Source organism: Nesoenas mayeri (assembly GCF_963082525.1).
Source record: "Nesoenas mayeri genome assembly, chromosome: 9".
NCBI lineage: Eukaryota > Metazoa > Chordata > Aves > Columbiformes > Columbidae > Nesoenas > Nesoenas mayeri.
Genome location: NC_137557.1, coordinates 7026720 through 7098808, shown reverse-complemented (window position 1 = coordinate 7098808; position 72089 = coordinate 7026720). Strand labels below are relative to the sequence as shown.

Here is a 72089-nt window from a genome sequence, read left to right as displayed (position 1 = left end):
GCTGAGAGCTTGACCTCCACAGCAAATGCATTTCATAGCTGCATTGGTTTTGTTTGTTGTTTGTTTTCCTGTGTGTTCCCCCACCCGTTTTTAATTCATGCCATCCACAGTCTCCACAGTCTGGTCCAAGGGACTGATTTCCTGGTAGTGACTGGGATGGATTACAGCAGCACATATTCCAGATGAATTTCCTCCAAGGGGACAATAATTCAAGCATCCTTAAGATGGCACCACAATGCAAACCAATCTACTTCCAAAGCGAGCTCCTGATCTGAACTGAAACACTAATGCATATGCAAACCCTGGTCTTCACGATAGTTTTAATTAATGAATTGATAATCTCCAACCAGATTTAGAAAGAAAACCACAATCAGCGGTTTTAAGAGAAAAAAAAAAAAAAAAGAATCAGTATTCCTCGAGTATTTGTATTCTCTAGGATCACACCAGATGAGCCATTAAGGTTACTAAGGATATGAAATGAACAAGTTTTGCCCTGCCTTCATCTCCAAGGTTGTTGATTTATGGGTTTTACCAACCCTCCAGCTGCATATAAACCCAATGTAAGAAATTTCCCATCTTGTTGAATAAGAAATGGGCCCATTTCTCTTTCTGTAAATCTCATCTGACCTCAGAGGGAGTAGAAGAAAAGGTTGGGGAGGAGAGTGGGAAGGAGAGGGCTAAGAAAAAAATAAACAAGAAATAAAGCATGGGATAAGATCAACACTACTATTCATTTGTCCTAAGAGTGTGAGATAAATTAAAGAACAGAGATCTCTATCTGGGCAAAATGTGCATCCAATACCCTTCTTTGCCTCCACTGAATTAGGAAATATGTAGTTTATGACCAGCTGGGACAATCTCTACTGAATGGCTTTGAGGCAATAAATCACAGAAGCTGGTTTGTCCACATTTCTTTCTTTTCTTCAGACTGTTTGGCTAAATCTCCCACAGAGAAAGTTACGCCATCCAGGGATTCAGCAAAATGCATGAAAAATGTACTCAGGTCACCTACAAATTCTTCAACTCTGGCCAAAGTCCAGTTGTGGCTTTAATACGAGACAATGCCTTAGTGCTCTCCTTCCCCAAATCCTATGAGGGCAGCTGTTTAAACATTTATCATTAAATGTTTCAAAAAAGAGCTCACTGTAGTACAATGATGCTATTTGAGCTCTCATTTTTGTTTCCGGGACCTACAGAACACATGTGGGTTTGGGTGGGGTCATCCCATAGTCCCACAGTTGGCTTAATTTGCTCACGTTCATGCTAAATACCTTACTAATATATGTTTTTCCGTGTGTTCTTGATTCTTCACAAACTGGTTGAGCAAATCCAAAACTGTAGCAGAGACTCAGCGTGTTTGGAAAAGGCCTCCTTACAGCTGCACCAAGGAGAAATTGAGCCAGAAGAGAGGTGGTTTGCTTTCTTATGCTACTTCAAACTGTTCCTCATATCCATTCTCTCTAATTCACTTCTCAGTTTCATTTAGCCTATCCCCATCTAAGGATGCTCCGGATGCTATAAGTCCCAGGAGGACAGAGAAACTACCTGAAGGAGAAATGTATCGAGTTACTAAAGTCAGAGAAACTGCTTCTGGCTCTGGAAGTTCCTGAGCAGCAAATAGTTGCATTTGTGAGAATCATATGCCCTGGCTAAGTTCTTACATGTTTTCCTGTGGCTTCCTTTTGTTACTGCTAGAGACAGCACTTCAGGATAGATGGACCTTTGGACAGATGTGGTACAGCCCTTTTCATGTTCATGGGAGACCACTTATCTGGGGCACCAGGGTTCTTCTTCTGTGGACAGATAGGCTCCAAAGGGGACAACAGTCAGCTCACTTCACAGCAGGTTACCAAGAGCCACCATTTGAATGACCTTCCAGCCTGAACTAGGCATGAGTCAGTGTAAAACTCTGATTACCACTTCCAGAGGTCCTGTGGATCTCCTCTGTGTTCTGAAAACATAGTTTCAGGAAAGGTTTGATTTCCCTTGAGGAGGTGGATTACTAAATGTCAATGTGGACTTCATGGCTTGTGTTTGAAGGCCCCCAGGTTGCCTGTGCTGTCAGGGTGCAGCAGGAAACACCACCAGGGCCAACCAGTCTGCAACCAGTGCTAATCAGTGCCTCTGTTTGCCTTTCAACAGCCAAATTTCTTCAGCCTAGGTGGCTGAAATGAGGCAGCTAATGCTATACTTAATGCCCTATTTAATGACCCGTTTTCCAGAAGTGATGAGAACTTACAATTATCCCTGTGCTCAGTGTGAGCTGTGGCTGTTTAGCAATTAAATAGTCCAGACTAGGCATTCAGATGCCTCGTTTTAAATGGGTGAAAGTAAAAAAACATAGACTTAGATCCTTGTTCTTCCTGCAGTAAGGTCAAATGTAGATACTTCAAAATGAAGACATCCTCCAATTGACTTCTGAGGGACTCTCAGTGCGAGATGGGAGAGTTGCTTTTTCCCAAAAGCAGAGTAGCTCCAGCTAGTGGCTCAGCAACTGCTGCATGTTCTGACTCTGCTGAAAGTACAAATTCAAGCTAGATGCCTGCTGGTATAAATCCATGATCCCATTGAGTGGAAAGTCCTGGCCTTTCCAGCCTCCTCTGGGTTGCTACAGACCTCCCCGACTTACATGCACCCTGCTCATTTCAGAGATTTCAAGGTAATGAAAGATCTCAGCTAAATGGCTCTATGTGGGGCATTTGCACAACTCAAAAAGCAATTATAATTTCTCAGTAGCAAGGCCTGAGCACAGGCTTTGTTGATTTTGGCTCAGGGTTAGGTGTACTGACTCGCCTGAGGTGCTATTTATGAGCTGGCTCAACATCTCAGGGTAAAGCCTTACAGCCTGAAAAGCCTTTCCCAAGCAGGAAAAAAAAACCTGCTGGCACTCTGGAAAGGGAAACCTTGCTGCTTCGATGAAATCCCTTGTCAGCCCAGTGCAGGTCCTTTCCATCTGGAGCTCAATCCACCTTCGTGATACCAGGTACACCTGCCAACAGCCAAACCATTTCTGCTGTGTAAGCTGGCCCACAGCGACCTCCAGTCCCCATGCAAGTAGGACTTAGTAAGTGATAGAGTATGGAGTGATGGAACCCGACTGCAGACATTGATTTGAATCTTAGTACTCAAAAATTCCTAGCAGAGTTGGTTGAAAAGTGAGTTTTCAGGTCTGCAAAGGACAGTAGATTTTTGTTTGTTTGTTTGTTTCACCCAATATCAAACACTTCAATTTAAAATATCTTTCAGTCAGCAGATCTTCCATTTATTTTGGAAACTGAAATATTTCTGCTATTTGTTTTGGGAACCTTAATATTTACCAAGATGCTGAAAACTGGGGAGTTCAGTAGTACAAATCTCAAGTTTAGAGAGTCAGGGCTTCTTGCTGCCTAAGCACTCCCCAAAGCATTTTATTCCACACCAACATGAAAATAGCTTACTTCAGGGACAGTATCAACAAAATATACACCTACATGTGCGATACTTAAGGTTTAATTGACAGCTTTTATTATCCTGGCTGAGGTGGGTTCTCAATATGCTGAGGATGCAGCCATGCCAAGAAAAATATTCTATTGCCCCAGAGTTGTCATCTCCAGATTTCACTCTCCCAGCGTCCTCCTCTGCTTTCTCACTTGAATTTTCCCTGGTTAGCTTCACACTGACTTCAAGTGGTGGTTCCTGACCTGTCAAACAGGATGAAGGACTTTTTGAAAGTCCAAACCACTGCATATATTAGGAATTTTAATCCCAGAAGAGATTTCAACTCACAAATGGCTTGCTGAGGATGAGAAGGTGGCTTCAGCTTGCTTCCTCTAGTATCAACAAGGAGGAACATGGTACGAAGCAACCAAGAACCATGTTCAGGAGAGACAAAAGGAGGTGTTTTTTTCCCAGGTAAACTCTGGGCCTTCTGTGCAAGAGCACTGTAGATGCCAAGGGGCTACTGGATGCAAAGAGCTATCAGAGAAATTCAAGAAAAAAAATACATGTTATCAACAAAGGTCCCAGCTCTGCCTCCTGTATTATCTGAGCTTCAGGCCACAGCTGGCTAGAAGAATATTCTGAGGAAAACAGCTCAGTGTGTTTTTCCCCCTTGGCAACTCCTGTTAGCGAGATGCATGTCTGGGTGGTCATCTGAGCTACAAGGACCCTTGCTCTGACTTTATAAGATGCTCTTACATAAGCAAAACAAGAACAAAGATGACAAAACTCCATTCCAAAACCAGAAATACACAAGAACTGCTACTACATCCCCAAACAGGGAAACCTGCAGCAACTCAGCAGCTTCCTGAGCCAAGCCAAGTTCAGCAGTCAGGATGGGACAGTCTAGGTCTGCCCTTGCAGACAGGACCCCATTCCAGAAACTCATGAGCCAAAAGCAAGAGCCAGGTAACCTCCCTTTGGGCTGCAGGGTTGCTTTACAGAGACCTGCTTTGCCCTCTAGTGACTATTAAGCATAAAACAGGGAATTTTGCACCGACTATTCTGGTTAATAAAAATCAGGTCCTGCTACATCTGCTGGCTGGCAGACAAGCAATGGGGTTGTTCTGACTTTGACCTGAGAAGATCCCTCTCCCAAGGCAACCTGGCCACCATTCTGTCTGAGAGGCAAGCAGCAGGGAGCAAGGAAAGGAGATGCCATTCTAAAAAGTTGAGAACAGACACCCTAAATTGAGGAATGAATGTCCAAGTGAATCGTAAAGGGAAATCCTCCAGGGCTGATGCTATTTCTAGTCCGCAAATGCCTTGGAACTGAAATGAGGCTATTTGGGGGAAAAAAAAGGAATGGTTGAATAATGGAAGCAAAAATAGTTGCTCCACATTCCTTTCCAAATCCGTGTTGCCTACAAACCCTTTGGAAACAATTGACGATTCATCAGAACATGAACTCATATTTTGTGATCTATGGGGCCATAGACTTTGTGATCTATGGTCTGTGTAAGTGACTATTAAAAGAGCTCTTAGTTGGACAAATAATAACACTGATCTTTGTTTAAACAGCAGCAAGGGAAGAGAGGGATTGGAGTATGCATCTAGATAGCTGCAGTAGCTGAGCTCTATGGAAAACAAGCTCTAAAAACACCATATAGAAACAAGTTCTTTTCCTTTAAGCCTGAGAATAAATAGTACTATTTTAGATTTTGAAAGTGTTACTCTGTCTCTTTGCTTTCTTGGATTATCCATAGCAAAAGTCCCCCTAAATTAGCAAGTGTAGTTAGATTGCATCATATCACAGAAATGGAAAGAAATCAAATTTCCACTTGGAAGTTCTCATACAAACTCAAACTATGGTTTAGTGGCCATAAATGGATTTTAATGAAAAAATTAAGTCCAGAAATAGTCTTGAGTTTTGTGCAAAGACTAGCAGGGATATTCCAGGCAGGCCATGCTCTCACACTCAGTAAAAATAAATAAATAAATAAATAAATAAATAAAATCAAAGTCTATCTCAACTAATTAATGAATAAAAGACAGGTTGCATTAGATGACTTGCTCAGTTGTGTATTTCAAAGCATTTTTTGTTTGGGTATTACAGCATCTAAAATTGCATCTCAGAAATTAGTTAGAATTTTCTGCAAATCAGTGCCATCCACTGGATGAACACTCCTGGTAGGAGGAATGTTTGGCTCCAGTTGTTAAATTACTCAGACCTACTGCAGAAGGATTTGGAAAAAAAAACAGACTCACACAATGTCCTTAACCATTTTTGAAACTGCTGCCTGGCTGTTGGTTCCATATCCGTGCTGGATACCCAGATGATACTTCATATCAGGATTTTTTTTTTATTTTTTTTTTTTTTTAAATGCTCCTTTTCTGTGTTTTTCTACACAGAATTCACTTTCACAAATTGTTTTCTGCAAAGCTTTTCTGGGCTACAACTGGCTTAACTCTGCTGATCCATGTCTGTGTGGGGCTCTGCCATGGATTTGGTGGCTTGATTAATACCATCAGATGATTGGGAGAGGGCTCATTTGATTTTTAACTTTATGACTCTAACAATACCATTACTTGCAATTCCCACATCCCAAAAGATGGGGCAGTTGTATAAATTCTGTGCTCTTGTCTAAAAGCTGCTGGCCTCCAGTAGCCACTAGACAGCATCATGCAAGGCAGCTAGGAGGGGGCTCAGTTTGAGCACAGCCATGCTCCTGTTAAGTTAGTTTTAAAAAAGGGTAGATACACCCAGAAGATATCTGTAAGATGTGGGTTGCTCTTATATGAACAAACTCTGTTTACCTGCATTTACTGTCAACTAGAGTGCATGCAGACGCCTATCGATGCTTAGCTTTGGCATCTCCGAGGACTATAAGATAATGCAGACAGTCCTTTCAAAAAAAAATCAAATCAGCCCAAAAATACTGACTGGCTAGAACAATGATTTTGAGGCTTTTAAAACTTCATTTGTTTCATTGTTGGTTTTGTGTTTGGTTTTTTCAGGGTTCCCCTTCCCCCCTCAACTTTTTAGAGACTTAGGAGTGGCTGTTCCATAACTCATAACCAAGTGTTCAAGATCTTGCTTCCAATAATAACCAAGTGCTTCACAGGAAGCAAAACCACAGCAGCAGATATTTGATAGTCTCTTGCATGTGCATCATTTAGTACACATTAGTTTGCTACTGGTCTTAGTAGCTCAGCTGATTTAGACCTGAAAATCTAGAACTGAATCACTTGATTTTTATGGCCATGGTCCTTAGCTTTTCTTGACAGCTGCAAGGGGTAGAAAAGCATCAGGAAAATAAATTTGTAGTTATTTTCTGAACAGTGCCAGCTGATGACCATCCTGCAGAACAACTCAGGAATGCCAGGAAGAAATAGAGAGGATTGATCACGAGCATCTGTCCTTCAAGTTCCCATATATGTATCTAAACAAACGTGTTTCATGCCCATTTCACGTAGAGATGTGTCCTCAGTGGCAAAAACATGGGTATTGGTGGGCAGTTCCAGCTTTGCAGAGCTGCAGGATAGGCTTGGACACAGCTGGGGCAGCATGAGGCTTCTCTGGCTCCTTGGTAGGATCTCCAAAGATGCTGTTTTCCTCAGCCCAGGCATGGACATCCCACCTGATTCTCCATCTCTGAACGTTTCATTGTGTCTCTTTTTCTATGAAGAGTCCTGAGAAGGCAGCATTTTGGCCTGACCATCGACAAGGGAGGTGGAGGTGCAAGAGAGAGGAACAGGCCACAATAAAAGATGCTCCTGGCCCACTACTTAGTGGTAAAAAAGAGCAAATAGGTAAAAAAAAGCATGCCAAAGTTGAAGTACTCAAAATAAATTGTTATATTTTTCACAAACAAGTAAATTTTGACCAAGCAATTAAGATGATGAATTGTATTAAGGGAATACATTACTCTGAAGGAGTACAGTGGAAGAGTGATTTAAAGAAATATCTAGACTTTAAAAAATCCCAAACGTATTCAAGCTGGCAAGAGCTGCTGAAATTCCACCTAGAGATCATAAAGAATTAGCTGAACTAAATCTATGAACCTTTAGTGATTGCATTCGAGGAAGCAAAGATGACAGCAGAGGTGCCAAAGGAGTGGAAAAGGGCAAGTGTAATACTTACCTTAAAAAGAGGGCAGAGAGTGGCTCTGGGGATTAGCCTTTCCAGGAGTCATGACATGCAAGTGATTACTGAGCATCTCATCATTTGTACCAAACAGATAATGAAATGATGGAGACTTGCCACCAGGGATTTGATGAAAACAAGTGTGTCAAACCAATCTGAGTTCTTTGGGAAGGTGAGGTGACCCGGTACAGAAGGGAAATCCAATGTGTGTGATCCTAGCTTGAGAACAGTAAAGCTTTCCAATGCTTTTTCCCCTCTGCCACCTCATAAATAAACTGAGAAATTATGCTATAACCACCACTGACTCACAGGTATCGGTACTGACCAGTTCGGCAGGGAAGTGCTAATATTCCTGTCATTCCTCAAGTACATTTGCATCCCACCGGTGCCATTATATCAAGAGTACCTTCTACTTCCTTACCTGCAGAAGCTCACTTCTCATGGCCTCACCATAATAGATGAGGCTGGAAGTTTTACTACAGACCTTTAAAGATCAGCACCCATGGGGCCACTGTAGACCATAAATGTAATCAGAGAATCTATATGAAGGTGGAGACAGTCCAGAGCAAAAGGCTGGATCTCTCTTTCACTGAATTTTGAGTAATTTTGTTTTTCAAATAAGGGTGTTTTACAAACTCTTCATACCTTAATTGGAGTTTGAGCCAAAAGCCACCTAGCCTAGATGTGCTCTCCAGCAGTGAAGTCCAGTTATGGGCCAGATCCAATTTCTGTGCCCAGCCCTGTGGATACATACCCAATGTCAGCCAAGAGGCAAGTCTCCTTTCCCCCTCCATAGGCTATTGCAATGCTTCCTACAACATGGAGAGCACAAAAATAATTATAATCTTGAGCTAAATTCCAGCTAGGGAGACCTGTTTTGCCTCTAGCTTTTGGGGGGAAGGTACTGTTCCTTGGAGCAGTACAGCGTTTTCTTATCCTGTCTACCAGAAGCCCCCTTTGAATTGAAAGGCATGAGAAAGCAGCTCGGCAGAGCCTGCCTGACAAGATTTGACATCTAAATTGAATATCCAAGCCTCAAATTCCTAGAGTTTGATTGAAAAGTCAGTAGGATTGCCTCTTGGTAACTTGTGGGGTATAAAACTGTCTGTGTGCTCCTCCAGATAAGGGCTTCTTTGTGCAGCGTTGTGTAACAGCTGCCACAGGGTTGATGTGGGCCAGGCCACAAATAACTTCTGCATAAATATTTTTAGCAAATACTTTCTGCTCTCTTGAGATACACTGGACAGCTTGAAGTGTGCGTATCAGCATGTGAAGTAGGTGGGGGAAGCTAGAAGAGCTCCCATCCTGAGCACAGAGCAAATATCACAGCACTCCTGAGACGCACATTAACGCAATAGGAGCTGAAGCCTCTATGCGAGAGTGTCCAGATCAAGTAAGATGTCTCAAAAGAGCCGCCTTATCAGAGTGGCAAGGTGTGTTGTCCTGTGGTAGAAATGTGAATGAAGCCAGTGCCCATGAGAGGTGAATGCCAGCAAATTGCTCTGAGCAGGACGATCCATGGCCAAGACCCACACTGCCATCCTCTCTGAAGGAACCCCTCCAGACATCTACTGACCTTTCTGCTGTGCGTTTAATGCAGGGGGAACTGCAAGCTGCTGGTTGCATTTCCTATGAGGATAACCTGCTTTTTAGGCTCCACTGAAGGCGCACTGTCTGAGTCCATCTATAGAAAACAGCACTAATCTCTGTAGAAGATTGTCTGGCCCTGGAAACATAGCAAGGGTTAACAGCACAGCTGCTAGAAGGCTGCAGCTACAAGGAAAAAAAATGGACCCTTCACCCTTATACATGAAACCGTATGTTTGGAGCCCAAACACCTTCGAAAATGCAGAAAAGGACAAAATAACCTACTCATATTTACCCCCACACACACTCCACGGCACTTCAGAAAGGTGTGATGTACTCCCAGTGTGCTAACCAGCCTGTACAAGCTACAGCTGATGGCACAGTGGGAATGTACAAACTAGTTATGGATTTCACCTATATTTATCATCCATGATTACCTGACTGCTTCTATGCAGAGCATATAATGAACACATTATCATACTTTTGCTAGATTCTGCACATACCTCTTCAAAACCAGATGGGCCAAGAGACAGCAGCAGTAAGTAGTCAGGACAGGAGAGGGAAAGAGAAAAAAAACTGGTTTGAGTTGATTCAGCCTAGCATTGTCCAGATAGTCTGTGCACTGCAACAGCTAATCTAGGGGAGCTTCATAAACAGGGTTAACTTCACAAAAACGTAGAGAGGGAGCAAGAACACTAAAGGATATTAGGCTCACTAGTTAAAACATCCCTTCAGCTTGCAACATGATATGAGGATACACAGAAGAAAGCAATCTTGTCAAGTGGGCTCTGAAAGTGCTGGGAATCTGGACACCCAAAACCTTAAAAGAGCTCATTTTGAAAGCAACACACCAGCACATTTGCCTTCAATTTTTCCATAGAGACAATGTAGAAACTGTATTTCACCTGAACAAACTGAGCTTAATAGATACAGTATTTCTTATCACTTATTTATATTATTATTTTGTTGTTGTCTTATTAAACTGTTCTTATCTCAACCCGTTAATTTCCTTCCATCCCTTTCAGTTCTCTCCCCATCCCACTTTGGGGGTAAGGGGTAAGCCAGCAAGCAGCTATCCTGGTCTTGGTCACTATCAGGGATTAAACCACAGCACAAAAGGAATTATCTGGAGCAAGGGTCTGGAAGTACTCAGATAGTCACCCCTCAGTACTCTCTCTTAAGGGAAATAGTAAGCAATACTTTACCATAGTGATCCATAGGAAAGCAATCTCTGGTGACCTTCACTTCCACCTCCTACTTCCAAAACAAGCATAGAGCAAAACATCTCAACCCAACACTGCTTCTCAGTCATTGCTGTGAGGGCTTGCCTAACTGTATTCCTCAGACACAGATGTTGTAATTAATAATAATTGTCTGATTAGTTAATGGGGTGACCCTTAAGGGAGTTGTTTGAGGCAGTTAAGGAGTTGCTGCAGGTGGGACTTGTTGCAAAGATTCTCCCTGTCACCTGCTAACCATGATACTTAATTATTTGGAGCTTTCTATCTTCCAAAAAAGAAGGAAAACTACTGTGTAGTTTTAATATCACTCCTGTCTGTTCTGCTTCTGCAGCCAGGGATGGATGCAGCAAGAGCTTCTAACTATCCCTAGTTATAAGGGGAGGGAGGTTACAGCATATGGTATTTAAAAAGAAAGGCCAAATGCCAACCTGAGAGGAATGAAATAAAAATCAAATAATGCAGTAGTTATTCCAATTGAGTTATAAAGGTGACAGCAGCTAATGGGGAATACTGCTAAGGTGCCAGCCAGGCAGCTGTGAATTCTCAACGTTAGTCCTAAAGCTTGCTTTTGGACAAGTTTCTCTTATTCCAGTGTTTCCATAAAAGCATTGACTAAACAAGGAGTAAAAAGGGTTAGCTTTGGTCTATAAAGTGAGTGGCTGCAGTTTCTCTTTGTGGTACTGTAATGGAGAGTTCCTATTTTCCTGCCAAGTGTTGAATTCAAACAAACAAACAAACAGAAAGACACAATAAAATAAACCAAGCCAACTCTACCATAAATAAAACTCAAACAGAAAATGCCAGGATTAACAAACTTTTTAAATTGGAATGATGTGATCTATTTTCTCTGCCATGTCTTTCCTTGTTCCATCTCCTTTCATAACGTCACCTACAAGAGACTAAATATAAGGAGCCGGTGACAGGAGGTGACACCCTGCAGGCTGCTCGGATCTGGATGCTCCAGCATTACACTGGTAACTGGCAGACAGGCGTCTGCACACAGATTTGGACCATGCTTGCTATGAAGTCATTGCTCAAAAGCATCTGTTGTGTTGACTTCTTCACTGTATGCACGGCCAAACTGGAGAGACTTATGTACCTTCAGGAAGTTTACTGTCAGGCTGTGTGTGGCAACTGGGGTGGGACAAAATAAAAGTAGAGCAGAAGATGTCTCCTGACATGTTTAGCACCTGCCACATGCTTCCCTACTCATGGAAGAGATAGAGATTGAATTGTCCAGATACTGTTATAGCAGAGGGGTATGAGGGCAAGAGACAAGCTGCTATATTTCAGTGAGGAATAAATAAGAGAAAGAAAGCAAACGGGTAGGCTCGAGGGCAGCCAGATGGTGAGTTCCATCCACCTGCTAAGTTTGCCTCCCTCTAATAGTCAGGCTGGTGGGTAGAGTAGCTGGAAATATGTGGACTCTGCTTATTTTCATGACAATAGTTATCAGGAAGCTTCAGATACAGACAGATAAGAAAGAGAGGTGGCTAAATTAGAAATGAAGATGGGAAGAAAAATCATCTTGATCTAGTTTACAAGGTAGTGGCCTTGGGTCTCCCCTTGGCATAAAATTAATGTAAGAAGAGTTGCAAGCATTTGAGCCAGACTGAGCAAAGTGTTAGGCTTGGAGTCATCTTCCCAATGACATCTGTGCGTAGGAGCTTGGCAGGAGGGAGAGGGGGCACCTGGGAGAGGTCTGGCTCAGGGATAAAAACAAAGCAAAACGAAGGTGCAAAGTGTCCCCAGGGAAAAAGGTAACTTAGCCCAGTTACTTGGGTCTATTTCCATATGTTCCAAAAGAAGCAATAATAAATACTTAAAATTAGAGTGATATTTATGAATTCTGCTGACACTACTGGCATTTATTCAACTGTATCCTTGAAGACCTCAAGAGAAAAGGCAGCATGAAGCCAAGCAAGCAGAAAACTAGCACCCAGCATTAATAGAGCAGCTCTATATGGGATACTTACATGAGGAGTGAGGTAGTAACCAGGTGTTGACATAGCCCAGATACCCTCACTTTTCTTCATTCAGGTCCAGCTTTGTGCCAAATGCTGGGCAAAAGTAGACCAACTGAGCATTTACTGATGGTTGGGTGAACCAAGACTCTGGCAGGATTGTGCTGCCAAACCAGCCAAAACAGATGCAGACATTAGGAGACAATAGCCAGATATCCGTTGCTCTTTTTTTTTTATGTGTGCAAATCTGAAGGGTATGGTGAGTGAGTTTGAAATGCTGTCTGACTCTGTCAGGATGTTAAATGCAGGTGAATGAACATGTGCCAGTGAGGCTGACACTGAATGGGAGAAGCAGTTTGCTTTCTTGAGCATCACCACAAGTGGAGCAGATGCTTTTGAGGCAAAGATGTGAAACAAAATGATGGATGTTACTCTTGCCTGCCTCCAGAAAGGAGCATGCAATTAAAATGTGAGCATGAATGGAGCAAAATTTTCTTTCACTGACAACAGTGTGCATTGAAAGAGTGTGAGCAAAGCAGAGGGCATGAATTACTGTCTTCAGAGACATCTCCATTTGTTTTGGCAATATATGAGAGGAAAGAGGTAGTAAGGCATTGTCCACAGCCAAGTTCTTGGATCTGATACACAAACATGAGTGAGATTTGAGGAGCTAATATGATCTGATATGCAAACATGTTGATTTTTTCCAGTTAGCTGTAAGAATACAGTTGGAGGCTTTTTAGTTGCTAGAGGGTTGGTTAAGGAGCTCATGGCATCACTGACCTAATTCTTTAATAAATCTTAGAAGACTGGGAAACTGCAAATACTGAAAACTGAGAATGGTGGGCCAGTATGCAGAAAAGGGCAAGTGTGATAACTGATACAGGTCTGATGGGGTTTTTATAATGGTAGCTGTTTTTCAAAGGAAAATGCTGTTTTCATTTAAGTTGAAATGATTTAAAAGAGATTAGTCTTAATACAACATGCTGTACGCAAAACAGAAGTGGAATACCAACATGTTTTAGACACTCTTGGTATAGCACATTTTGAGCTTTGTTTAAAAAACTTTTCAAAACATGTTTATGTTAAAGAAAATAGAAGTCCAAATCAGAACCGAATATTTTCCATTTGCTATGGATATAGATTGCTAAGAAAACTTCATGGAAAATGTTGATATAATCGTATGCTATTTGTGCTGTCTTTGATGACAAGAGAGGAGGTAAAAAAACCCAAACAAACCAAAAACCAACAAACCAAACAATGGGATTTCCTATTAATGGTAAATTCAAGGTCTTTGTGAATCTGTATGAGTCACTGGAGGCTCATTCTCAGAGTAATCAATATGGAATTGCCCACATAAGGAATTTCAAGGTGTTGGTGTCATAAATTATTAGCCAGTGAACATTGCTCGATGGGAGCAGATATTCCCAAATGACCTTTTCCCATCAATAGTATTTCCAGCTTGGCTGGTAACTGTAGGTGCATAGATGTGGTAGTGTTTTGTAAACATCACCCTGTGCACATTCACAGCAGGTTTTTGGTTCTTCATCCATTGACCTATAGATCTCAAAAGATGAGAACTTGTCATTGAACATGTTTCTAATGGGAGTTGGTATCTTCATGGCTGATCTGGAGATAAATAAAACATCATTTGCTAATAACCGTGGCAGATGGCACAAAGATTATCTGTCATCACTATTTCCCGCTTCATCGAGCATGCAACGTGATCTGGGTTGCCTGATGAACTGGCCCCAAGCAGATACAGTGCAGCATAACAAAAAAATTCGTCTAAGATCATGCCAATGGAGTGCTGGGGGGCACCTCAGCCATAACACCTCCTTGGAAAAGGTGTTAGAGTGAATGAGCAATGAAATCTGGTTTCCCACTGAGATGTGGTGGCATGAAGGAAAGAGTCAGTGGGAAGCAACGAATAGCTGTGGGTCAGGGACTTCAGCTCCTTGTGCAGCCCAGGCAACAGGAGAGACGTTTCTGCCACTCGCAATCTGAAAATAATTAAACATCATAGAAAAGGAAGAAAACCTTTTGGAAAACTTGCAAATAAATCTTTCATGGACAGTGGATGGCCAGACGACTTGGCAACAGCTTGCAAATGCCCCCACGGACAGAAATATCCCTGAAAAGTCTCTTTGCTGCAGCAGGGGAAGGTAGAAGGAGAAGCCTGTCTAGAAGCAAAAAACAGGCAAAAGAACAATCAGGTATGATATTAAGGGTGAGGCTGATTATTCACTTGAGCAAATACTGATGAGTTGGAAAACCCTTTGGTGTTTTCAAGCCAAATGACTTTGTGGCACATAGTTTTAGCAAAGTACAAATCATTAGCCTGATTACAGACATATCAGTGTAAACGTTGTGCCACCTGTGTCTGACCATTACCTTATCTGGTATTACACAGAATTAAAGTCATGTTCTTCTACAAACTATTCTGCAACACTTATGTGTCTCATTAACATCTTTACAAAAGGGACCTGAGTGGTGCCGTAACAGAGATTTGTGGTAGACCAACAGCAGGAAAAAAAAAAAATAGAGCAAGGATTAAGGATTTAAAGTATCTTTTCCCTATTTCTGGCATCTGTCTGTTTCTTCACAGTCGTCATCATTTGGGAAAACGTCTGCTATAAATACACTTAGATCAGATGCTCTGAGATCAGCATCTAGTGTAATAGATGAGAACAAAACTCTCGTTGTTGTGAAGAAGAGTATTTGTAGAAGTTCTTGCAGGTTGTTGAGTCATCCAGCATTTCATATGTGAAGAGCAGCCCGTTATTGGCATGTCCAGGGGAACCTGCCAGGGAGAGACCTCCTGGCTAGCAGAGATTTGCACTCAGTAAAGTGAAGACAGGTTGGTGTTGCGATAGACTAAATGACTGGCTTGTGTTCCCCAACTGCCTAGCTAGCTCTGCTCGGTGTCTTCATGACACCACCAGCCTTCCATAGGTTAAAAACCTCTGGGTAACATGGCACATTATGACCTGGTAGCCTTGTACCATTGCATGCTATAGGTAGGATATACAAGGTTATATAGGAGTTTTTACTTTAGGATATGGTGGAAATTTTCCATATGTACTAACTGTACTTCCCTCTGAACCATTCTCTTGTGAGGATTGGGTGGGGAAAGGTGATGACAGTATTGTGCGTCAGATAGGACATAAACAGATTTGCACTAATTTTCAGAGAGCAGATTTCAAACCCTGTGCGAACAGTTGCATCTGGTTTTAAAGCAGGATCTTGTGCTGATGCTCGGGGGTTATTTCCAAGCAACATGCTTAGGAAGTTGCTTGGAAATTCCCTCAAATACAACTGGCATTTGTTCTAGGGTTTAGTCCTTTTGTCCTTGCTGAGACACCCTGTCCAGCACAGCAAGGCTTCAGGCTCTGGGAGCCTGGCCTCTGGGAGCAAAGGCTCTGCACATACTCAAACCCGCTGCACCTCAGTATTTCTTATGAGAGCAACCAAAACCCTGGGTCAGTTTGGTGGGTAGTAAAAGGGGTAGTAAAATCATGCTAGCTCTGTTGAAACAACAGGAAAAGCAATGGTTTTTACCAGTTTGCATTTGTTACCCAAAAAGGCTGAGTTTGGCCATTTTATATATCTGTTACAAGCTCCAGCTGTCATTTCTTGCATCTTTGGATTACTGTAGTCAACCGAGACAACGCCATGGTCAAATAAGGGCAAAGTCTGTAAATAAAAGCTGTTTAAATACCAAAAAATAACAAATACACTCACTATGGAGGTTGACTGATTGAAAATTATTTGTGTTTTATAGCTCGTGTTTTCAGCTCTACCAGACTCATTGACAGTACCATTCCACAACTAGTTGTAAGCAACTGGAACCATTAAATATTTAGGGGTGTTTTGATTACTTCTCACCAAGCATTTGGCAATTTATCAGCTAACTTTCCAAATATCTCATTCCTGCTGCTCCTCTTTGATCACTGAGAATGGCCATGTATGGACAGAACTTTTCTAAGCCATTTAAAATGCATCTGCGTGAAATTACGAAGAAAACCATGCCTGGAGAATTTTCTGGAGTCTGAATTTCTAACTCCTATGAGCTGGTAGGGGTTTTTTTGCCCTTATTTTATTTAGATTGACTCAGCACCAGTTTTTTTCCAGTTCTGTGTCCTCGGTCTGTTGCAGCAGGGCTGTTAGGATTCAGCTCACGGAGACTTGTAACAGGAGAGCCATCAGCTGTGCTTGATCTCAGAAAGAAAGGGTGGAAGAAGTGTGAACAATACTGGGGAAGAGGGGCTGCTGAGGGAAGGAAGGCAGAGTGTGAATCATAATTGGGCTTCAGCGCTAATAAAATGGGCAAGACAAGGCCCCTTCCTTCCTCACAGCTCCAGCAATTTCTCTGAGGCTGCACCTGAGGACATCAGATAAGGGTCTGTCCCAGAGGCCACAGACACTGTACCCCAAGGGCTGAGTTCATATTTCCAAGGCAGAAGAAAAATTATTACTTGCCAACCTGAGAGGCAGCAACCAGACTGACCAGAGCAGTGAAGGACACTGTTATTTTTGTCTCAGAGAAAGAAAACAAATGCAATATATCACCTGGTCTTGGCATCAGCTGAAGCTGGACAGCTGACCCCCAGGATTACCACCCTTCCTCAGTGGGGAGAGAAGTCATTATACAAAGCAGAATGAGACAAATGAAGTTTTCATTGCAGATGAAGAGTGGGAAACGTTGCTGACAGCCAGCTCAATGGGCTGATGAAACTTCAGCCCCAGGGAGACTGTTCAAAGGCTCTTTCAATTATTTAATGAAGTGTGGTTGAGTTTTGACCCCTCAGCGCCATTGCCTGAGGTTTTCTGTGAGTGTTTTAGGTCTTGTTCCTATCCCTGAGCTCATTGACTACTCGGAGAATTTTCAAAATCGTATTTCTCTAGATTTGTAATGGTTTTCTTTCTTGTTGCGTGAAAGGCCACACAACTGACAGAACAAATTCATCATACAGAGAAGCCAGGAGAGGGACTAAGCCCAGGAGCCCACTGGCAGCACTGGGAATGGGAGGGGACCTCAGCCAGCTTGGGCGAACCACCCTCCCAGGCACCAGCTGCTGAACAAGGCTCCAGCATTTACCAGTTCCCACAGCACTTTTAACAACAGCAGGTTAAAGAAATCAGTTTTATTTAGAGAGACGGGACTTGTCTTAAAATTTTTGACCAAGTTCTTTTAAACCACAGTGAATAATGCACAATACTGCATGGTGTATTCCTGCACTGGCTGGGGCTCCCATTGCCCTCATTTGCAAAATGCAGCCTTGCACCCCCTTCTCCAGAAGTTACCACCAGGAGCACGGCTTCTTCCCCATCCCTCCATCCTGACCCCCAGCTGTCCTCCTGCATCCAATCCCAGCAGCAGCCCTGCGGCAAACATGACTACAGCTGGGGAAAAGCAACGCCAGGGAAACACATTTTCAGCTCCACTTTGCAATTTAAATTAAGTAGAAGGAGCTGTGCGTGCATCCCCCAGCCGCTGCTCTGTGTGCAGCTGCAGGTCAGTGTCTCACATCACCAGCACCGGTGATATTGCTGCAGTCCTCTGTGCTGGCATGGGACTGACGGTAACGACACCACGTCAGCCTGCAGTATCATTAAAATATCCTAGCTGAGGCTGCAGTGAGTTTCTTTTGCTTGGCCCAGACCTGCGATGCCCTCAGCCTCTTGGCTAGAGTACGTAGAAGTCATTGTTGTTCGACAGGTCACTGTAATGGCAGAGGGCGAGAGCGGGACCCTGTACCGGCGGGGGATCAGGTCGACTTCTGCCCTGAACCCCCTGTGCCGTGGGCCTGGCTGAGCCTGGCTTGCAGAGATGAGTGTCCCACTTGGGCTCAGCCACAGCCCGGTGTTTGCGCTTGAGTCTGCTGCCACCATTGCAATAGGTCCCACAACATCGGCACGTCAAGAAGTGCTTGGCTCGATGTTTGGCCATTGACACGGGGGCTGGGGCTGTTCCTCCAGGAACAAGAGTCCCTGCCATGGTGCCCCGTGGGTCAGGCTGCCCTTTCAACCGGCTCCTTCTCCTCTGGACAGTGTCCAAGCTGATGTCTGACTGGGAGGAGCAGCTCTCGTTCCAGCCGGCGCCAGCACTCAGGCTGCGCAATGGCAGGGCGAGCCGCAGCGCCTTCCAGAACTGGGAGCCGGAGCGCTTGGACTTCTCCCCCTTCCAGGTGACGAAGGAGACAGACTCCTTCAGCTGAAGGATGCTGGGGTGGGTGCACTGCAGTGGCCTGTACTCCACCACGATGAGCTTGGTGGCGATGGCGTTCTGGCACATGATGCCCAGCTTGAACTCCAGGAGGCTGATGCTCTTCTCTGTCAAGTAATCAGGACTCAGGACCACGATCATCCTGCGGCTCCTCTGGATGAAGTCAAACACGGCTTCAGTGGTATCTAAGAGTGCAAGGGCAGAGGAATTGGGGTGTACAAGAAGGAGGGAGCAGGGAGAGAAAAGCTGAAGGAATTTGGTGGCATACCTGCACAGATCCCCCCATCCCACAGAGGAAAACCTGGCATGAGCCCAGTCAGTGACTTTCGACTTCCCCACACTCCTGCCAGCAGGGACTGCAGAAGCAGCAGCAGCATTTTAGCTTTGCAGTGGGTTTTTGAGAAGGCTGAAGTGGTGAACGAGAAGACAGGATGGCAGGATAAGCCAGGACCATACTCTGACTTCTGCCCTGCATGGCATCACTGCTGCCCAGGGAAGTGCAGGTGTCTGATAAAGGGCAGGTCTTGTTTGGGAACCACCTGCCTATAGCTCTGACAGCCCTTTGCACAGAGGGAAACAAAGTGAAGCAAGCATGTAATTGTGGCACAGCTTGCACTGTCAAGGTTGAGACCCACCGCCCTCTCCCTCACGCTCTCTCATCTAGAAAAGGAAGCCTCCAAACTTAGAAAGCAAAAAATTCAGCCGTAAACATCTCCATCCATTCCTCTAGCTGTGATGGGAGGTGAAAATACTGTCCTTCAAAGCATTTATTGGGATTAATTGCAGTTTGTAAAGCTCAGCAAGATGCTGAGCTGGAATGGTGCCAGGCAAGGGCAGCATCTTTTTTATTATGAGTGTTGAAAAGCAGCAAACCTGAAGGATGTCCTTGGAATTCTATCTATGGCTTGGGATGCAGCAAGCATATTGAAGGTGTCTAATACGTGAGCAGTGGAAATAATAGGAATTAATAGGGCCATGGCACTTAGCAAATTAACCCAAGCTGATTAACAGAACTGTAAAAACTTTAAAACCCATCCACGTACTGAGTGCTGGTGCCTGAGATCGACCTGAGGACAAGGTGGTGTTCAAGCAGGACAGAGAACACTAGAGTAAGAGCTCTTACACAAACAGAAAGAAAAACCACGTAGGAATGTCTTGCAAAGAGCTGTTCTGAGGACAAGAGCTTCCTGCTGCTTCCATCACCCTTCACACTGCTAAAGCCATGATTCCTCAGTCTGGAGACTCCCCTCCCTCCCTGCCAGTGGAACACTGGTCTTTTATATAAATAAAAATAACTCTCCTTCCCTGCACGGGGAATGTCTCTTATAATTCCAGCACTTGGCTGCTTCTTTCCTTATCTCACAGAAGAAGTTGCACCATGTTGCACCTGGATGCATCTTATTTCAAGACTGTCCAGAGTAACACTTTTTTTTCAAAGATATATATGACTAGCTTTAAAACTCATCACCAGATTATTTTGGGACCAAGAACTTGGAACAGGAAAAATGATTGAACAATAATATCATAATGGAGAAAATAAAGCACTGTTTGGCTCATTAACATAATACTGGAATTTAAATCAAAGTATTTGGAGTATTTTTCTCTTGTGTACAAGGTTTGGGGGGATTTTCTTCCCTGACACACACAGGAAAACACCGATTCATTGAAACCGAAAGCAGATTATAAAGTCAGTTCTGTCAGAATCGTCACTTAATGCTGTGAAACATTCTTACCACCCTATTTCAAAGGCACAAAGAATTGGCAGCAATCTCTCAATTTACTGAGTCCAGTCCTCATTCCAATCTTTCCATAACTGGTTGAGATCTATTTTGAAATCAGTCAAGCTTCAACACGTTGTGAAAGAAAAAGCTTCTTTGCTGGTTTGAAAGGACTTTCTTTTTGAAACTGGAATTGTAGAATCACAGCAAAACATAGGCAGGAGCAGCCCCTGGGAGGTCACCTATTCTACCTGCCTGCTCAAAAAGGAAAGGTTCAATTAATGTGAAGGACTCCAACACTGCCAAAACAAAATGTTTTGATTGAGCTGACAGTGATAGTTTTCTTTTATCAATCTTGAATTTGCAACACCTTTTGAGACTCAGCATTTTTTTGGCAGGGAAAATGCTCAAATTCCCGAAGATAGATTTCACTTGTGAGAATGGGGTGCATTTAGACTTGACTGAGCAGGGTACCTTGGGATGTCCAGTTTACAAAATCCTGAGTGGCCATTTCACAGTGTGCAGATAAGATGGTTCCTCCCAGTGGTACCAACGGCACAGGATGGGAAAAGCAGCAAGAATGCTGTGGGGGTTTGGGTACCAACAGAGCTGGAAATAAGATACTCCTGGAGATCTGCTTTATACTAAAAAATTCCATCTTTACTAAATAGTTACAAAGGACACCACGTATTTTGTTGATTACTTGTGTCTCCCCTAATGCACCCCAGAAATGTGACAAGAAGAGCCACACATTTGTCCCAGATCAATAAAAACTGTGGGGTCATAGATCCCATATGCATACCCCATAGACCCTAAATCCATAGATTGGCACAATAATCCATTTTGGTCATGTTGTGGAAGTGCTAGGCTCTCTCTCAACTTACCTGCTAGCATGCAAACAAGGGAAAAAGCCAAGAAAGCGGCTTGGATGAGAAAACATGAAGCTGAATGAACCTTTTCTACGCAACTACCTGGAGGGTGATGAGCAAAGCAGCTTAAGAGGCAGTTTGATTTCTGTGGTTAGGGCAGATTTCCAAGATTTCTGTTCAACACCCTGGCTTGGTCTCTCAAGCAGAGATTGTGTTTCCTTCCCATCTTTCTATCCTGTGATTACCAAATGAGTACTCTTCAGGTCAGAGACTCTCCATGTGTGCATGTCCACTCCTGGGTGACATCTGAATGATGTGTGTCACTGTGTTTCTGACTGCATGGCCCTGGCAGCAGCGGTGGTGTCTCAGGATCTCTGCAGGCACACCATGAAACAACCAGGAAAATGCCCCCCTCTAAGAAGGTGTCCCCAGATGATCTTGATACTTGGAATACACACAGCCATCTTTCTTTAACAGCCTTTTGCAGACATAATGGGGAGGAAAATGATACTTATGAGAAATGCACAAGGACTGAAATGCAAAAGTGAAAATGTTTTATTGAACAGCAAAATAAAATAATACTGACACTTCACAGACCAAATAACACAAAGGCAAAAAAAATATACAGAAAAGAGAAGGGAAAACTCTGGAACAGCTGTACGACATCAAATAGCACGGGGAGGGAAGATGGTTTTTTTCCAATTTGTGCCACACTGTTTCCCCACGAAATAACAATGAGGAACTTTGTATGAGCTGCATATTGATAAATGTTAGGTTAGAGCACAGAAACCCAAATGAATCAACTGAACTAGACAGATGCTGTGACAGAATCCCATGATGGAAACCACATGTGGCATAGGATGAAATGGCAGGTGTGTTTGAGCTGCTTTGCAGATCTGTGCTACAGCTGGGACTGGGGTTTACCCCTGGCCTGACAGCTCCCAGCAAAGCCAGTGGTAAAGCTCCCAGGGGAGCAGAGCCCAGTCCTGCGCTATTCCTTCCACATTGCTCTCTCTGGACCTCTCGAGCCCCCTTGAAACCATCACACCTTTTTTGGGTGCTCTGCTGTTGTCTCTCCGCAATCCTGTTCTGGGGTTGCAATGGCACCAATGGCCACTGCAATGTATGCCAGAGAAGGTCCTGGTCCATTGTCTGTTTGGAAAACTCTTCAAATAAAATCAGCAAAATAAATAAGGTGGATTTAACTTCCTAAAATAATCAGACTAACTAAAGCATCAGCAGAAGTTCTCTTGGTACCTCAGCCAAAAGTGAGATGTGATGTGGTGAGGTCTGGGATGTTAATTGAATTTATGCGTATTTTCGAGTCAATTTTTAAAAAATTAAATTGGAGTCTAACACAATTCTACTTTGGCCTCAGGGCCTTCCCTCTGCCTGCAGATCTGGCAGCTGATTACAGGAAAGCTGAAAACAAACAAAAAGGTGAAGCTGGGCAAAATGACACAGCTGTGATGGCTTCACAAAGCTGAACATGGTTTTGGGTACTATCTCATACAAATGAAGCTTTCTGGAGTAATGGAAGCAGCTCTGCTCCTCCACAGGCAGCCACAGTAGAAAACCTCGTAACAGCAAAGCTTTTAAGCACCTCTGAGCAGATGAAGAGCTCCTCTGCTTTCAGCCAAGCTGCCTGCAATTTTACCGGCTTAGAGCACGGCTTACTTGGGGCGGAAGGATTGAGAAGGTGGTGAGAAAGCAGCTTTTTTTGTTCCACATTTGTACAGTACCTATCCAACAGCATGGGTAGCTGTGGCTCCCCACTGTCATAGAATAATGTTATTAATCACAGCAGGCTAAGAGCAAGAGGTTTTGCTGATGCCAGGATTCAACCCCACACCTTTAAAGCTGGGCTGTTTACTGGGATGCCCTTGAACCTTCTGGCTCAGCTGGGGGAATAATGCAGAGACTCCAATTTGTAGTGCCTTTTTAATGCCATTATGAATGGCTATGCTTTACCCACTGGATACTAACAGAGCGAAAGCATGCGTCAGAGGTGACTCAGGAGCAACCATTATCAATGAAAAATAAGCATGCACTTAGTGTGCGTAATACTAAACTCCACAATGAAGGGGGCAGGCCCTTGCATCGGGAGCTACAGGAGTATGGAGACACCTCCAGAGCTTGTAATTTTATGTGAAAACATTGTGAACAACAGTACTGGTCAATGCCAGAATCCCGCTATGCTTTGGTCTGTGCTACAAGGGAATGGACACTCCCCTCCTTAGTCTGAAAAGCCTGTTTGCAAAGAGTTAACTCACCAGATCCTCTCCTATGCCTGCTCCCTTCATCAAAGTGAGGACTGGTACTCAGTGGTTTTGTAATTTCCATTTTGTGCAAAGGTTGCAGAAGCTGAGATACAACCTCTGCTCTGCAGGTCTGGGCTGGAAACAGCATGGCCAAGGCTAGTTTAAACCTGAGCCCTGAATTACCCCTTGTCCTATCACAACAGGCCCTACTAAAAAGTCTGTCCTCATCTTTCTTATAAGCCATATTTAAGTACTGAAAGTTCAAAATAAGGTCTCTCCAGAGCCTTTTCTTTGCTAGGCTGAACAACCCCAACTCTCTCATCTTTTCTTCATAGTCTTACCCGGCTGGACAGAGCTAGTAGTTTTTAATAAGTTCAAATAAGTTTGTAGGGTCATCTGGGGAGCTGGACATATATGCAGTGTCATTCCAGAGGCCCTGGCAGCACCTTGCATGGTGCTTTCCCCCAGCCAGCAGCACAGAGAAAGTAGGTAGGTTCAGTAGTAAATTGGGGTTCTTTGCGGTGCTTGTGAAGTCCCTGAGTTTGCTTTACAAAGAAACATCTCTCAGACATGCGCCATGGCCTGTACTAATGAGATATTTTCCTTGGATTACAAGCATTACAGCTCTGAAGGGGCTGGGGTACTTGGGAGACTGCAGAGTCCCAAAGACTGACCACTTATTAGTAGAAATGCTACAATACAAATAACTGCCATTTCACATTGCCAAACTATCAGAATGTACTTGATTCTACAGAAATGTGGAGAGCAAAGATGAGAAGCCTCAAGAGTCTATGCTACCCCCACTGAAGCAGAAACCTGTGATCCCTAAATGATAAGGACTATATAGCTGGGACAGGTATGAAAGGCTTTATACTGGAGCCACCTTTCAAACTGTTCCACAGCCTCTGTGACTGGGACCAACAACCAGGAAGGAGTGGAGCCATTTAGGAGAGGAAAGGAGCTCTGTCCCAGATGCTAACAAAGGTCCCACAGGAATCAGGGCTACTGGCCTATACAGACACCACGCTATCACAAGGTGCTGGCTGCATCCCACCAGGATAGCCCAGATTAGATAGACCCTGAACCCAGGGCTTGTGCGGTTGATGACAAGGATGTGCATTTGCAGAGAGGAGGTGTATGCATCTTTGGTCTCTCTACTACCAGGGCAGTAGAAAAGCTGCAGGGAGGAATGACTGTCCTCTGAAATGCTTGGGACACAGTCCTTCATGGCAAAAACCCTGAGTTCCTTCCCACTCCCTGGCCTAACTTGTGGATTTGGGGGGTTTATTTTGTTTTGGTGTTAAACATTTTTCAGGCATATGTATGAGCCTATCAAGGCTCAAACTCCTATTTTTTTTCACTGGCATTTCCACCTGCAGCTGCTTCCAGAAACTGCTGTTTGGGAACTTGGATTTCTCGCCTTTCCATTTAATGACAGTCAAGGCCGCTTTGGCCTGCTTCAGCTCCTTCACTTTGCTCTTCTTGATGGCTTTGTACTGCACTAGAATGACTTTGATGTTGCCCTTGGAGGCCATATTCTCTAGACCAGCCTTGAGCTCCAGCAGGGCTTGTGTCCCCTGCAAGACGTAGTTGGGGCTCAGGACAACAAGCAGACGTCGGCTTTTCTGGATGAAGCTGAGGGTTTCGTCTGTGACAACTGGGAGAAAGAAACATTGAGGCAGTTAGTGATGGCCAAGAACATATTGGTGAGCTGCTGCCATGACACCACGTGTCTCTTGAAAAGGACAATAAAATCTCTTGGAGGCCCTCTCTAGAGACCATACTGGTGCTTCCCAACCCTGCAACTGATTCCACAGAGGGCCTCCTACACCACAGCTGGTACCCACTGCCCCATACAATGACATCTTCTACTCACAGCCCCACGCTGCCTATGGATGTTTCATCCTCCCATGATACACAGAGATGCCTGAGGTAGCTACATCTAAAAGGCACTGTACTACAAGGCAAAGACACCACCCAAGGCTGTGAAGATGCCAGGTAGCCAAGAGGGATGCTCTGATAGGCTGTGATTTAGCTTCCTTCTGGTGAGAGCGAAAAAAGAGGCTCTTTGGAGCTAAGCAGGAAAATTGCCAGGTGGACAACACATGACCTCAAGGAAAAGACTCAGCCTGAAAAGGCGCTAGGAAGTCTGAATGCCTATACTTACATCCTCCTCTGGCAGATGTCCAGAATGACTCTGGGTAATTCCTTCACTCCTCTTGCCTCAGTTTCCCCACACCAAACACACACAATAAGTATCTACACCCTCCCTGAGCATCCTCATGGGTTAATTTGCTTTGGAAATACTACCATCTCAACTCCTGTTACTCATCCAGCTATTCCTGTTGATGTCATCAATGAAGGTAAATTTGAGTGTTTCCAGAAATGACAAGTAAACTGCTCTGAGGACTTTTAATGAAGTGTCCCAAAAGTGACACCCCTTGAGCTGGAGACATGTCATAGCAACTGTGGATCCTCTTTAATTTTCTAACATCTACAGGTAGACTGTCCTTAGGTACCTTTCTGTAATTAATGTGAAAATTCCTTGTAAGTGTGAATCCCAGCGCTTGCACTCTCTGCTGCAGGATCTCCTACACTTCATTGACAAGGCAACGCTCTTGACTGGTCAGAAAATGCAATGGAGAACAAAATAATGCTGACAAGAAACTTCATTTAGCTGTCAAGCACATTTGATTAGTTCCTGTCAGCAAAATCAGGATAATCCATCTCTCACTGTTTCTTCATCAAGGACAACATAACTCTCTACCTGTAACACAGATGCACACTGTGGAGGCATGACACCAGCTGACAAAAGCTGTTCCCTATACCCACTGTGCTTCCCCAAGAAGGACATTAGTTGAATCCTAAGCTAAGCAGCAATGGGGAAGCCTCAGAAGTGTTGCAAAGGGCTGTGCGATGACAAGCCACCCAGGCAGTGTTCTGGAAGGCTGGTGCTGGGTTGAGGCTGGCAGTGACAGCCACAGCGAGTGGGGATGGGTGAAGGGCAGGGAGCCCAGGAGAGCTGTGATGAAAGGAAAATGAAGGGAAGGATGGCAAAAAGCAGCAGAGAGAACAGGAGGGAGATGTATGTCTTGAGGAACAACTGGTGAGAAAAGCTCACAGCAAACCTCCTACGAGCCTGGTGCTGGCATCAAGCAAAGAGAGGCTGGAGGGTGTCCTGCCATGTCATCCAGGCTCTCCCTAAAAGGAACAGCACCAGAACTGCAGCTGTAACCCTGTCCCCTGAGGCACATGTATTTATTTGCCCTCAAACTTACATGTGCTGTGTCCTAGCAATGATCTAGGAGACAGAAACAGAAGACCCCAGACTGATTCTGCTCCCTCTATCACGCAGCTGGACTGGACTCCAACAGTCCCTCTTGTCCTACCCAAAAGAGACCCCAATGGATTTTATCAGCCCAGGTTCTGTCATCAATGGCAACCTGACCCAAAGCCTGTGAATTCAAAGTGGGGTGGTATGCATGGGCAAAAGTTCAAGTTTTGAACTTTCAGTAGGCATCAGGGATCATACAGCCCACTCACCCCCAGGACACAGAAGTGTTGGCTAGATTTGTGCCCTTGCTGTGGCACCTCTGTGACCATATGCATATCTGGAGAGTTTCACAAACTTCCATTCTTAGTGATTCCCTGCATCCCTCCAGCAGACACTGTGGCCAGAACCTTGTATGTTTTAGCTTGAAGCCGTGGAAAAAAAAAATTACATTTTAGTGAAGAGTCTCGCTACCTGCAACAGAGTACTCTTAATCGTAGCAACTTAATTATATGCCATGTCAGACACAGACACTATAATTAATGAGGGTGAGTGGGAGGCCTTCTGGGAGGGCATGTGATCTTCTCAGTGACGTTGGCACAGTGTTCTCCACACCTTCATGCAGCAGACACTCCTGGTTTTTACAGACACTCACAATTACCTTGCTGTGAACTATCAGTCTGGTCCAGGATCACACTCCCCCTGCCTCTTTTCTTTCTAGCCTTGCCTTTATTCCCTTTCTTAAGGCAGCTCAGGGCGTTTGCATGAAGGTCAGTGGTCCAGTTCCCTCATGTTGATACATCAATCACTTCTGCACATCACTCCTGTGGGGAGCAACTCAAATGACCAACCACCACCACTTGCTCACCGCAGCCTTTTTGGTGGCCTGGAGTATCTGTGACATTGTCACATGAAGCAAAAACGTTAGAAGGTACCACCAAGAATGTGTTTATGCAAATGGAGAAAACAAACCCAAAACAAAAACAAAGGATAAAGTTAATCTGGATAGGTCAGTTCCTATCAATTATCAGTACCTCAAAGAACAACGAAGAGAGGTTGCACATAGAACGCAGCCCTCTGTGAAATACTCACTTCCCCCAGGGAGGCTGTCTCTGTCAAAGATACACAGCTTGTACCCAAACTCATTCTCCAAGACTCCCCGCAGTGTCAGCAGCACAAATTCCTCCTCCTCCGCGTTGCGTGCGTAGGACACGTACACATCGTACTCCTTCCCGTCTGAGCATTGGGAGCACAGAAAAACACAAATAGCAGAAGAGACACTTGTGATACTGCACATGCTGAGCCTTCGACTTGCTTCCCGGGAAAAGCAGATATGAGGGCTCGCTTTGAGCCCAGGCACCGCAGGTTGAGACACATTGATTTCTATAGTTACAAGACAGAAGCGTTGCCTCTTTGACTAACCAGCCTGAACATGAAGGTACCGAGACGCTGCTGGGTCTCTGAAGGCATGAGATCACAGCAAGATGGTCAAGCCATTCTGTCCAGTGTCCCTTTGTCTTTTGACATCTCTGACATTGCTTCCCCTCATTGCTGTCTATCCACATGAGCAGTCCCGCCAGACAGAGACTTGTACCCTGCCTACACCTTCCAAAAGCCACCGCAGTCCCTTGGCAGGTTCACACCACAAACTGTGAGAGCTCGAACATCCTCCTCATGCTACAGAGGAAGAAATCTCAGCTCAGAGTCCCAAGAGATGAACTCCCAGTAACACGGAAGATATGAAAGAACTGAGGACAAAAGAGTGACTTCCATATCCATCCTTTTAGATGCCTTCCCACATGTTAAAGCAAATCACCCTGGATTCGTAAATCCTTACATAGAGTCACTAGAGAAACCAGGGACTTACTGAAACTCGATGACTTATCTTGCCCATGAAGGGTCTGGCCTGTAGCAGGATAAAATAAATATAAGCCCTTTAAGTCCTTACCTAGGATGGTTTCATCTGTTCCAAAATGAGCCCGATAGAAGAGGACCATTTCAAGCCAATAAGCATGATAGATGACTATCAGCACCACAACGAGCAGGACGGTTGCCCCCAGTCCACAGGCCAGCTCCACGGTGTACTTCGGTGCTACAACTGGATTCAAAAAGAAAGAGGGGATCTGGTTTACCAAACAGGTTGAGCTTTCAGCTAAGCAGAAACAAGCTTGTGTCACATGCAGCTGAACATAACAGAGGAACAGCCAGGAGCCAAGCTGGCCCTTCAGAGGAGGGTGGCCAAGCCAAGGCTTTTGTGGCAGGACACGTGATGGCTGGCCAACCTGGAGTCCCCATTCTGGGTTACTAGGTCTGGTTGGGCTGGCAGAGCAACTCAAAGCACAGGCTTGACTTCTGTCTCTAAGCAAGACCCTGAGAGCAGCCAGATGGTAGAATAACCTACTGATGGGAACCACCCGCACAGTCCAAAGCCAGCTCATGAACGTGACCTTCTCAGCAGCATATGTACACTCTTACGGCAACACAACATTTACTTCTAGGAGAGCCAACCAAAGCTCACCTGCAACAAAATAAAGGCAATGGCCACCATTTTCCCTCCATAAACACACATAGTTCTTGTGGTTTGCCCCAGACTGACAGCAAGGATATAACTGGCCATGGCCTGATTGTTTCCTACCAGGAAAGAAGAATCATAGTTCCTTACAGAAAAGCTGAAATGCTTCTAATCAAATAGAACAACCTATCAACATCAAGCCAGGACATTACAGCCCCATCCCCCTCCAACTCATACAGTGTCTGTCACACCACTGCTGCTTCTTTGTATTAAGGACAGAAAATAACTCTTCTAACTGTATCCCTGGGCAACTCTCTTTTTGTGGCGATTCAGGTAACAGCTGACATGCACACTGGCAAACTGCATGATGAAAGAACAACAGTGAGTAGAAATATCAGCAAATTCCAAGATTTTACTAGAAACTGAATTACAAAAAAAGAAAATTGAAACAATTTAGCAACTTTCATTAGGTAATGAGCAGCAGAAGTACATGAAAAAGAGAGGGAAATCTTCCAGAAAAAGCAGGAAATGTATATAACCTAATGTAATGAAAGAGTTGGAGCCAACATATATAGATACTTGCTAAAAACTGGAAGATAAGTGCTGAGGGGTTAGGTTCTGGCATATCTGATGTTCCTGTGCACAGTGGGATGGTCTGCAGTGAGCTTAGTTGAAGGTTGCTCTGCCAGCAGTGGTTGCAAAAGGTTCTTGGATTTTGCTATGAAGAGAGCATGAAAGAGGGGTGATGAATAATCAGATCTGCTCTGAGCAAACCCACTCAACTGTTCAAGAGCCAATGAGGGAGGGAGAGAGAGGATAATACAGATCAGTCTACTAAAAAACAGCATTTAGGTGGTACTGCTGTATAGAGAAAGAATCTGAAGATTTTAGATTTGCTTCTGCTACATATACAAACATTATCATCCCTCAAGAATTATGTATGTAGGATGAACACACTGGCAGATGGTTCCAGCCTTTGTCAGTTGTGTGTTTGGTCTATCGATCTTTCCCAGTGATCTAGAAAAGGTTTGTCTCAATGGAATGGGACTAAGAAGGAAGGAGGATAAGTACCAAGAAGAGAAAGAGCTCGTCCAGGAAAGGACTCTGTGATCCTTCCCATTTTAAGAGGGCAGAGTGGGGGGAAGGAGGTGTCTGGCATGGGCTACACAAGGCAGGGCAGCATTCCTCATGGGAGAGGGAAGGTCTGACCTACAGCAAGCAGGTATTGAAGCTCTAGATAAGGTTGACAAGAGAAATATCCACCTCAATCAGGAAACATCACATACTTATAGTGAAGGCTCAGTTCTTATTACTGAGAGGTGGGTCTGAGAAATGTGAGCAAAATCTTTGATGCAAGAAAGATGTAGGAAAAAACCCACACTCAACAGGGCTAGATCAGTCCATACCATCCATGCTGAGGTGGCTGTATCTAGACTGGAGCGTCATGGCAGCAAGGAGTAAAACCACTGAGAGTTGTGGTTAGACTGTCTCACTCCTTGAGCAACGTCAGCAACTTCTGGAGAATGACAACCAGTGGCTGCTGCATCATGTAAAACCCTCACACGATCAAGTAACCTAATATCATTTTCAAGCACCCTGTCCCCTCGGGTCTGCTTCAATTGTGGTAAACAGATGGGATGAGAACAAGAGGTCTATCCACTCGTTTCTCTCCTCAAGCACTTTACCATGGTTAGGGTGCATATGACTTACATCCTTTGCTCCCTGTCTCCAAGCAGTGGTGCAGTACAACAGCAATAATACAGCGGTGTAGAGAGAATAGTGTGTGCTGGGGAAAAAGGCCTGATGGAATTATTTGTTCCTGTACTGTTTTTCAGGGCAAGGCTAAAGGCAGGACCGACACCTGCTTTTAAGCAAGCCTCATCTCACACCCATGCTCTGCAAGTCTTTTACCTTTCATTTGCACTACGGCCTGGCTATGGTCCTCGCCTCTGGCATTTCTGGCATAGCAAGTATAATTCCGTTTCAAGTCCTCTGGTGTGGCTTTTGCAACTGTTAGAGTCCTTATGATAGTTTTGTCTTCAAAAGCCCTAGTAATTTCACTGTAAAAGAAAAAGTAGGGCATTACATATGTGAAACAATATGCACCAGGTTCTTAGTGACAAACAGTCCTTTCCCTGATATAACCCAACTCTCTAAAAAAAAAACCCAAAAAACACCTAAGCTGATATTTATAAATCAATAAGACTTCAGATTTTAATACAGCTGCAGCTGTTTCTTTATCTGTTTTTTCTTAGTATTTTTTTTGCCATTCATAATTTCCTCATACTGCAGCTGTGTCACATTGCATTTTACAGATAAAGAAAGTTTTTGCCTACAAAGCAACAAGATCTCAGGAACTCAGACTTCAGAGGCCAAGTCACATTCCCTGGGCAATCCCGGATGAGTCACTTTGTCTCTCTCTGCTTGAATTGATCATCTGCAAAATGGGGATAATAGCATTTCCTTTTTCTACATAGGTTTGCAAACTAATTGAGGTAGCGATTGCCCTTGACACTCCGCAAATGGGACTCTCAACCTCATTTGGGTTTCTTCATCTAATTGAATGTCTATTCCTTCTAATCAATATTATATATAATATTACATTTTTGTTTTCAGCTTCTGGTTTTTTTAAACATTTTTATCACTTATGCTATTTGGGAACATTTCTCTGAATAAAACTGTGTCTGCCCCTGGTTTAGAAGTCTGACAAGAGCACCAGCTGTTGGCACCGCTGCCAGAACCTAAACAAGTGACGATTTGAACTGGTAAACAAAGGTCCCTCAAAAACTTCTGTAAGATGAGATGCTGTCGACGTCTGGAGGCCTCCTCCCTAGAGTTCCTGGTGCTCAACATGGCACGGTGCAGACACAGGAATTTCTGATTAACAGGGACACGGGGGACTCCACGTTCTCTTGCAAAGGAAAATGGGACTGTAGCATGTCTGTGCTCACACCCCTTTGCAGGATCCAAGAGAGAGTCAGATACAAATGAAGGTTCACATTAGTATGTTACCTTTGTGTGACTTTTATCTTGGGGTCCACGATGTCATCTGTGCTTTTCCCATCTATGGTCCACCACACCTCAGTCCGGGAATCCTTCAGGAAGGTGAAGAAGACCTCACAGGGCAGAACAAGGTCCTCTCCTGGGAAGAAAGGACCATAGTGAGGTGTTGCAAAGCAGGAACAGAATCACCCTGGCTTTTGTGCTTTCCAGTGATCTTACCAGCCTGAGCTCTGCCTCCCTTCAGGAGGGAATGAGGCCAACATCCATCTTCAGACATCTGATAACAGTTTAGCACACCAGACATGTTGATTTATGACAGAAAAATAAATAGAAAAAATATCCTGCCTTTTCAAATATGTTAAAAACTCCTTGACTGCACCAAGTCACCCATCCAAAGGGAGATGCTCCATGCCAACCACTTCCCTGTGTTTATCATCCCCACTGCACAAGGCATAGATGCCATAAAGTGAAGGATCCAGCTCCAAAAAACACTTTTGTGTGGGAACACTTGTTCAGGCATTTAGCTTCCCCTCAAGGTTAGGCTTAGGAGTGTGAATATTTTTGTGATCAGCCTGTGGTTTTATCTTATAGAGTGGCTATGGAAGAAGTCTGACTTTCTGAGCCAAAAAAGCTGTGCTTTAAAGTGAAAACTCTACTGCTAATCATCATCATTGGCACCACATTTATTACAGCAATGTAACGGGACATGATCCATTCAAGATAGGGAATTGCTTCAAAGAGCCATCAGTCTAAACAGATGGGGTGGGGGAGAGGGTGTGGTTCCCCATCCCATAATGATGTGAGGCCAGCAAAAGGAGAGCTCTCATTAATTAGGAAGCAATCAGCCAAAAAGTGGCCAGAAGGCTGAAGCCACTGAGGGGCTGAACAAGGGAGGGTTGGAGCAAAGCACAGCCAGGGACTGAGACAAGGTCCTACAGGAACTTCTCTAAGCAGTCGAGGGTCCCTGTTTCATCTGCTTCTGCAGTCCTGCATCTCCATGCCTGAGTATCTATCTTTATCTGTGCTTGCAAAAATAAACTTCGAAAGCTGTGCTGTCCTATTCCGGCATAAAAAACTGGAACTCAATGCTGTCTGCCAGGAAACTTGCAGCAGCTCATGTGCTCTGTAAGGGAAAGCACCGGGGATGCAGTGGAAGGGGAGAGCTGCTGTGCCTGGCTGGGTCTCCATGTCCCCGCAGGCTGGCTGCCTAGGCAGCAACAGCAGGCAGAGAGCATTGCACTTTACCTGCTTCGAGTTCGTAGACAACTTTCTCATTTGGAGAAGAGAACTGTGGTGGCAAGGCCTTTTTTGGAGATCCTGTGGGAAAGAACAGAGAGCCCCCCATGGAGACCCAGACTCCAGGAGAACCTGGGGTCCTTGCAGCCTCACTCATTATGCCCTTACATCCCACTGCACATGTCCCAGTCTAACTTGCGATACAATCCTGCTGCAGAGTTCCATGCAAAGAGAAATCTAATCCTAGTCCCCAAACTCAAGGCCAGACCCAGATTTTGAGGCTCCTCCAAAGTTTAGGTAACTCTAGAAACAAATTTTTGGGCCTTTCATGTCAGAAGAGCTCCACACCCCTCTCATCTCCCACAAGACACAACCTGTACCAGTTTGTTTTTATTGCTGCTTCTGAAAAACAAGATACAAACATCATTTCCTGTCACAAGTATTTAATTCAGCTCTTAAAGCAGCCATTGCCGTGGGACTCAGAATGGATATAATGGGACAACCCCACAAATAATGTCAATCAAATGGCACAGGAGTCAAAAATTCGCAAGAATGTCAGGGTTATGCACTCACATGCCAGCAGAGGGTACCCCTGGCCATGTCATTGGCTGTACCTCACCAGCCTAAGTGTGGTCACCCTCTGTGGTGCTTGTGACATTTGACATGGTGGTGAGTAGAACCTTCAGGGCAACATGTCCTGGACAGACACACAAGGCCAACCCCAGCAAGCAAAAGTATACCACATCGGTTGGGTAATGCATATTGAGCACAACCACAAATGAATCCTATAACAGCCTCTTCTAGCTGTTTTCACCACTTCTACAATTATCCACATGCATTTTACAGATTTTAAAGTCATTCTTACCCACGACCTTCATCTTTATGGTTCTGGTGAGATTATAGGCTCTTCCATGGTCCTTGAATGTCACAATACAAGTGTAATTCCCTTCATATATGCTGCGGACAATGCCGATGACAAACCTGGGCCCTCGGGGGTATCGTTCATTGAAGTTATGCACGAAGTTGCAGTTCTGGAGTCAGGCAGAAAAACAGTTGAGTTTTAGGACTCAAAAGTAAAGATATTTGTTTAAATGCTACTACAAAGATCTGTTTTTAAACTATGACTATGATACTTGGGATTGTGATGCAGGTCAGACCTAAATACTGTGAACTTTGAGCACGTTGGAATAAAAAAGCTGATATGTTCACCTTGAAAATGAGGTGATGAAGCAGATAACCCTAACAGTTTTACCCCACCTTAAATACAGACAATTTTATAAAAGAGAGATCTCTGATCCAGAAGTACATTTGCAATCAAGGTGAGCACCTCTAGCGAAGAGGGAATGTAAAAAGAGAAAGGAAGAAAATAGTGATGTATTCACAAATTGACACTATGGCTAAAGGACATGTCCCCCATTGATGTCAGCATATCTAACTCTTTCAGGACTAATCAAGCTACCCTGAGTGACTTCAGCTGAGATTGAGGCCCCAAAATCGGCAACTGGCAAACAAAAATCTATAGTACAGAAGCCTTAATAACTCTTCTCTTCTGTCAGGCGAGGCAGGAAACTTCTGCTAAGTATCAAGCTAGAGATCCGTTTTCAGAAAGGGGTTATGCAGATAACACCGTGACTGTCATAAAACCCAAAGATGTGCAGACTTTCTAAGAGATTATTTATGAATGGCACATTTCCAAATCAGATACATTCTCACAGGCAGTTTAAGGCAGGGGTCATATACCATTTTTAATGATTTTTATTAGGCATGAGATGACTTGCTGCCTGAAAAATTACTTCCATGGGGCTTATTGTTTCATTCTGCTAATTGATTGTTGAGATGTGAATTTCAATTAATGGTACAAGTAAAACATTCCAACTACTAGAGTGAAACTGCTCCTCTTCGATAAAAGCGTAAGCTTTTCCTGAAGGGTTTTAGAGTTTTGTTTTTTTTTTTCTTTTGGGGTAATTTTTTCATTTATCTATTTTTTTAGTCAGATATATTTGTTGCCAACTTTATTATTAAGTTCACTAATATAGAACCTTCTATTTAGAAATCAAAAAGCACTTTATAAGCAGCTAGAGAATTCAGTCCCCTAAGCCTCTGGCTGCACATCCCCTGAGAATTCTTATTCTCACTTGACTAAAGGCATCCACCTAGAGAAAAACCCTGAGGTCAAAATTTAATAAAATTGAGTAGTAATTCTCTAGGAAAGAGCCTAAGGATGGCTGGAAACAGCCCAATTATCAGAGCAGGCAGGGTAGGGGTGTCTCTATCTTCATAAAAGAGGTTTGCTGGCTTGTGTCAAACAGAACATCCATGGTCCTGGCAGAGGCTTGATGTACAACTTCATTTCCTGACCTCAAAGGATTTTGGAAAGGATGCCATTTTCATTAGCAGGTGGTGTTTGGTTTTATTTGTTTGTTTTGGGTTGCGGTGTTTGTTTTTTGTTTGTTTGTTTTTACAGAAAAGGGAATATGAATCACAGTTTCCTTTACAGGGAGATAATGCCTTGCTTACGTTGCAGGTCAGGTGTACCGCCAGCAGCTAAACTGAAGCTCCTAAATCCCTGCTAGAGCATTCTCCACTCATGCATGCTGGTAAAAAAAAATCCAGTGTTAGTTCTCAATTTTATTTAAGTTCCTCCAAGGGTAGTTCTATCCTTGAACTCAGAGAAAACAAAGCTCTTAGAATTAGTAAAGCTGCATTAACAGCTTAATTGCTGTGGAGACACTGAAATATAGCTCCACGATTCTCATGTCAACCATTGCTTTTTCAGATACAACAAAGACAAAAAGTCCTTCTTACGAAGTACCACTTGACAGTTGGTGTTACACTGGCAGGGTAAAACCCATCAATATCTGGACAGATGATCTTCTCATCGGCGTCCTCCAAGTAGAGCATCTGCTCAGCAGGTTTTATTGAATGGCTCACACAAGAGTGTGGGTCTTTTGCAACAACCTCCAAGGGAAATGCAACTTTGCTGCAGTAAGTGGTATTTCTAAGGAGAGAGGAGGATAAGGCTGATTAGTTGAAACTTGTTTTCTCCTGTTACAGTGGAATGAAATAAAAATCACATCTGCAATAATGAGCATCATAGCACTGATGAGGCGTATACAGCCTTAGTTGACTCATTTATAAATGGGAAAGAAAACACCAGAGATGGCCACACAAGCTCAGAAAAGCCTATAAAGATGACTAACAAGCAACATCCACTCCCCTGCTGGTAAAGCAGATAATAGGGTCAAAGACACAACGAAGAGACAACGTGAGGAAGATCAAAAAGAGCTCTTGCACTCAGTGCATAGCAGATGCTATGTTCATTTTGTACTACACTTAGAGACACTTTTAATTTCCTAGAAGTCTGAATCTCATGAATCTTTGCCAAATTAGCATGCAGTCAAAACATTACCCCTGCATCTGTAGCTGTTTTTACTGTAGACATACAGACCACTTCTTAATAGTGTCTGTGGATTTTGCCATGGGCTCAGCAATAATATTTTCATGGACACTTGTAGCTAGAAAGGAGAGGCATGTTCATTAATGTTTGCAAGGCTCCAAGCATTATTACGATGTAAATTGGCTCAGTACTGAGCGGTCTCATAATTGTAACATTCTTTTCCCTTTAATGCTTATGTAAATGATCTTCTCCCTACAGAAAGATCTCGTGCTAGCAGTGTAATTTTACCACTTCCATGAAAGTCCTTTGATTATGCTGAAGATATGCAGAAGCTGCACTGCACAACCTACCTGAGCATGCAAGTATAATTCCCTGTGTCATTGAGAAGAGCAGGCCAGAACCAAAGGGTGTCTTTCTCCTTACTGATGTGATTGTCTGGGAGACGAAAATTAATGGGCTCCTCCAGATCCCGGTCCTGCCCAATCCTGTACCAGATCAGGGTTAAGCCAGCAGAATGGGCTGTGCTGTAGTTGTATTTCAAGAAGGTCTCAAAAAGTGGGCATTTGATCTTGGCAGGTTCCCCATCATAAATCTGGATCTGCTTCATGGTGTCCACACCCCAGTCATCACATCGTTCTGTGAACAGGAAGAACACAGTATCTTAACTTTCAAGCCCGTGGGAGAAGAACAGTTCTGCCCATGTTCCTCACAGCCCTCAGTCCTGTCCCCATTAAAATCAGAGGCAAATATGTGGTGTTTTCAGTGGAAGCAAACTGGGCTTTTATAAAGCAGAGCAAGAATACTGTCTTCATTCCTAGAGAACCTGCAAACCTCTACTTTCCTTCATACACCTCCTTCCAAGCTATTTATCCCCCATCAGGAAAACATGATAGGATATTGCCATAAAACACCAGGCTTTGAAAGGAGCTCCAAGAAAACTCAACCTTAAAAATCCAGTGTAGGAAGATGAAATCTGGGTGAAAACGATGCTAGAGGTGTGCGTGCATCCAGGCAGAGTGACAGGGAAGATGGAAATAGAGGTGTTGGAAGAAGAGAAGCAATATGAACATCAACCCTCCCTTGGAGCTATGGGCCATTGTCCCTGCCAGAAGAAGCTGGATCGTGGGTTCTGGGAACAAGGTCTGTCGTTCCTGTGATGGATTCATGCAACACCAGCCATGGTAACACAAAGAGTACAAGTGACATGTAGCAACTGTTTATAGTGAAGTTTGGGAAGGGAGGCTGAGGGGCAAAAGAGACAGTATGGAGGTGGCAGCAGGTTCCCTTAGGGATCCCCAAGCAGCCCCCAGGTGCATTCCCCAAGCTCAGTTCCGTAGGCTCAGCATAGCTCACTGACTCAGGCTGACATAGAAACAGGGCAGCATGAGAAAAAGCTGTACGGTGCCTTTTTTTTTTTTTAATTTATTCTTGTCATTAGTGAATAGTTTCAGGCCAAACAGCACAAGTCAAAATCCATTTCTTTTCCAAGAGCTCCTTTCCACTCCATTCCTCATACCCATCAGGATGCCCAGTCACGGAGGGACTCTGCACAAGCAGAGCACAGTACCGGGGTGTCAGCGAACCCAAGGGCAACCTGTGCTGCCAGCACCAGCTGAGACACAAGTAGAGGCTGCTGTCACTGCATCCCCCATCTCCTTGCCCTGACGAGGCAGAGTGTGGCAGGGCAGCATCCAGCACACCTCCTGCAGCTGCTGGGACGCATTAACTGGGGCAGCCTGACATCTGAGAGCCCAAAATGAGATGAATAGGAGAGGGGTATGCTGCCTGCAGCGGTCTCCAGGAAAGGTGTCTCAGCGTATCACAGGCACACCGCAGACAACACTGCAAAGCCTCTCCAGGTTGCAGATATTATTGTAGAAGAATTTAGACCAAGAGGAAAAACAGAATACAATACACTCTTTGAGCCCTGTTCTTCTGAACTGACTTCACAAGCCAAAAGCAGGATTTCTGGTATTTTATCTTCCTTAAATAGACAGTGGGATGTAGCTTGGCCCCAAATTCATACTTAATTAAAAAAGCAAAGAGATAAACCTTTGAGAAGATGGGGACACAGTGCTTTAAGGCATCAACACCGACTCCTGTGGCTCAGCAATGGTTAGTCACAGCAAGGAGGAAATCTGGGCCAGTAAGAACAGAAATGTTTTCTGGCAGGTTTACACATAAATGTAAACGCAAACTGCACTGCTCCTGCTGTGGAAAGCCAAACACCCATACGACAGAGTGCTGCTTCTGGAAGAAGAAAGTGAATTGGACTAGGAAGAGGCAGTGAAACCACCCAGGGTACAAGTATTTGCTAGTAGGAACCCCAAACCTAGATGGCTGGAGAGTGCCACCATTTGTCATCTAAAAAACATATAGATGTTCCTTTTAGAACTGCACAGCATCATCCAGTACAGTTGCTACCACAGCCAGCGCCAAGGCTCATTTTGAAAGATAAACCACTACTGGAAGCTTTATACCACGGGAAGGTGTGTAGTCACCAAGTGCCATGAGGGTTAAGGCCAACCAGAACCAGTACACTGCTTTATGCTGGTGGGGTCAAGCTACTGGATTAGGCATGGTCAAGTTTCCATAGAGTGATAAATGAGACAAATGGGCCTGCCATAGACTGCCTGCTAATTGCATTACAAAGTGCTGCTTACTATTCATGGAGTGGAGAGCATTTGTTTTCAGAAAGAAAAGCTTTCCCTCTGTAAGGGGCCTGGGTGTGTAAATCAGGACACCTGAGTTCTCTTCCCAACCACCCGACTCTGCTGTCTCCTCTTGGCTGCAAAGAGGCAAATTGTCCATATTACTTCAAAGGGCAGAACTGAAGAGGAAGAAAACTATATAAAACATTACAGTACTGAAATTCTTGGAGTCAAGATCAATGAAATTTGCAATCATGAACAGCTCTTGCATTTTGCAACAGCTCATAAATCAGCACTGTAGAACTAGTTACCTGTTCTACCTGAATGAGTTACTGAAAATAAATACAACTATTTTATTTTTTTTCCTTTCCAGGTTACTCAAAAGCAATGTATGGGTCTTGTCTTGGCTGGGGAAGGGGTGACGGTTATTATTCTTTACAGTAAGAGCAGTACTTGGAGATTTTGTCTCAGACATGACTTCAGGAACACTGTTACGCCAAACAGCTAGTCCTGAGGTTCCCCACATGTGTCCTGCCTTGTGGTGCTGCATGCTCTGAGCTGAACCCCAAACATAGCTCATAACTGTGCTGGTAACGAGCAGTTACACCACGTGGCAGGTGCAGCCGCACAGCTTGAGATCACAGGCTGTGCCTGTCACCCTGTTGACAAGGACACTGCCAGGGCAAAGCCATCCCAGCACAGCCCTGAAGGCTCAGGGAGCAAAGCCTTGGTCCACCGCTCACAGCAGAGGTGGCAGAAACACCATGCGCTGGGGAGAGAGCTCCTTCACACATGAAACACTGACGACAGGAGCTGTGGTGCTTTGTGCAACTTCCCCCCTCCCCATGTCATGCTGACAGCAGTACTACTATGATTTTTGGGGTGTTTTATACCAGAGATAGCTGGGCTCAGCCTGACAAGGTATGTGAGGGACCACAGGGCATCCTTCATACACACACCTTTGTGAACCTCTTCCTCCTCAGCTGTGATGTGGCTCTTCTCCCTATGCCAACATCATCCTTTGCTGTGGTGGCACTTTTGCAGCAAACTGGTTGAGCCCAGACAACCGGCTGCACTCCTCATACACACATGAAGCAGAGGGGATGCTCACATTGTTATTGCTATAATTTAATTTGTAACAGCTCCCTGTGATGTTTTGTGCCCTCTCCACTCTTTTTAACCTTCATTGGAGTTTCAGAGCCTATTTGCTGCTAACACCAGCATGCAGCTGCTTGGATGTCAGTCTGAACAGATTTCATTACTTCACACTGAACCTCACTGGCACAGAACAGCTCCTGTAACAATATTCAAGAGGGCACTGCAGAAAGAAGATGGAAGCAGCCACTCCACTTGTGAGAAACTTCACTAACTACTATGATGTTGTGACTGTTTGGAGCAACTCACACTCGTTTTCACTCGCTAAGCCTAGGAAATGAGTTTCTGCTCTCTTGAAATGTTTCCCACACAAAACAGCCGCTGAGGTTAAAAGCGACTCCTGATTAAATCATTGATGCTGTGACTTCAAGGGTTCACCCACAAATGGAAACCAGTGAAGAGATGGGGGAGCTATATGCAACTCTATGTTCCCTTCCACACTGCACAGAGTGGAGCACTACACACACAACTGAGGGACACCACAAAATCATCTAAAAATCCACGGTCCCACAAATGCATCTTCCTAGAAATGTCTCTGCAAAATACTTTTGAAAGAAACCATCCTTCTCCCATTACCAACGAGGTGCAGATGCCTCAACTGACCCCTCTCACCACTGGGTGCTCTGCAGTCACACAGCAGGGCAGTCTATGACCCATAACACCTACTCCTGACAGATGATGCAGGAAAAAGCTAAGAAGCGGTCCTGTTTCCACAGCCCTCCTTGGGAAAAGGGATAAGGGTTATGCAGGCTGGAGGGAGGTTGCACAGCAGAGGGAAAAACCCACCACTAGCACAGGAAGAGAAAGTGCAGGCAGAAAAGTCAGGATGAGGATGCTCATTCTGATTTCATGTGCCTTGAGATAAAGGTAAGAGCGGGCTGCTGCGCTACTGTTCCTCCTGATGTGCACCGGGAACTAGGTGAACTGGCAAAGATAACTCCAAATGTCTTCCTTGCTTGTACTGTATGTCACAATCTTTGTTCACAGGGGTATCTACTACTGGTACAAGGAACAGAAACCTATTTTGTTACAGAAATAGTCAGATCTTTCCCATTTCTAAAGCTGGTGCTACAACATGCTTAAACATCAGGCATCCCAAACCAGACTCCTCAGAAGCCAAATGAAGCTGAATAAAGTGGGTCCTCCAGATGCAAAGTAAAAAATCAAAAGAGAGGGGGGGGAAAGAAAAAAAAAGTAATGATGCTGCTCAGCTCCATAAAGGTGAAAACAGACATTTCTGGAAACCTTTCCCAACCTTGCACTTATTGCACTGATTTATCCCCTTGAAACAGAACTGTGAATATACACAGCTGAAACACTCCTTTTTGAAATGCATTGGCAGCACCCATTACAAGCACCTACACAGTCAAAACAGAGATGAAATTGGTGCAATTGTTTAGATTTCTGAAGAAAAGACAAACTGTTTAACCCATGGATCAAAAAAAGAAAACTAGAGTAAGACCACATCAAAAAATGCTGTCCCATTTTGTCCACAGATTGGCATTTCTATGCAGCAGTTTTAAGTACCACCATTTCAAAATAAAATTCTCAACCACCAGAACTCTACCAGCTCCACACCACCTGCACCCCTTTCCTCCCCAGAGGCTACAAAAACAAAGGCTTCCCCTAGTTTAAAGTACTGTGAGATAATAAAGAATCATCCTTATGAGAGGCCATCTATCGTGCTGGCACAAATTACCCTGCATTTGCCAAACTGATGCGCCCACCTTAATTGTTTCTAATTTTGGGAGGGGGCCTGCTTGGCACACAGACAGGACCAAGCCACAGCAGCAGAACATGACGCCATCGATGCTGCTGGTTGAATGACCCTGCAGACCCCTCTTCCCCATGCCATTTCAGCAGTAGCATCAGATGGGGCTGCACTATCTCGACAGCTTCCTATTTTCTTCGGCTGCCCCTGCTGGCATTATCTGAAGGCAAAGCTGATATGAGTCAGCCTTCACCCAGGGACCACAGTCAGGCCAGCGGTTAGCTTGATGCAAGAATCAGCATCAACAGGCAGAAAAAGTGTGTCACACAAAGCAATTAAGCAAGGATTAATCATTACTACCTTGATTTTTTCCCTCCACCCTCTTTCGAGTTCAAAGCAGTCAGTGAGAAGGCAGCAGAGGAACTTGGGCTGAATGGAGGAGCAGCGCTGTGAGCACAGGAGGTACCAGCTGTAGTCAGCTGCCACACGTGGGTGCACCTTCCACTTATGCCGGTGCCCAGAGCACCCACTGTTCCATTGCATCTGTGTTGTTCTTCTCACACGTGTATCCTGCACAAGAACACCCCACAGCATCACACTCCCCCCATGTGCTTTGCTCAGCAGCTGAGCAACAAGGCAGCATGGCAGGGCAGCATTCCCCATGCTATCTGTACCCCATCTGACTGCAACGTGATGGAAGGAGGATGGCATGGAGAAAAAACAAATGAGAATATCTTCCCTGGACTACAAAAAGAGACACAGACCCAGAAGTCCTGAAATCAGTGGGAATGACAAAGAACTTGGGTTAGCCCTAGCCAAGATCAGCTACTTCTCACTTTTTGTTCCCACCACCTCTGCAGTGGCAATGGTGGTTAGAGAATGCCTAAAAAGTGATTGGAGCTCAGCACTGCCTTGGATGCTCAGCCGGGAAACTGCATGAACTCTGCAGGAATTTCTAATCTGACTTTCAGCTGGAATACATCAAAAAAGGGCCTGTCATAACCTCACTGCCTTCTTTCTACAGCCTCTCCAAGAAAGCAAATGGAAATGGTCCTGGCAAAAACTTCCCTGTGAGCAGCTCAGACACAACCTGGCTCTGTCCCTGTGGTTCTGCTGCAATGGCACCAGCAATGTGGATTTATGCTTCTCTCAAGTCTCACCGTATTCATGCTGTGTTGCTGCTGAGCTGTGATGCCCCTGTGGAAGCAGATCCACTGGATGCTGCACATGAGGATGGAGTCTCTCTGTCTCCCCAGCTGCTTTTTTCATTTAAATAGATACAAATGAGAAAGGAAGAAGGAAAAGGACTTCCTGTTGCAGAACAGCTCATCATTTCCAAAAGCACTTTTATGTTATACATTGTGGCTACCTTTTGATTCTGAAAGTCTAGTTTAAACAGGTGTGATGGTCTGCCTCTCTGCCAGCTTCACAAAAACAAGCTGACTGCATAAACTTCTGTTGACTTCAGCACAGCCAGAACTTCAGAAGGAGCAGCCAAGGCACAACATCCAAAAAACTATGATTCTATAATGGAGTTCATAGCTCATGACTCCAAATTTCCTTCTCTAATCAAGCACAGCCTGTAACATGGGGAGGGGTAGTTGTTGTTTGTGTCTTTTAAAACTCCTCCACAGAGAGCTCCATGCCTCCACTCTGTATCTGTGCATAAAGCTGTGTTTACTGCATGTGGCAGAGTATTTTTGTTACCTCCAGCAACTGGGTCAAAAAAAAAAAAATTCAGTCTTCTCTAGCAAGCTAGACATGTTTTCCTGGAGGCCTTTCTTAAAATTGAGATCAAAACGATAAAGGTAGGGCTATGAACTGCTTCAGAGCCTGAAGGAGAAAAGGAGCAAATAGCTACTTTCCATCCCGCTTCATTGAGGAAATTGCTGCACCAAGAAAAGCAGAGCAGCACAGGAGGAGGAGAGACAGAGGGAATGAAACAGTCTGTTGCAAAATCATCTGTAGGAAAGGCAGCATGAAAAGGAGGTTTAGCTGATTAGCATCACCCTAGAGCTGTGCTCAAGCTGGCAGGGGCTCTCCTGTGTGCCTGGGACATCAGACCGGGACTTGAAAAGATCCAGGCTCAACTCCTGGCCCTGCCACAGGCTTGCTTAGTTAAACCCATGCAACCAAATTATTGCACTTAGAATCTCTGTTGCCTCCCATCCTGCTTGAAGATACAGTCAACAATTCTGCACTGCCCACCAGACATCAACAGGGACGTCTGCATAAAAACCCACTGCAGCGGTTGGCCTCAGAAAATGCAGAAGACAGTAAGGGTGTATGAGGCTGGCAGGAGTCACTTGTGTGCAATAAGGTGTAGGAGACTGAGTGCACAACTGTGCAGCTGCAGAGGGGGACCTGATGAATAAGGAGGGTAGGAGACAGGTTCCCAGTGTCCCCTGATACTATTTGTGTATCTATTCTATATCTATTTGATACACACAGAGGAGCAAAAGTGACCACATCCAGTATCACATCAGCAACACCCACAAAATGGGCCACTTTCCTCCACATGTTTCTGCACTTCAACACAGGTGGGTCACATCATGTTGATGCCTGTGCAAAACTCAGTCCTCACAACCTCTTTCTTCAGCTGACAAGAAGCAGACATGAGGTCTTATCTCCTCGGTGGGCACGAGTCTGGCTGGTGCCAAGGGAGGCTGGCAGCTGCAGTCGCACATCTGCACCCAGGCCAGCTCTGCTCTGCAGGTTTTGTCTCCATCCACTTCAGGGTTATGCACCTGTCAACACCCTGGGTGTAGAATAACTTCATGCCCCCAAGCGCCATAAACTTCTACAACTGCAGTAACTCACAGATGGGTATGAACGGTTATAAAATCATGTCCTAAATCAGGACAGCAAGAAGCTGAGATTGGAAGAGTAGGAGGAAGTCAGGAAATCCCAGGAGAAGATGATGGGGGAGGGATTTAGTCTCTTTAGAAAACAATAACACAGTTTAATCTATTTTTCTTTTGACTTTACACACTAAAATAAGCTTCTCAGCTTCTGGGGCTGTCACAAATCATAAGGAAAATAAGGCCACTAGAACCCCATCGGTAGAATAAGAACTATATAGTAATAATCCTGAGGAGCCGCGCAAGGCTTTCCATCTTCAAAGTGTTTTACAGATAGTAATTTATTAATCTGCAAATTTCCCCTGGCCATAAGTAGCTGCTCTGCCTCTCTGCTAAGCACAAGAGAGACACACAGTGCAGATTGGCATTCAGGAGAGATGGTGCAGGCGGCAGCTCTGACCTCTGGGGCTGGATCTCAGTTTTTGGCTTGCTGCAGTCAGACCTTCAGTGCTCCAGCCACCACCTGAATCCAGAAGCACTGGTGATGTTGGGTACTTTGGAATCGACTTCAGAGAGGACAAAACTGGTGCCTGAGAGCCTCTGGTATGGGGAAGTACAAGAGACATGCTCACAATCCAGCAAATAACAGCAAAGCCCAAAATAAAACTCCCAGAATGGGGCTCCTGGCTGCCTTACAGCCACTGCCTGCCATGTCAGGGTGTCACTTGGGGCAGAAGCTGGCCCCAGTCCTGGGCTGAGCCTACCATACAGCCAGTCTGATAGCCCCCGAGGAACCTGTCAGAGGAGTTTTCCATGTAAACACAATGCTTACTTCCACCAAAGGACTATTTATGCCCAGCAGTTACCTGCTCACACTAGGTGGGTCCTTTAGATAATCAGCATGAGGCTGCTCCTCCTCTCCTGGCAGCAATATTCTTCTGCTTTTCTAATTCCCTAAAACAATACTCCTAACCGTGATCCCCTTCCCAGCCCTCACCTTGCAAAAGCTGGGAGCTCCTGGAGAATGAGAGAGTGGCCTGGTTAGGAGAGAGAGAAAAATGGAACAAAGAGTACAACTACAGCTACATCTCCTAAATAAACTGGTACCTAACATGGGCCAGCTTTGTCTGCAAACAAGATAACATTATTCCATATTCATAATGACTTATGTTCTTTGTATGACTGTTTTTTTCTTGCTTTTAAGCCAGTGTATATTTATATGACTTCAGGAGTGCCAAAGAAATCACTGTAGGACCAAAACCGGGTTCATTGGTTTTTGCTATGCTTCTCTGGATATCAGAACATCTGGGTTCATTAAGCATCCTACAATGCAAGCACAGAAATCTAAGCCTTATTTCCATCTTAATGATGTCTTAACTGAGGAAAGCAGAAGGCCCTGAGTACCATTGCAAACAATGTCCTAAAGGTCACAGATAAGGAATTCAAACCCAGGCACTACAGATCATATATATTCTCAATACCAGAAGAGATTTGCCCACATATATGGCATGAGTGAGTAGCAGACTCAGGCACAAATTCAGTCTCAGACTCCAAGTCTTTTACTCTACACTACTCAGATCACATTTCTTTCCTCTTCCAGCTTGCAGCTCTCTTTCAGCAACCGATTTTGTTTCAGCACCAGCCTCCATACACAGTAGAAACAGCCAAGCCCAAAGAACAGATGTTTAAAGCCAAAGTGCAGTTGACAAAATTGGGAGGGGAAATAAAATGTACAGATTTGTCTCTCCAGTAAGAAGTAGGGTAAAGTACAATGCTGAAGGTTTCTGACACACTATCATCCATACTGGCTGAACTGGATGGAAAGGCTGTCTGCATTATAGCCAGAGCAGTGCTGGTGTTTTACAGCTGAAATTAGTAACCGGTAGCTCATCATCCACTCTGTAAACCCAAAGAGCTCGGGACTCAGCAGAGCTGGTACCCCTGGCCTGGGCAGTCCTGGGCTCCTGCCCCTGCCTCCAGCCCTCCCCAGCCCCCTGCCAGCCTGGACTGGAGAGAGAGCTGGTCCCAACAATACAGCATTACATGACTGTTATAGCAAAGCACAGAAAAAGATCCCTTACCAAGTTATACATCTTAAATATCCCAGGAGCCAGGTTCCCTGGTGACAGCGACCCATCTCCATGGCCTCACTTGGTGTTAGGAGACCACTGGGCAGATGCAAACTGTGCACAGCCCATCTGCATTCACTCCAGATAACCTCTGCTCTGCTCCCTCCACCTACACTCCCCTCTCTGAGAAGAAAAAGCAAGCCCAAATGCTGTGACATTATCAGAGCATGTCCAGTCTCCCACGCTGCTCTGTATTTATGACTTTGCAAGGGTGAAATGAGCTCCAGTTGCCTTTTGGTGCCAGTTCCAGGAAACCCCACAGTGTAACAGAGGGCTGCACAGACGGCTGCCCCTCCATCCAAGTACAAGCAGTCATGCAAGCCTGTTATGAATAACAAAAGATGTTTTGACAGCCCAAAGTAGTTTATTATGTCCATGGAACAAAAAGGGAGCTCTGAACCAAAGAGTGGGTCTGTCACCCACAGACCTGCAGAAAATTAAATGCACACACTACAGTGGATTTGCAGAAGAAATGTATTTTAACTGATCATGTATCCCATGCATCACCCTTCGACAAGTGTTCTTGCAGCACTCCACAAGGGCTCTACCCATCCTGTACAGAAAACCTCTGCTAAAGGAGGAATATTTTAAAATCACTGAATACCTCACAGAAATAAATGGAGGGTTCTGCCAGATCAATTGGCACCAGCCTGCGTGACCCAAACACCAGGGTGCTCATTTCACAGCTCCCAGCTGACAGTCTCAGCTTTTAGAATTGCTCTAACATTTCCTGGGCAGCCCTGAATCAATTGCACCTACCTCCCGTTTCTGAAAAAGCCCAAGATGACTGCACGTGGGGTGTCGTAACACTGCCTCAGCAGGAGGAGGATATTGCGTTGGTGGAGAGCAGAACAGCACATTCAGAAGCACACGCAAAGCGGGGATTTTCCCAGCAAGCAGCAGCAATCTGCATCTCTGGGTCCCTCCTTCCCCAAGAACTCTACCACCTAGGGCTTAGTGGAGGAGATCTGGGCCATATATTCTTTCTCCTTTGCTGCTTCCCCATTGCTCACCACTTCCACTAGGTCCCTGTTAGCCAGGATGGGACATGTCCTGCTGAAGACTACAGCGCACTATGAGAGCAATCCAAGGAGAAAAAGCCTCCCAGCCTTCAGCCTCTGCAATGAGCCCTACACTGAGATGAACCTTGCTGAGAAGCACATTGTGATTCTGGCCCCGGTAACTCAGCGTGGTCCACGAGATAATGATACAAGAGCTGTTCATCTGCTCAGAATATTATAAATGCTTGTTTGCCAGCACTGCAGAGGGGCAAGGGCTCATGGGGGGACTTGCCAATCTCCTGCACAGCCCTTATTTCTGAACATGTCCCCTAATAAAGCCAGCTCCTGTTCTTTTCTCCCTCCCCCTTTCCACTTGCCTCCTGCAAATCATGCTGTCTCCTTCCACCCCCAAATAGGAAGTCCAGAGCTGAGACACACACAATCTGCCTCTTCACAAGAGCTGGGCTGAACATGTGCCAGAGGAGCTGCAAGCATTACAACATATTTCCTGTCAGGAAAGTGACTCAGTGAGATGGGTATGAGAGCTCCTCTCACTCAAGAAGTTCCCCTCTCCCCTTCCGTTGCTGAGGCACGAGTCAGAATCTGAGAGCTGGAATTTCAACCCCTTCCGGATCTAACCAGGAATAGCAGAGTTCAGGTTCAAGCCCAGGTCCTGCGTGCAACTCAGTGACAAGTCAGCGCCATGTACCAAGCCCTGGTTTCACCTGTCGTAGAAGGAGATTAACAATACTGACCAAGTAGGCAGCTTGAATTTACAAAACACTTAGTTTGAGATGGTGCTTGTTGCTATTTACTTATGCCCCCATTTCCACCACACTCTCAGCCTCTACACATGAGCATTATACAATACCCACACAGAACTAACAGCATACATGCATTTTGCTAAAGTATTTTACACACGACCATTTCATCCAGGAACACTGTAAATGCGTTAATCACTGCAGCCAGTTTTCTTTCTCCAGTTTCAGATCACCTCTTCCCACAATAAGCGAGCAGACCCATCGCATGCCACATCCTTACCAGAGCCGCTGCCAAGGGTGACCATGCACAGCCAGAGCATAACAGTCAGGACACTGACCATCTTCATCCTGCTGAGACAAAGCACACACAGAGCTTCTGGTTAGCTTACAATATTTCATCATCACAGACAATTTTTTAACTCTGAGTGTATGTGTTTATTCCTCTGCTCACCCGATGATCCTCTAATTCTGGTATGTTCTTTTTTTATTTCATTAGGATTCCTTAGGAAAAGCATCTGTATGGCAGCATTGTGCAGCCTACAGGCAGCTGCGTGAGCTCTCCAGCCCTGGGAGGTGCTGGCTCAGAAGAGGACAGCTGAGCTTACTGACTTCAGCCACTAGAATAGTCTATGCCTATGAGCACGAGGAGTAAGGTAGATGCTTGCAGGCTAGAAAACCCAAACTTTGACTCCCAAGCCACTAAAATGCTTTGCTGAGACTTCACTCTGCCAGAGCACATGCTCGTTTCTAAGAACAAGCACAGAAACCATTTGCGAGCAGTGGCTGTGTTCACATTTGCACTGAACACACATTCAATAGTTTGGCGTGACAACCGCACCAGTGCAGCCTGAATTTGCAAGGTCTGCCTGCTGGTGACCTGAGAAAAGGCCACTGCCAGAGTCCTGACTGCTTCAGCCTGTTCCTGCAGGTTGAGGCAGGACAAAGCTCCATCAGCAATTTCCAGCCAAACCCTCCTTGGAACGGCCTCCTTGCAGGACAAAACAAGTGCCAGGCTTGTATGTTTTTTTGGAAATTATCTAGATAAAGGTTTATACTTTCAAAGTAGCACTAATAGGCAAAAAACAATCCCAGACTTCTCCATCCCTGCTAAGGAGCACAATTTCCTGTAATTTGAGATAAATATGTGCTGCCAGAGTTTTACTTGTCACCTGCTCCAGTATCTGGCATTCAGCTCTCAGAGCTGTTCACTCACTGGAATTAAACTTCCCTGTGTTTCTAGGTTTTCCAGGGTGCGACTTATAAGCTGGTAGTCACAGAAGCTGACATTTACTAGATGCTCTCATTAATGGGGTGAAGGTTGCACTTGGTATTCCCGGGTGCTGTCAGATCACAAAGGGAGAAGAGATGGTTAACAGGCTCAGCTTCATCAAAGCATCTCAGGTCCGCCAGGCAGATGCAGTAATGAGCATGGTGATACTGTCAGGAGCACGTTCATGAGATGACAGGGAAATCTGCTCCATCATAATGGGCTAAAAGGGTGGGGAGAGAAATCGCAGAGCTCCCTTAAATGTGTCTCTCATAAACCTGTCCATAATATATGCATTACGCAGGAGGGCTTTAAGCATAAGCAGAGAGCACCTAAAATTGCACAGATTGCAGAGATTAACAAGAATGGGATGTGTGAACTGTACTACTCAACATCCAGCGGCGGATATTGAATCCTTCCTTTTCAATGCTGGCATCTGAAAAGCCTTTGTATGATGCTTTCCCTCTGCTGGACTCATCTCAAAGAGACAAAGGAAATCTGGAGCAAGCGGGCTCTTCCCCGCACAGTCCATGCAAAAGGCTGCAGACTGCCTCAGAAGCCATAACGCCTTCAGAAACAGGCAAGAAGCTGGGAAGAAGGCGAGTTTTCTTCCCTGGGGTCCAGCTGAAAGGGCTGGTTGATGCCTACCCCCTTCTTCCAAACTGAAATGCCAGCTGCTACTCATACCATTCTCTATTGCTATCTACAACCAGCTCCCAACACCACTTAAGATGATTCCATATGGAGGAAACAAACTGAGGTACTGCTACCCTCTGGAAATGCTGCAGAAAGATGGAACATCTTTATGCCATCAGATCAGACAGAACCAACACGCTGCATTTTTGGTTAGAATTTAAAAACTTTTGGTAATTCAGATGCTGGAAGAGAGGGAGTGTAATCAGCGGGAGGATCGTTCCCATAATCAAGATCCCTCATGTGTTCCTTCTCTGTTTGTTATTAGATAAATGCACAGAGCGTCCTAACTCGCCTTTATTTTCCAGTGATTCTCTCCTGCATTTTGCACCAATCAGACTGAATTCAGCCCTGAAGCAAGGAGGGACAACTACTGACTTTGGATGAGTTTCTCTCATTTAGAGCAAGGCCATTTATGTGGCCTGAGGCCAAAATAAACTACTACGTTTCACTCAGTGATACATGAACTCTGCAGCAAGCCAATATTTACATCCACTAACTATGCTCACAGGAACATGCTCCTTTCAACTGTCTCAAAGAACCACCAGGTCTCTGTTCCCACAAGTAAGGTATCTAAGCATTCTACACTCTGCCTGCTAGTAGGAAAATTCTGATTTTATAGCTGGGTAGAACAAGAAACAAGAAGTTCTGCACAGTGTGATTTACTTCTGGTTCATTCCAGACTCTCCAAAGATCTTATCAGTGGAGACAGACAGACACAGAGCCTGTCAGATAACAGCAATTTTGCCATTATGGAAATAGGACTCGGCCGATCACAGCCCTGGCTGCTCTCACACTATGCAAAATACAAAAGGCCATGGAAGGCATGTGCATAGAGCCAAGGGGTAGTCAAGGCAGGTCATCACAACCTCCTGGATGCCCTCACCACGTCAGCTTTTGCCAGCTGAGATGAAGGAAGAGGATTCTCCCACTTTGCTGAAGAAATTGAGAGCTTGCATGCACAATGAACTGAAAAAAAGAAGGGACTGTAGGGCAGGATGGCTTCTGCAGTCCAGCTCCTTTCCTGTGGCATATGATTATTCAAAAAAAAAAAAAAAAAAAAAGCCAAACAAATTAATGCCACAGAATCTGGTGGTTTGTACTACTAACACAGCACAGGGACCAACTCTTATGTACTAGTGCTGCTAGCACTGTGATGCTTTGCTTTAAATGGTGCAAAATCTGTGATATACCTCAAAACAGAAGGGTATTTCCACAGTAGTCCTGTGGTCACACAATGTCATCATTTCTTCCCAGGGAGGATAACGTGATTCTGCCAGTGACACCAGGAAAAGAGCATTGGACCACGCACTGAGCCGCAGAGAGAGGGTGGGTTTTGCAATGCTGTAAGAACCTGACGCCACAAGACTACAACCCACCCTGGTCTTGCCAGGAACCAAAGAGTTCTCTCAGCCTTTTCCAGCAACCTGCTGCTTTATTTCATGTCATCAGAAAGCATGTTGCCATTTTGCCTGTATATGATGCAATTGCAGCGGTGCCTGATTAACTTATTGCACAATTTGGTATCACTGCACGGAAACACCATCATCTCTGGCTGCAATCAGAGAAGCCAGAAGTCAGAGAGGGCAAAACTCCAGCTGAAGCAGAGGGGTTCCCCCAGCTGCATCCACCCAGAAAGGTCACAGACTTCACTTCCAGTATACAGAAAAATAAAATAAAAATCAAACGCTAAAGGAAGCCAGGGATAAAATCAGCGAGCAGAAGTGCATACCAGCTCAGAAATCACACCACAGATCAAAAGCAGGCAAACAGAGCTGCCAGAAGACATCTGGAGAGCTTTGGTACATCCTCAGCACTCCAGAAACTTCTCATGAGACCAATATACTCAGAGGTGTTCTTAATCTCTCCTGAAATTAACATTTTAATAATAATAATTAACAGAGCAGTTGGGAAAAACAATCCATCACTGCAGTTGCTCATACCTTTTTTTAAGGAATTTACTTGAAATGTTCATTTTGTTCCAAATCAGGAATTGTTTACTTTTCATTCCTGAGCATTTTCTTCTTCAAACTTTCACCTTCTGCCTACTAAGAAGCCAAGAAAAGCGGGGTGGGAGGAACAAGGTCACAGAAGTGTCTCCTGTTCTTAAAAGCAGAGGTGGTGGAAAGGTTTGTTTTTTCATTGTATACTGGGCAGCAGTAGCCTTTATGTCAGAAAAAACGTTAATATTTTCATATAAAATACCTTTTAATAAAACACCCTTCCCAAACAGATCTAGGCAAAGAATTTTTCACTCCTGCCCTTAGCAGCATGGACCTTGCAAAGCCTACGCGCTTTCCAAACAATTATAAAACCCCAGACAGGTGTCAAATAATTAACAAAGAGTGCTGCACTCAAAGTAACTACTGTACACCTATTCTCAAAGACACTGTACCAATTCTACAGAACAATGCTGCATTTTCCAAGGAAATGCCTTTGTCCCTCCTAACCACAGGCACCTAGGGAGAGCTGACAGGTTTTTTGCTTTTCACTGAGAAGTCACACTCCGGCACGCAGAACAAAAGCACCCTTCAAAACCTCACCACTAAGTGCTCTGGCTGAAACGGCATTTAAAATAAAGCTGTTTCAGAAAGAAGGAAAAAATAATACCGGCCAAAGCAGGTCTTACATATTATTTTCCTTCTGTAACTGTCCCAAGCCCCTTCGAGTCAAAAGCATTTGAGAGTGCAGGACTGGCCCCAGGAAAAGGGATGCAGACACGGGAAGGCTAACAAAACCCAGGGTGGGTTAGCTTAGGAAATACTTTGCTTCCACATCATGTGGACTTGGGGCTGAAGGGCTGCAGCGTGGGGCTGGCACTCAGGAGAGGGGCACAGCTCCTCAGCTCCAATATCATAGAATCGTTTAGGTTGGAAAAGACCCTCAGGATGACCACATGCCCACAACCCTGCATCATCACCCAGCAGCATTGGAGACAGCTTCTTGGTGAGTCTGCTGGGTTTTCTTACGGGGAAAATAGATGTGAAGTCCAAGTAAATGTAAAGGATCCAAAAGGCAGACAAAGGGCAGTATGCAAAAGCAGCTGCAGAAAAGTAATGGCACAAACACTAATGGAAAGTGGGAAAAGGCCCTTCAGCCCTCCAGGAAACACTTTCGCTTTTCAGTATGTGCAGGAGTAAGTCAGACAAAGGGAGGAATTACTGTAGCATAAACCATCTTGGTGCCACTTAGCTGGGATTTGCGCAGCATCTCTCTGATGCTGCCTCTCCTCCAGAGGCCCTTTGGGCACCGCACAGCACCACTCTTTGCTGCAGCACCAGCATGCCCACTCATGTCCCTGCCTGAAGCAGAGCCACTCCTGCAGACAGCCCTCCCACACAACCCAACATTACACCGAAATCTCTGAAGATGTGGGTAGAAAGACAGGTGACAGGTTTTGGAAGCCCAGCTTTTTCTCTCCAGGAGGAATTTACACATTAAAGTTTTCCCTCCCAGACAGCTTCCAGAAATGAATGGGGGGGAACCAACAGCAATTTGATGGCTAACACCATAAGCACCTCAGAACACTTTCCCTGCTCTCGTGCACGCTTCACCACACTCATCACTTCAAACACAGGCACACTGACCAGCACAAGGCCCCTGACACTGTCCTTGGAATTCATTCACCTCCTAAGGGCAGAGAGCCCAATTTGTCTTGGCAGCAGCTCCCTAACAGCCAGGCACATTTCAGCAGGAATCAGCCAGGGCTGAATCCTGGCCCACAGTCAGGGATGCTGTGGAGCAGTCAGTGCGACCCATTCAGCACATCCAATAGTGACACATCCAAGTCAGGGACTTGCAAGATCAGTGCTGAAGTCTCACTTTTCTCAGGGTAGCTGCACTTAGCAAGCTATCACATGCCTAACAGAGTGGGTTGAAAGGATTTTGTTCTGGGATGTTTCTATTATAAAAGTAATTTGTATCATTAAAACCAAAGGAAACACTTAGATTTGAGCAGACTGAAACTGTAATCACAGCAAATATCAAACTAGCTTTTGCAGAGGCAGGGGAAGAAAGAATTATACTAACGGGAGGGAGTCAGATGGAAAGCTGCCCTAGTCTCCCCCATTACTAGCACATATCATCTACTGTCTTCCTTGTCCAGAGCTGGCTCCTGACACTGGGGAACTATGGTGCTCATACACACCTTTACACCTTCTGGTACCCAGAAGAGGGGAAAACCAAAAAAAACCAAACAAGACAAACCAAACAAACCAAACACAAACCAAAACGCAACTAACCACATACACACAAACACACACAAAAAGACCAAACAAGAAAACCTGGAAGCAATCTTCTCAGTCAGTGGCTCAGCCAGCTCCTCAACAGTTGAGGACATGGCACCAGGCATCTGAGGTGGCTCCACTGCCCGCCACCCACTGCTGCCTCTTCCTGGTCTCCTGCACTGCACATCCAGGTAAAGGGCTGCAGTCTGATGCCTTTTTACTAATTACTTTTTATTAAATCACCAACACGGGAATGAACCAACCCAGCAGTATATCACTCCAGGGGTCACCCCGGGAGGTGATCCCAAGCTATTTCTCCTCCAATGCAGCAGTGCAAACCGCAGCAGCAAGGCTGACCTTCAAAGAGCACCAAGAGCTCCTGTGGGCAGAGTGGGCAGCAGCCCCTCCTGGAGCTCAGAGGCTCAGGGAAAAGCAGGGAGATGGTCATTAACAGTGACTCATTTCTGGGAGCTCCCTTGGTAGTGGAAGATTTGCTTCCATCAGTGCCAGTATTTGGGACAGAGGTGAATGCCAGGCAGGCAATTTGTGGTCTGCTGTTGGCATCTAGATACCATTTCCTGGTGTCCTTCTGGCTCAACAGATTACACACTAATAATCAATATTCAAGGGAAGAAGCTATTTTTCCGCCTCTCAAGAGAAAAGGCAAAGTGCAACCTAGACATGTGGAGAGAAGTGCAGGGGGCTTGAAAATAAATCTGAAGAAAGCCAGTATCTCCTCCTTTCCATTTCAGTTCTGGGGTCCTCCTAGGGCTTGGCAAAGCAGAAATGCTATGGACCCTGCACCCTGCTCTGCTTGAGCCCAGGGTGCTGCTGAGTATAATTTGGCAGCTGTTTAGCAAGCAGAGCATGCTACATTTCATACATCTAAAATAAACCAGCTCAATCTGTCACCTCTCTGAAATATACGCACACCTGGACAAGACAAATAAACAGCTGGGACTCTCACCAAGAGATCTGTGGAGTGAGCTGAAGAGGGGCAGGTTGAGCCACAGCTATGAAATCAAACAGCATGGATTACAAATGCATACACGCTGGCTACCGAGCAGTTCAAACACCAATCTACAAGAGCACTTCTGTGCTCAAGCAAAAGGTATCCAGCCAAGTTAGTCTATTTTTTAAGCCTGAATAGCCAGGGAATGAAAAGCTTCCAACAGAGCTTCAAAGAGTGCTGGGGCCTTCCATGAAGCCAGACACAATGCTTCTATTTTGGACAGCAATGTTATAGCAAAAGGACAGCTCTGAGAAATACCCACATATTGCGCTACAGGAAAATAAACTGACAAACTAATCTTTGCGCAGAAAAAAAGAAATCTGCAACCAACATGTCTCAAACACCTGAGGATACTTAAGGAATCCACAGTGAGATTCCTCACTCACTCTATGAGTCCCCATTAGCTCTTATGGAGCCCCTGGAGACATCTGAGAAGCATTTAATTTACACATTCTGCTTCCTAACCTTTATAATGGCTTTTAGATGTAAGCAACTCCACTGCCTTCCCCAAGAGGTTATTCTACTGTCCCTGTGCACATAACAACACATCCACATTGTGCAACAGATTGCACAGCAGCAACCCCAAGCTAGCCCAGCCCAAGTCTCTAAATCCAGAGAATACAATGCAGACTCATGCAGGTTTATCAGCTGGGCTTACTGCCTTTTGCATGACCAGCCTGGGACTCTTGAATCCCAGAACGACTTTCCTGGGAGACAAGCCCAGTCTGGCACAGCAAGAGCTCTGCAGCCCCACTGTACATCCCACTGTCACAACACGGGCTGCACCCAGCTCTGCTGAGCACTAGCTGTAATGGGTTCTCAGTCTCAAAAAATACTGCAAGAGTTTCTTAACTTCAAACCCTTGCTGCCAGCTACATACCTGCACTTTAACTTCATCTCCTCCCCCGACAGCCCTCAGCACTTGCAGATCAGATTCCCAGGATGGCTGCTCTACATTCAGCCGACATCTTCCCCCTTCTTGTTCCCTCAGAGAGGGACACAGCAGGCAAAAAGCCTCCAAGCACCACCATGCTCCAGAGCACAATATCACTGTGTTTCACTCCCCTTTCCAAGCATCTCTTTTTCTGTGCCGTTGCCACAAAATCCCCAGGCAGACTGTGATGTCTCCAGCACCGCTAGCCGGTTTACCCACGCTGCTGTGAGTGGTGAAGACCTGATCTCCAACTCTCCCTGCAGCACAAGAGGAGGATTTCCTCAAGTGACTCCAGGTATCCTGAAGCAACACATTTATTGGTAAAAGCAAGTCAGCTGAGCTTTTCTGTTTCAAGTTTGAGCCACAGAGTCTTTCTACACCTGGCACTTATATTAATCATGTTAATTTAATCAGATTTACAAGAAAAAGCAAACAAGAAGAGGACTTGGAGATGCTTTGTTCCCTCTCCCCTAGCTCAGGTAGGCTGCTCTGTAAGTGTGCAAAATTTAAAGCAACAGTAAAAGGAACAGCAAAGGCACTGAAAGCCCAGGAGCTACCTGCCCCACCCAGGGCAACACCCCACTTGGAAGCAGTTCTTCCAGCCCTCCCACAGGCCTTCATCTTCCCATTCCAGCCATCTGGTCCTCCTGGTGACTATCACAGCAGCTTTATTACGTGAGCCTGCCCCGTCCTGGTCAGCACAGTATAGCTGCACCCTGCAAAGGGGACTAGAAAAATCTGGGTACAGACAGAAACAAAGGAGCAAAAGGGAAATAGAACAAGACCATGCCACTTGTATCACATTTGCTCCCCATGTCTCTAACATTTCCTTCCGCAAATATTTGGTTATGACATCATAGGACACTTGCTTGGGCTCTGCCTGCACTGACCTCATCAGTGCAACTCTAAATTCAACCTTCAGACAATGGCACCCAGAATTTTCAAGTACAGGAGCCCCCTGCGAGGTCTGCTCTGTGACCCACAGCACCTGCACAGTGGGAAGGCTGAGGGGAAGCTGCAGGCAGCAGTATGCTGTGATTGTCATCAATATTAGTTATTTGGGGAGCATATGATTGATCTCATAAGAGCAATGAATTCATTTCTTCAGCTGAATGACAAACAAAAGGCAATATATGCGCTGCTGACATTTCCAAAGGCTACAAGGAGCAGCGACAGGAGGAAATACTGCTATGTGTTAAAAATCCTGCTGTGAAGGGCCAAAAAATCTGAAAGGTCTCCAAAATTTTCATTCCTGAGGACTTTCAATGCCAGGAAGTGGATGCCTTCATATTCTCAAATCTGCATGGACCTCAGCCCTGGGCTGACGCTTCCTTGCACTGGGAGGCCAGCAATCACTGAGTGTCTTTGGAAAGCTGGGTTAAGCTTCTCTTTTGCTCTTTGACGCTTCTTGGCATCAACTAGAGACCATTGCACCTGGCAGAAAATAAATTTGGAGAAAAGCATTTCTACCTCTCTGTGGTCTGGGTCAAGGTGTCTGTGCATGTGCAACCTCCCAAGGAGCCAGAATTAAACAGCCACCCTAGAGTCCATGTGGCAACAGGAGAAAGAACAAGGAAGGTGGAGAAAGGTAAATGCACTGAGGCTGTGGCTATTTTTGCAGGAGAACAGATGACGGGGAAAGACAACCCAGACCATGGGGATGTTACTCTAGTGGAGTCTGAGCTTTGCCACATTCTTCAGTCACTCCAACACATCAGCCTGGTCCAGCTCAACTCCAATCAGCACAAGTTGCTACAGCAATGTGTTTTGGGATGTAGCAGCATATCTGTGCTCATTCACAGAGGCTGGGTGCCCTACAAGCCCTCCACAGCCTGCCCATGTTATCAGACTGGTGAGCAACACATACATCCTCCTCCCATTATCTGGATCCCTACTTATAAACAAGGGCTGGGAGGTGTCTGCGCCTGAAGGAAGAGCGGGGATACAGCTATTTCTCAACAGAACAAATCCAATTATTTGTATTAGAGGGAATTTGTACGGCTCTTACTGTCAGAATAAGTATTTTCTACAGATCTCAGAGCTTTGAATCAACAGATTGCTCATAAACTTATGTAGGCGGGGCGCTGGATGTTACTGTAGTAGGATGGAGGTGAATGTATTTTACTTTTCATTCCTGGTGAGATTTGCTGTTTGGTACAGGGCTAACCTGGGGGGAAAAAGAAAAACACACCTAAAAATTTGGGCTCCTGCCACTGCCATTTACAATGCTCCTCTAAGTCTCTAAGGCTGAAGATTTTAAAACAGTTTACTAGTTAAGGGTAGCAATATGAGTTTCTTGTTAATCTACATGAAACCTACAGAGGCATCAATCACCAGCTGTGGTGCATGAAAAATTGTAGTGCCTCCCTGGTAATCAGGCATCAGAGAGCTAATAAATGGCTGTCCCCCAAACTGAGCACATTAGTAGAGGCTCCTGAAATCTGTGCCTCCGTTTCCCCAGCCACATTTATAACAGCCTCTCCCCACCCCACACCACAGCTGTGCATCTTAATGTCTCTAAAGTGCTTAGAGATGCTGAGATGAAAGATGAAAGATAACATACGAGTGCAAAGTATAGATTAATTCCCTGAGCTCAGCACTCACTAGAGCTGATGGGGCTAAATGTACCACATACCCACCACACAAAACTTGGGTTCTGAGCCCATCTTAAATCGTAACTACGTAAGCAGCAGTTCCCTTGGAACAAGCTGTTTTGGGGCTGGTTGGCTGGGCACATGGAGCCCCTGTAGGCAGGAAACACAGAAATGCAATATACTACTATGAAAAATAAATGCATTTCCAGAATAACGTCTCACACCTGTTCCTATAGAACCTGGTAGTAGAATTTCAACTCATCTTGGTAGGAATATGACAGAGCTATTCAGGTTTTAGCAACCAGCATGTTAAGAACACAGCCAAACATAATTTGAAAAGCTATTTCCAGTTCTGTTTGTTTTTTGAATGATTAAAAATCCAGTTTAAATATTGCAAGGAAAACTTTAAATTGAGCAAGACAAGTTTTGGCTTCCTTCCGAGTAGAAGGCAAACCCCAAAACGCTATCGCAAATCTAACAGATGGGAGTTATTTTGCACTCTAAAAATTTCATTACTTTGCACTGAGATTAACTGTAATTAGCTCTTTATTTACATCTAGAACAAAAGGTAAAATGATAAAGAAAGGCAACTATAATCACAAATCACAGGCAGAAAAAGGCAAAAAAAAAAAAGGCAAAAATTCCCTCTGAGAAGAATATGTCACGTCTTTCTCATCAAGCAGCATAATTGTTATAAATATATAGTTAAACAGCTCCCCAGCATCCTGTCAGCGCTAAGGATAAACATTTAGGTCACAGTTTTGCAAGCTTTTACAGACAAGTTGATCGAATGTATAAGAATCATGCTCTGAACATCTGAAAACATTACATCCCTACAAGTGCACAGCATCAAGCCTAAGAGAGTCAATATTCCATTACACACTTATTTCAGTCACGCAAGGGATTAAGCAAAACTGAGAAAAAAAAAAAAGAACCAACCACCACCACACAGCAGCTTTTCTAGTTAGAGACGTATTAAAACTTATCTTTCTTTTTTTTTTTTTTTTAAAGTCCTCCTCTAATTCTGATAACACCTCAGCTTAGTAAAGTTGAAGAGGCTTCCTACATATCTGCTCAAGTCCATGATTCATGTTGCATCTTTGCCTTTCAGCCACACAAGAAAACTGTCCAAGGAGCTTCATGCAAAGCCAACAACCAGCCTTTTCTCCTGGTACTTCCAGGCTGCAGCACAGACCTCCCAGCTCACATCCAGACAAGCCCCTGACCCACGGCCACATCTAAAGCTGCAAGGATTAAACACGAAAGCTTGGCCAGAAACACCTAAGCCAGCTGTTAGCAGTAAAGAGTAAAGGGGCTTGATGGCAGTCTCAAATGCTTCTGAATTAACTGGACACTCTCCCACACCAGCTCAGGGATCCCAATACCCATGATGGACATGGGATGGGCACACATGACCATCCAGTTCTCCTTCCAGGCATATTATGGTCTGCTGTGGACACTTAGAGCTGGCAGTTCTTGATGACCCTGCTCTGGGTGGGATTTCCAAAGTAATAGCTCTCTGGGACCTCCCTGGTGTTCCCAGGAAAAGGAACCACTTACCACCCCTCTGACTCTGCCCAGGCTTCACAGCAATTTCTTATGCTCTGATCCAGACAGAGCTGCTAAGTTAATGGTCTCTTTCTGTTAACACACCTAAATCTAAAAAGACTCCATAAGAATCAATGTAGCTTTTTCATACAAATACAGAGTTGGCACATAATAGAAGAGAAATAAGTAGAAAGAAATAAATAAGGAAAAGAAGAACACCCAAACCCAACACCAGGGACGCCACCCACTGCAAAAGTTAAGGACCAGTATAATTCTCCTCATCTTACACAAGAAAGTGAAGGTCTCACTCTCTCACACTCTTTCCTTCTCTTTCCCTAACATTCTCAGAGACTTCTATCTTTAGCCAGTTATCCTTGCTGCATTTTTCTTAACAGTGAAATTGGATAATCACCCAGACTCAGGGGAAACCTGTGTCAGAGGAATTCCTGGGGATGTAGCCCCCATTTGATGAGAGTTGCAAAATTAACAAAGGACTGACTAAAGATACAGTTCTTCAGTTCCAGTAGAAATCTTGTTTTACCAGCAACTATTTTTAAGAAACCCTATAACAAAATGTGTACAGGTATATATTCATATTCTTGTATTTTATTTTCTATCAAATAAGACTCCGAATTTATTAATATCATGATCTGTGCTTATGTCTCATTGGGACCTCTGAGGTTGAAGGTAGCAAGTGCGCTGGCTAAGATCAAAATTCCCAAAAGCACAGTTACTGTTTGAACTAATTTCCCCAAATCAGTGTCCTTTTTGCACTCTCTGAGCATACATACAGCTCAGTCACATGCAAAAGCCCTACACGCAACACCACTGTGCCTGAGAAACTCAAGATTAGCCTTCTGCTTTGAGAAAACATTTTGGGGTGGAAAGAAATCCTAAAATACCTCCCAAAAAATGAAGCTGTTTGTTCTAGTTTAGCAGTGACCAAATCTCAGCCATACATTTTGCTGATGTCAGAGCAGAAAAAGGCATTTATAAACCATGGAGGGAAAGAAACCCACCTGCACGTAGGCCTCTGCGCTACACCCAGGCTGCAGAGCTGGTGCAAGAGAGGGGGGTCAGCTCAAGGGTTGCAAACACGACAGCTTTGCCTTCCTTCTGCATCTGTTCCACCTCATGCAGCTGGACAAACACCCGCTCTTACCCACTGGGTACAGAGATTCTACTGGACCAGCTGGATCAGCCCAGTAGCACAGAGGAGACAGCTCTTGGCTCTGCCGACAGGGACAGTAAAATCCATGAGCTGTGTTGAGAGAAAGGCAGGGGAGGAAGGAGGAGAACAGGCAATGTCTGAACTGTGAGCTGCACTGTAGAAAGTGTTTCAGTTCCCAGATAACGTGGCGCTGTTCACAGATTTCAGCTTATATAGGCTTTTCCATATATCTATTTTTATTCCCAAAGCATTTCCCATTGCTGTATGATGAAAAGAAAGACCAGGCAGTGCAGATGCTCACAGATATGTAAACACATTCACATGCTGGTTATAATCTTCCTAATTGTCTGCCTCGCTAATGCAACCTCTGAGAGCCAAGTTGGGACACCTCTTCTCACACACCACCAGCCGCAAGGGTTATATTTGTGGCAAGTTGTTGTGAGTCAGAGTCTTACTGAAATGGGAGGACATTTGACAGCAGTACAGGACTCGGGACAAATAGGGAAAATAATATGGATCATGTGCCTGCCAAAACAAGCAACATAAGAGAAGGAAAGAACATATTCTGGCCTCTCCTTCTGAAGGAGTAAAATGCTTCTTCCCTGGTGCTGGCACCAGGCACACGCAGATGTTGAAGGAATAAAGCTGCTAGAAGCTCTCTCTGCCTCCTCCTTCCTATATGTGTGTTTCAGAGTATAAAATTACAGCATCAGTGCCAGCAAGGAGGAACTTCCCATACCTCCATGTGTCCAGGCACCATCTCACCTCACCACTCTCCCAACCCTCTCAAGTCTCTCTTACCTATGTGCTTCTGACAGACACTTTGTCGTAGCACTGCCTGGCCCAGGGTACAAGCCTGCTCAAGCCTAGACCAGCACAGTCCTCATCCCTGCTGCATACTAACTAATGCTCAGATGCAAGATACCTGCACAGAACCCCAGAGATCTGGAAAGAGAGAGCCCGTAAGTGTTCAGACACCAGCTTTCATCACAGACTCTGGAGGGACCAGACATGGGCAGACTTGAGCAAGCACAGCTCTTCCTATGTAATACATAGGGACTTTGAACTCAAGCTACATTCAGAGGGACGGAAAGAAAGTCACAGGGCTCTGTGTGTGTAGACTTCTCTGCCTGACAACAGAGGCACTGGGCTAGAAACTTAACCTCTCACCCCACGGCTCTCTGCTTCACCTCCTTGCAGCATCTCCCATCTTCCCAGCTTAATGTTTCCTGATCATTTCAGTGATCTGCATGCTTCTGCCACCCCAGTTCCTCACAGCCTTATTCTCCACATCCCACATTATTCTGCATCCTTGACTGCTCCTCCAGAGAAAGTGTTTACAGTGGCAGGAACAATTTTGCATCTACTTCAAGAGCTTAATCCTCTCCATTTGCCCTTTCCTGCTCACCACAGCCATGTAGGCAATGAGGGCAGAAAGCCGGACTCTTCCCAGCACCGAACCCTCCCACTAGAAAGCCCTTGCACTGGGGTGATGCTCTCCATGCAAACAGGAGAGGCTTTTCCTGCAAGGAACACAAGACAGCAAGTAAATCTTCCCAAGCTGCCAAAAGCCACCTGTTATAAATGGCCCTCTAAGTTATGAGATATGGACTCTCCACAGCACAGTTAATAAATAATACCCCACAATCCTTCTGTGTATAGAAGTGTAAGTTCAGTGACAGTTCTGTTCATCCAAGAGGGGCCACAGTTAAAAATGGAGCGTCAGGAAAATAGTACTTTATTAATTACATAGCAAATATTTTTTTTCAAAAAAGATAAGGAGTTCACTGCAATCTTCCAAATTCAGAAGAAAAAGCCTTTCTTGGGACAACAAAGCTAAATGCACAGAACAAAAGCCACCATTTCATAAGAAAAGAAGATCTGCTAAAGAAAACAGAATTTTATCTAAGCATTATGACTAGCTATTCACAAAGCAGAAGCTAGGACAGAGAGTGTATGCGTGAGAGTGTATTTATAGTCCAGTTTACAGTAACTTCCTAAGGCCCTCAAATCAGGGTCCCGTTGTGCCAAGCACTGTACAGACAGGCTGAGGAACAAGCACTGCCACTGTAACGAAGGAAACTGACACTGGCACGGAAAAGGGCCACCTGAAGCACAGGAGCCTTAACAGTCTCTTTCCCCCACCCCCTTCCTTTTCAGGAAAACATTCCCAACATCCAGCTTCCATCCAGATACCCCCTCAAAATGCTTCGCAGAAGGGGGCAGCTGACCTCAACAAATACACATCAAAAGACATCTTGCTGCCAACATCTAGTCACTTTCAGGCTGTTCTCTTGGACGTGACTGTTCCACTTTCCTGCTGCGGTTTAAGCCTAACCCCTTCCTCTCGCCCCCTTCCCTTTCAGGGTTCTATTTGACAGCAGAAGAGGTATCAGAAGTTCACGCATTTGAAATGCGGATGAAAATCAAGTTGCATTTGTCAGTGCACGTAGCACTTTACCTAGGAATATCCACATTTCCCTGGCCAGAAGTAGGAAATTGAAGCAAACCGCTCCCCATTTCGGGTACCGGGGACACAGCCAGAGACACGTATCCGCGGTCCTGCAGCTCGGCTCAGATTTGCCTCCACGCTGACTGCGTCCGTTGCCGAGGGACAGCGGCGGGTCCCCCGGCTCCGGTAGCGGCACAGCCGCCACAGCGCCCGCTCGCCTCCTCCCTCCCGTTACCCCGGCCCAACGGGGCTGGACGCGGCCGCGCACGTTCGCTCTCACCGTGCAGAGGCGGCTCCGGCCGTGGGATGCCGGGCTCTGCTGCCGCAGCACCGCGAAGGCTCCTTGGGCTCTCCCGATCGTCTCTTCATCTTTCTTCCCCCCCTTTTTTTATTCCCCGCCGGCCGGCGAGCGGCGGCTGCTGCCGGCTGCGCACCGCAACCGCCCGCCTCACCCCGCACAGCGCCCGGGCTGGAAACCGCCTCCCCCACCAACAACTTTCCCTCCCGACTGCCGGGAAGTTCACAGCCGGGACGGGACGGTCCCCGCCCTGCCCCCGCCTCCCTCCTTGCCTCCCTCCCTCCGCCCACGCACGCACAAACACGCGTGTGCCTGCCCGCCCGCCCCCACGCGCCCGGGCTCACCTGAGAACGCAGAGGGCGCGCTGCCACGTCCCGCGCGCCGTGTTCTCCTCTTGCTGCTTCCTCCCCCTCCTCCCCAGTCCGCACCTCCCTCCTCTCCCGTCTCCGCCCCGCGCTCACCGGCCGCCCCTTTCCCCGCGGCCGCGCTCCTTACGCGCACGGGGACGGTTCCCTCGCCCGTAGTGCAGCCCCGTGCAGCGCCGGGGGGGGATGTCACCCCGGGGAACCGGCAGCAGCCGGGATGGGGGGAGCAAAAGCGGGTTTGTAACGCGGAAGCTGCCGCGCCGTCCCTCTCGCACTTTGCAGGGTCTCGCTGGGAGGAGGCGGGTTACGGGGCCGTGCGCGGGCCAGGGCTCCCTCTCCTGGTCGGAGCTGAACGGGAGGCTGCTGGAGCGGGAGGGGCGCGCAGGCAGCCCTAAAGTCAGCGCCCTGTCATCCGAGCCACCAAGTGACATTTGGAACCAACTCTCTGCCTATTTCTTTAAAGCGAGATGGCGTGTGCAGCCCTAATGCTGCTGCAGCTGTCTACGCTCTCTGCAGGTCACTTGCCCCCTGTAAAGCAAAGTTTGTCCTTCTCCCCTCCGTGGTGTGCTGGGAGGGAAGGGCTCATTGGCGAGGGCCGTGGCACTGCACAGCACCCTGGGTGCTGCCATGCCACCTCGTCTCAGAGAAGCTACGCCTTTTTGCTGTATCACTGCCACAGAGGCAGACCAGGTGAGGCTGAATTTGTTGCTGGACAATTAGCGGACACCTGAAATGGACTCTAAGGGAAATAGTACTGAGTCTCAGGAGTGACGGAAGAATCTACAGAAATTTGGGCTGGCACCTTCTCGTGGAGAATGTGGCCAGTGCTAACCAAACATGTTAGAAACAGTATTGTGTAAACTACTTCAGTAGTTAGAAACAGTATTGTGTAAACTACTTCATCCAGCCTAAAATGTCCTGAATTGGAAGGGATCCACAAGGATCATCGAGTCCAGCTCCTGTCCCTGGGTATGACAACCCCACAGTTCACACCATGTGTCTGAGGGCATTGTCCAGTCTCTTCTTGAACACTGTCAAGCTTGGGGGTGTGATACCTCCCTGGGGAGTGCAGCCCTTCATGCAGGAGTGCCCTTGCCCCAGGCAGGGAGGAAAGCTTGATCTCCCTTCAGGTTGGCCAGGAGGCTCTTCCACCCTGACAGCAAGTGACCTGGCATTATTCGTGCTTCTGTCACCTCTTGGCAGCCTCACAGTGAAGCTGTATGTCTGGACACAGAACCTTTTGCGCTAAGGGAACTCCTATGAGTCCAAAGTGCTGCAGCACTTTTTAGCACTATTGGCTGTAATACTACATCCATGTTGAACTGCGTTCAGGATTTCAGTCATTATCCCCAGAAGGTGGCTCCAGGTTATCGAGGAGACCAAATTTCACTCCACCCTGTGAAGCTCCTCTACAACAAACCTGTCCTGGAGAGCAGGTCCAGTTGTACCTGGTGCAATTGCTCAAAGCTACCACTAGCATATATCTCCACATCTTCTCCATAAGGCTGTGTGCAGTACCCCTGCACACACACCTGCTGCTGTGAAAGGAGGTCCCTATCCTTGCCAGCCTACCCCAGCACATCAAGGGCACACCTGAAGTTCTTCCCCACCCCAAGGAAGAGCAGCTGTGGTCTGGCTGTACCACGGGGTGTGAAAGAGCTGTGATGGGAGGCCAGCGCTGCTCCGGCAGGAATAGCTCTTCCTCCTGTACCTCTTTCCTCTTCCCAAGGCTCTGGCACAGCAAAATTAGACAGAAAGTTTCTTATCTCAGCAGCTTTCTTGTGAATGCCCTTGAAAATCTGCCTACTTGGCTTGTGCTTAGAGTCAGCTCTAATCAAGCCATGTCTAACCCAAACCCATCCAAGTATTGAAGTAACTCAATGAGACAGAGCTCTGTGTAGAATAATTTACCCCACTCTTAGGACAGGTTAGTCTGTGTTTTTCTCCATACTACCTCCACAGCTCCAGGGTCCAAGATACCTTGTCTGAAGCTGCTTTAGGTGTTTACACACTCAGCTGCATTACTGAATATAGGCAAAACTGGAATAGCAAGGAGCATTTTGTGAGCTATATTTTCCAATATACTTACAGAGAAATATGTGCTTAAAATCTCCTGTTGAAACACTACAGTCCACTTTTCTCATAGAAGATGAAATAAAAAAAGGATTGCATATTTTGGTTGTGATATTTAATGCAGCTGTGGGAGTAGCTCAGCTGCTCCAGTGACTGTTACAAGAATTAAATAATAATAATAATAATGATACCTTGTTCTATGTAATATCTGCCATCCATAGATACGGATCTGGGATACCACATGTCATTATGCTTGTTTGGGAGGATCCAGGCCCTGTTGCAATACTGGTCATGCAGGTTAACAGTCATCGACACATACACCCTGGGAAATTCATATTGTTCCAAAATTCTAGCCTGCCAGTGTAAATTAAGGTCTTTAGACCAACATAATTAATTTTCTCTGATTTTGACAGAAAGCCAGAATACAACTTTGGGCTTCATTTAAAGCCTCATGAATTAAGGTTCAAGACTAAGTTTCCAGGATTGTTTTAAGGCTATAGCTGATAGCAAAATCCCAAACCACACCTGCTTATTGTGTTTCCATGGGAAAGGTTTCAAACTCTTTGCTTATAGATGAGAAGATTTGGCAATCCCCTACTGTAAAATAAGGGTAATATTGCTCATTTGGGCTCAATGCTGTCATAAGGATTATTTTTATATTGCTATTTTTTTTCTGCCATCCTCTCTCCACACTTGCACATGCTATTTCTGTGCAGGTTAAAATGCAACACAGTTACACACTAGAGTGAATTATACTACAGTTGAAGAGCAGTTTAGTAAGTAGATAATATTTGTTAAGCACAAAAAAGCAGCATTATGGCACAATTTTTGGGCAAGGAGCAAAGAGTAGCATTACTAAGTGAAACCACGGGGGGGGACTTAAATATCAGAGGAATGTGTTGGTGTTTAGCCAGGACACTGGAGCTGCTGGGATTGCAACTGCTGAGAAAATATTCCACAGATCTCCAGTAACAAGTGGCCAAAGGCCTCGGTTTGCTGCTGCTCTGTTCCCATTAGGCAATTTAGAGCTAGAAGCACAGGAGGAACCCGGATCATACAGCTCAGTTCTCTGCCATGTCAGGCACAATGTTGTTCATGGTCTTTTTAACAAAAGGACTGTGCTCCAACTTGAAACAAGTTGGTGTTTTCTGCCCATTACTCCTTCTAGGAGATTCTCCCGGACTGTCTATGTCCCTGATGGTCAGGAGCCCTAGTGTCGTTTCCATCACCAACTTAGTCCCATATATTCTGTCACCAGCACAGGCTCTCATTTCAGTAGCTGTTTTGCTCACCGCTCCTTACTCAGGTATTTTTATGGAGATAGTTCTTGCCTCCTTTCCCCACCCTCCTCCCCTCAGCTACACAGAACTGGCTTTTCAATCTTCTTTCCTAAATGATTCTCAATTCACCTCAGACCTCCATCTGCTCCGGTTTCAGTTAATCTTAAAGTGCATATGGATGACCAAAAGCAGTTACGGTATTAAATGGGAAGAAGTCTCACTGATTCTTCATACAATGACATTAAAGTCCCTGCTTCTCATTGGAATATCTCACTTGGTAATTCCAAAATTACATTTATGTTTCCGCAGATGAGCTGCAGTGGTGATCTTATATTTCTCCACCATTTCTGCTTGCAGTGCTAAGTTCCCAGGCTGGACCAGAAACTTGTTACTATTCCCTTGTCATTTCCCAATTCTCCTGCATTTTTCCCAAGTCCCAGCCTGCACGCAGTTTTCTGATTTTTTTTTTTTTAGCCAGCATTTCTGATACTGGGAGATCAATGTAGTTTTATAACCTCTAAAAGACATGTTCTCGCTTGTTACTTTACTCACACCCACCTAACCTATTTTTCCTTCTTCCTAGTTCAGGAAACAAGCCCTAGACTACATATAATTATAGTCTGTGTGGTTATAAATGAACGTGCCTTCTGTATTTTACACCTACATTTTAACTGGCATTGAGAAGAGCACGCCTGATAACCTAAGATACAGGACCTAGAAGAAATGGGAGAATTACAGACATTTCTAACATTGCAGCACATGGACCTCCCATCTGCTTCTGTCAAGGAAGCTGAGGTTACCCACACATGGGTGTAAGGACTGAGTATTTTCTGCTGAGACCATTTTCTAGTAAGAAACCCGTGCCTAGCTGTGCAGGCACACACGACTTTCAGACAGGTATGTGCTGTGCATTCACCGAAATGCACGAGGAGCTGCAATTCTATCTGTGTCATGTAAGCTTGACTAACACAGATCGTGTATTTGCCATATTGACTAAGCTCAAACTAGATCTCCCCAGCAGGTATGTGCATGAACCTCTATAAAAACCCTGCACAATGAGGAGGGATTGGAAGCACAGCTCCATTATGAGTACATCTATGTTTATTCTGCAGATGTAGCAAATAGCTGTTGTCCATGTTCATGTGCTAAATATCGTTAGTGTCTCTTCTTCCGTGTTACCGTGGTGGTAGGACTGCTAATGCAAATGCTTCTCAAATGGAAACTTGACCTTATGTGACTTGCACCTAAGTCCATTCATATTTCTGTCACAAATGTTTTGATGCAGCCTAAGGCCGGAGATATTTTCCAGTCCTATGAGTCCATGTTCCATATAAGCTAAAACTATTTGAAGTCAGCAATGGAGAGGAATATCTTCTCATCCTACCAAAGACTTCAATTTTTGGTAGGTATCTGACTCACAAGTACATATAAGTTGGACACGGTTTGTGTTTAGGATGCCTAAACATCCTTCTGCATAACACATTCCAACATATTAAATTTGTGTAAATTGCCTGAATGTGGCATTTGCAGGAACACTTAAACTGAGCTGGCGTTTCAGTTGGGCAAGACCAGCATCTGTCTCAAACAGTCTTTGAAGAAAGCATCTAGCCTGGACATTAATTAGCTGCAGCTTACCTTGTTTGCCCACTGATGCCACTGAGAAGTGTCAGACTGTCAGCAGACTAATAAAGCTGGATGGTTTGAGAACAGCCTTGGTCATATAGGCAATTCCCCACTGCTGGGTGTTTCTGCATGGAGTGGTCTCTGGAGCTGTTTTCAGACACCTTGCTTCTCTGGCTGACGGTTTGCTGACACCCTTTGCAAAAGGGAAAAGACGCTGAAGTAACACACTGTCTTTCCTCAGTAAATGGAGCCAATTAAAAGATCTTAAGAAAGCGAGAAAAGTATTAATACATCATGTTTTTATCCCACCTCACTGTAAATGCTCTTCGTGTCTTGACATAAGTTTATACAGATGTTTTGATGGTTTAATAGTTTTTCAAGTCTTTTCTTTCTGAACAAAGCCCAGCTTTTCTGAAAAACTGTCCAGTGATTAACTACAATGGTTATGGAAAAAAAAGAGAGCATCATGCTTGGTGAATGAAAAAAATCCATTAGCACATTCCAAAATCTTATTATTATAATCAATAACAGTTTATTTTTTCCCCTAAAAATGCAAGATCATTCTGCAGAATGGCCTTTTAAATCTTTGATTTCACTTCAGCAGTGATGAAGCAACATTAACCTTCAGACTCTCAGTTTATCTGTGCATAAGTTAAGGATTTCTTAAGGAAAACAAGCCTTTTGTGTAACTCTTAGAAAGGTTACACAAGCAACAGAAGATTTTAGGAGCAAACTCAAGAAACTGCAAAAAACCTTACACAATTCCTGGGAAGGGCAGCTGCAGGTTAGCAAGACCTTGATATAAGGAGATGGTCTTACTTGTCAAAATTGAGAATTCCTCCATAACAGTGTTTTGACCAAAGGGCAGGACCCTCTGCTCCTGTTAAGCAGTTCTGCGCTAATGGAGCTGTAGCAGTTCACGCTGCTGGAGGTTTTTGGCAATGTCGAGCACTGTGGTTAGGCAGAATCTGCACAGGGAATAATTCCTGGCATCCTTGCACCTCATTTCCCTGGTTCGTGTACTTCCGGGCATTTGAAAGCTTCCTTCCCTCAATAGCTGCTATCTATCATTATAAAAATGAGTATAATAGACAAAGCAGAATGGCCAGTTTTGCCCTAATTCCATTGACTTCACTAGATTCACATTAGAGAAGACTTTGAAATAATAAATTTGCATTTGCACAATAATTAGGAATGTGCTGTAATTCCTCTCGCCCTGGCTGCTATTGATTTCCCAGGTGCAGGCTCAGCGCAACGCAGCCTCGCACAGCTGCAGTGGTCCAGCTGGGTGGCAGGAGCAGGGGGGACGTGCTGGCCTTGCTGGGACTGTCACAGCAAAGGTGCTGCTTGGAAGTGGGTGCCTTCTGCTACAGGTGCACCTCACCCCTCCATCATTACCTCCTGAAGCACCAGGAAGGAAAGATTCTGGAGCAGCCTGCTGGCAGATGTAGAAAGGGTAAAATAGCCTAACAGATCAATCAGTTTTTAAATT

The 72089-nt window shown here is 45.1% G+C and overlaps 1 protein-coding gene across 1 annotated transcript; it reads right to left on the bottom strand.

Annotated features, from left to right (window-relative positions):
* Window positions 1-18045: 18045 nt before the first annotated feature.
* IL1RAP (interleukin 1 receptor accessory protein) lies at window positions 18046-65300 on the bottom strand (the record flags this gene model as incomplete). Its single annotated transcript, XM_080349333.1, has 11 exons — window positions 65239-65300; window positions 49342-49409; window positions 37203-37488; window positions 36261-36453; window positions 34321-34486; window positions 33465-33536; window positions 32229-32358; window positions 31128-31276; window positions 28653-28802; window positions 27797-27940; window positions 18046-18770 (listed from the first exon to the last, which is right to left on the bottom strand). Exons 2-11 carry the CDS (start codon window positions 49406-49408, stop codon window positions 18046-18048), a joined length of 2082 nt encoding a protein of 693 aa, XP_080205459.1. The 5' UTR covers window position 49409; window positions 65239-65300.
* Window positions 65301-72089: the final 6789 nt, after the last annotated feature.